Here is a 72089-nt window from a genome sequence, read left to right as displayed (position 1 = left end):
CTGCGACGTTGTCCTTTTTCCGGGCGGTTGTATGGCCGCCGAAAAACGGTCAACCCCGAGATTTTATAGGCTCTGAGACCGGGCCGGGCGCGGCCGTGCGGACACGGTCCTCTCGGTGCAAAAGCGGAATTCTGAGGAGGCTTGAACGAACGACGCGATAACAGGTCGGGCGCCAGGTATTAGAAAATACCACGCGAAACACGATGGTGACCTCGGGCTCGGTGAAGCCGAGTCCGAGAGTCAAGCCTCCACGAAATGCGGTGTGAAACAATGACGCGAACGGCCAGATGGTTCGAGCACAGGGGGTAACGGGGACAGCCCTCACGGCAGGACGGATCTCGCTGGTCAAGAATCAACGATACGAAATTGGCTCTAGTTCTTTAATGGTCACAGAAGTAAAAGATACAGGCGAGCGGCCACGAGGCCGCGAACCGGGAGCCCGCGCTCCTTGTACACTTTAGCGGAAGATGATCGTTCGCTGAGCGCGTTAGTCTATAGTGATTCTATCGCGGACGTACGATGCTACGGTACAATATTCGAGTTGTTCGTCGATACAAGATTCCGCGAGGCGCGGATGAACGGCGCAATTCCTATGACTGTCGCGAGAGTCTGAGACGAGACGAAATTGCCGACGTGCGATGGATAATCCGCGGCCGTACGCGGGATTCGAGGCGCGTAGACCGCCGTGGTTCACGCGTAATTCCGCCTACGCTTCTACCGTCGCCGACTATCCGATCCGAAGACTATTCGATACCGACACAACTCCGGAGGAAGACTTCCGATCTTCGAGATTAAGGGAACTTTCGTCGCGAATGCTCACAGCGTCCTTGAAGAGGACGCGAGCGAAGGCTCGAGGCGCCCTGCGCCTCGGCTCTTACGAAATCTCCGAGGACGAGACGAACACGTGTCGTCCTCGCGCGAATAACACGAGCCACCACGATTAACGAATCGAGAAATCACAAAGTCGACTTACCGTTGACGATATGCTTTAGTACGGCTCGATACTGGCCCTAGACGCTCTGCTCGAATTCGTCCTTCGCTCGGTATTCCGCGATGAAGCCGGAAAACCACCCGCGACGCGATACTACTTCGGTATTTCGGTATCGATCGGAATTAGCGAAAACGTCTACTCGTTACGGGGCTCTGTGCGACAGTGATCCCTCGATCCGCATCGACGGAACGCATCGATTCTGGTTCCCCCTACTCTTATCGTACTGCCGAATTTACCGATTGGTGCCATTCGCAACGCAACTAGATTGTCGCAGGATCGTAAGTACGAAATAGTCCTAGGGCCCCCGACTTTCCGCGACTAAATAATTCACCGCGACCATATCGTTCACGCTCGCCCTCGGCGAGCGGATTGCATAATCCCCGTCAGCAAGTTCATCACACCACCCACGCTGAGATCCTGGTTGAGCGGGATGAGACGGCGGCGGGACTGTTAAATATGTCGTTGTTCGCAACAGGATCTCTTCGTCCCACATCGGCGTCTCCGGGTTTGTTCGCCCGTGTGTGGTGACTTATTCGCTGGTTCCGGTACCGGATTCGATCGTTGGCCATCCTTTAATTCGTTAGTCGATCCTTCGGCACCTTTTCGGACTCGTACGCTTTCTCGTTTACGGTATTTTCCTGTAACGTCGTACTCCGTACGCACAACAGATGGCATTAGCAAGTTGTTACGAAATCGGAAGATTTTCCTCACGGAACGCTCTTATGTTCTGCGGATGGCTTTCGGGACCGTTAGAGGTCAGTCCGGTCCACACGCGATTTGGCTCTTTGGCCGTTTTCAAACGGCGAAGTGACGTCGCACGCTTGCAACGTCACAGTGCTTATAAAAAACGAAAAGACGAAAATCTTTATTGCTCACCGATCACGGGGGCGATCTGTCAATTTTGCAAAAAATTGACAGCTTCCTCAATGATCGGTTGGTTGGACTACTATATGGTCTATTTTCTCGCTCTCACTTATTGAAAACCCTCTCTGTTGGTCTCTTTCGCACTCGCACAAAACCGAGTTCTGCCCAAGAATCGAGTTTTCGCGAATTTTTTCTCGTCCCGCGTTCGATTCGGGGTACGTCTAACCTGACAAAAAAAAATTGGTGTGCGTTTTTGAGGCGCTCCTCTATCCCTTACACTGGCCGGAATTTGCCTGACTCTTGAATAAAATCCGCTAAAATTCTCGCGAACTATTTGAATTACCCTATTTAAATTACCCTAATTTAGACTTGTGTTCGGATGGCCCTGGGCGAATTCACCACTACAAGCGTGTAGAAGAACACTTTCACCGACGTCGTGACGTCACACTGACTGTTGTCGAACGTTCGCCCAGCGCGACCTTGAAGTCGAAACTCGAACGCACTACGGCCACGTGCACACTGGTATTTTACTCACTAATTCTATGTTTAAAGAGCACAAAAGTTACACATTCGCAATCTGAGACTCGGGGGGTCTTCCCGGAGGTGTCCCTCTTTCACCCCTGTACCAGACGCACGCGGAGAGCTCCGGCAGCGAACCACGAAACGTAAGGGGAGAGCACTTCTGAATCCTCCTGACTCTTCCACTTTGTTATAAAGTAGGGAGGAGGATTATTAACAACCTACAATCTCTCTCTGCACTCTCTTTGTTGCCAAAGAGAGAGAGAGAGGGATTTCTGGATCTACAAGATGTTATTTGTGATTCACTTAGCACTTTCACGAGTTTCTCCCTTTATATCACCCACGTTCCCGCCTGCGCCCCCCGCACACGCGGCCGACTGGCTTCCGATGCACACCCGCCGTGAAAGAATATCCTGCGTCTAATTCTAAATCTGATTTTTAGGGTAAGATACTACTAAGAAAAAACGAGTTGTATATATTAATTGAATATTCTCGATTGAACTACCTAGCTAAACTCGACTAAACGTGTGCAAAAGAGTTGGGGATCTACTCATTGCAACAATTCGAACCGTTCTGGATGGTATTCAGGGAACAGGCAATCTCGTTGCCTTTGTTCTCCCCTCCAGTTCGTTTTTCGAGCAGGGTCGTTATAACGCTATCTATTTCTGTCGACCTTTCTTGAAGCCTGCTTTCCAGTTTGAATTGTTTTTCTCTTTCTATTCATGTATTATTTCTATTTCTTATGCCTCCTTTAGCCTTCGGGGGAAGTCATTTCTCTCCGCAACCGTTAAGGTTGTTATGATCTGGAATGACCTACCTCGAAGTTTGAACACGATATTTAGCTTTTACGCCGATTTCGCGACAAAGATGTTTTCAGTTAAATTCCTATTCCATTAATAACTTTTATCTACCTATTTTTCGTTCTAGAACTTGCAGTATCTTTTTAAATAACTTTACCTAGTTGGATTATATTAAACCTGTTTTTTGATTTTTTTTTTTAAACTCTTGTCTCTGAAGTGTTCACCGTCGGTTTCCTATTTTATTATAATACTTTTATCTACCTAATTTTTGCTCGAATGCTTGTAATGTCATTTTGAATGCCTTTACCCGGTTGAATTTTATTAAAACTGATTTTTTTGCATTTCTACTTTCAGAATGTTCACTACCGAGTTCCTCTTTTATTATAATGCTTTTATCTGCCTAACTTTTGTTCGAGTACTTGTAATGTCATTTTGAATGCCTTTACCTGATTGGATTCTGTTTAAACTGACTTTTAAATTTCTATTTTCAAAATGTTTACTACCGAATTTCTCTTTTATTATAATACTTTTATCTGCCTACCTTTTGCTAGAGTACTTGTAATAACGTTTTGTATGACTTTACCTAGTTAGATTCTATAAGAGCTGATTTTAAAATTTTTGTTTTCCAAAGTGTTCAGTCTGATTCCTATTTTATTATAATATTTTTATCTGTCTAATTTTTTTCTAATATTTATAATATCGTTTTAAATGACTTTACCTGGATGGCTTTTGTTGAGCTTCGAATTTACACTTTATTTTCCAAGAGCTAACCTAACTTTAGAACAGTTAACCTTAGAGTTCCTGCATTGTTCTTTGGGTTTTACCTTGCTATTTTTTGGTCCTCTACTTGTAATTAGATTCTAAACAGCTTTGCCTAATCGTAATTAACTAAAATTGAAAAATTTTTTACTTTCAGAGTGTATCTGTCAGTTAGAGATTCCAATCGATTTTCTATTTTATTATAACACTTTTATCTGCCTAATTTTTTCTCGAGTACTTGTAATGTTATTTTGAATGCCTTTACCTGATTGGATTCTATTTAAACGGATTTTTAAATTTCTATTTTCAAAATGTTCACTACCGAATTCCTCTTTTATTATAGTACTTTTATCTGCCTAACTTTTGCTCGAATACTTGTAATATCGTTTTATATGACTTTACCTAGTTAAATTTTATAAGATCTGATTTTTAAATTTTTGATTTCCAAAGTGTTCACCGTCTGATTCCTATTTTATTCTAATATTTTTATATTATCTGCCTAATTTTTCTTGTAATACTTGTAATATCGTTTTAAATGACTTTACCGGGATGGATTTTGTTGAGCTTTGAATTTACATTTTATTTTCCAAGAGCTAACCTAACTTTAGAAAAGCTGACCTTACAGTTCCTGCTTCGTTCTTTGGTTTTTACCTTACTATTTTGGTCCTCTACTTGTATTTGGATTCTAAACAATTTTACCTAGTCTTGTTTTACTATAATTAGAAAATTTTTAACTTTCAGAGTGTATCTGTAATTAGTGGTCCCAGTCGTGCTTCCATTTTCTTACTGAGCTTTTACCTGCCTAATTTTTCTACTACTTGCAATATCGTTTTACGTATCTTTACTTAATAAGATTTCATTAAACCTATTTATTAAGACATATTAAAAACCTGAGTCTTTTTATTTGAGTTTCAGAAAGTCCGGGTAACCGCTTTCGAGTGGGTCTTGTATTTTTTGTTAGTTTTGAACCACTTACTGTCTGGCATGGGTATCTAACTTTCTTCTGATACTCGACTCTCCCGAAAGCGGTCCTCGTTTACATATTTTTTGAAACTCAGCCTCTATCGCCTATTCGGTTGATAAATACTAGTGACTGCGCCATTTCTAATCTAAAGCGTGAGAGAGTTATATTAACTTATAGCTACTTATTACAGATTTTTTGTTGTCGCGTTCAAATTGCTATATACAGCAAAGGAAATAAGTTATTTCTTATTTCCTTCTTTATCTTACGAACATATCCGTCCCTGCATTACTGAATTGGAGGTGTTGTCGTCTCTGGTGGTTTCTAGGATGTTAGGAGATCCTTTTAGGCTTACATCAGGTTGGGCGTGGATCCGCTCTTAAAGCCTTACGCTGCGCCCTTGCGTTGATTGCCTCTAATTCATATGAACCGTCGGGGATGATGATCTCCTCATCTTTTTCACCGAAGTAGAATCTATTGTTTCCAATGTTGGCGCTGATGTTCGGTATCGTATAATAAGTTTGCAAATCGAGCAATCCTAGCTCGTATTCACCATTGCTCAGATCTATGGGAGGAAAGTACTTTGATGATAGTACGCTGCTTCTTCCCGACAACGTAAACGTAAATGACTTTTTCGCATACATCGTGTAGAGAGACTCTTTCCAGGGTTTTTTATTCACGGAGAAATTTCACAGACAATTGACCACACACGCTTTCGTCGTAGTTTTGAAAACGTTCGTGGTTATATAAGATCGTCACGTTCGCGCCGAAATAGCGAATCAACGCGATCAGTGGTCGAAGATTTCCAAAACTATCAAAGTATTTGACACGCGAGCCGTGTTTTATATAGGCGACCCAGTGCGTTCCCGGTCCACGACTATTATCTAAATTGACTATACCTCGCTCGTTTACCCACGCACGCAGCGGCAAATTGTCACGCATAAAAACTCCACGAAAATACGGTAATCCTTTACACATGACCATCAATTCGATATCTGTCGTCGTGTTGTTCTTCTTCGTTGTTTTTTTCCCTTCAAACCTTTTCCATGCTTATACGGTGCGAGATGTATCCCGCGACCCTCCATGGCTCGATTGTGTCGCTCCGCTTCTTGTAATTGTTTCTTAGCAGCTTTTGCAGCGTTTATAGCTTTGACTACTCCTGCGGCACCACCCGTCAATGCGCCTATAGCCGACAAAGCGGGTAACAGCAACGGTAGAAAACCACCACGTTTGGCGATCGGGAGAATTCGTTTCGTTGATTTTTTTTCTTTTCACCTTTTTTCTTTATCAAACCAATGCCCAATTTCGTTTTAGCTTTCATGGCTGCCAACACTGCAGTCGCGGACACCTTCTCTCCCAACGTCGCGTCTCCGGACGTTATCCGATGCAGCGCTCGATCAGCCAAAACGTGATCGGCCTTGTGACGATTTTCAAGATCTTTGTATTGTGAATACGCTATATCGTGCTCTCGACAGGCTGTATCCAACGGATTGATTCCTCGATCCCCACGAGCTAATCGCGCAGTTAGTTTTGTACCAGGACCACAGAATTGATATCCAGGTATATGCAATTCAAATGGTAGCGCGTTTATAGCTCTGTATAAAAACCCCTTGCCCGTATGCGAACTGAGGCACCGTTGTGAACGATAATTCATAAGCTATTTTGTCTACTATCTCTTTTAAAAAGAACACGTTCGGGGGAGGGGAGTGACTGATACCGATGGTATTCGAGCTCTCGTATAAATACTACCTCCTCCTCCCTCATCGAATCAATCAAATCATGCATTTTGTAAGGCAATCTTTGGATATTCGTGTTCCAACGTGTTGCGCGTTCGACGATTGCGACGAGACGATGCGAAAACATGGATCATTGTTACTAGGCAATGTACAATGTGTCATAAGCGGTCCGTCAGAATGTGGTAAAACAAACGTTATGATCAGCCTGCTAGAGAGTGCGAACGGACTACGATTTGCAAACGTTTATGTGTACTCAAAATCGTTGAATCAACCATAGTCATCGCTTCAATAGTTGGATTGAAAAGTGAATAATCGGTTAATGAGAGAGCGCTATAAGAACGATGATGAGTAAAGAAAACGTGGTGGAAGAACTGCATGCTCCGGCGAGACGTTTTTACCCGCGTAGACGTGTGATCGTGCGAGGCTTCGATGATCTTTGGCAAGCCGATATCGTTGAAGTTCAAAAATACGCGCGAGACAATCGAGGGCATCGATATATTCTCACGATAATTGATGTATTTAGTAAATATGCATGGACAGTTCCTTTGAAGAGTAAAAATGCGAGCGACGTGTGCAAAGCTTTCGCGTCAGCGTTGAAGAAGGATGGTAGAGTCCCGAACAACTTGCAGACCGACATGGGGAAAGAATTCTACAATGCAACGTTTCAAGACTATCTGAGGAGTCGCAACATACACCATTATTCTACATTTAGCACTATGAAAGCTTCCGTCGTGGAACGTTTCAATCGCACGCTGAAGAATAGCATGTGGAAATTTTTCTCGTTGAGCGGAAAATATCGCTGGATCGATGCGCTTCCCACGTTGACTGAGGACTACAATCGAAAACATCGTACAATCCGCATGCGACCCGTCGACGTGAGCCGTAAAAATGCTGGAAACCTTCTGTCCACCGTGTACAGCAACGTGAAGATTGCTGGTCCTGCCAAATTCAAGGTCGATGATCGTGTGCGCGTCAGCAAGTTTAAAACCTTATTCGACAAAGGATACACGCCAAACTGGTCAACTGAAATATTCAAGATTATCGCGGTAAAACGAACGAATCCTGTCACATATCTCTTGGTCGACTCTACGAACAAACCTATCGCCGGAGGATTTTATGAACATGAGATACGTGCGGCAAAATATCCTGACATATACTTAGTTGAAAAAATATTACGTAGAAAAGGAAATAAAGTATATGTAAAATGGTTGGGAATGGATGCGTCACATAATTCGTGGATATCTAAAACGAATATACTTTAATTATATTTTTCTACTTGTATTTTTAGTTATGATAATTAATTTTTGTAAAACGACTATACTTTATATTGCGATAATTCTGCTTCATTTCTCTGTAGGAATTGTATGTAATGTTGTAATAAAAAAATACAAAAGAGATATTCTCGAATATTTTTATTTTTAAAATAATGTATTGTTACAAAAGACAATTTTCACACAACATTAATATTTTAACCTATCCGTTTTTTGCGCCTCGACTGCGATGATATTAGTGCATGAAGCCACCAGTTCACAATCAATCAATGAACTTTGATCGAAAAATTCGCTCGATACAATTGCTTTCACGATATTCTTCGCGTTGGTATCCCTCACCACAATAACAAAATTCATAAATTTATCGGTAATCATGGGAACATTGCCGATCAGCCATGAATACATGTTGTGTATCCAGAATTCGAGATTGTACAAGTTATGCATAGTTTTTTCCGTGATGTACAAAGCTGTGAACTGATTCGACAATTTCACTAGATTCATACCATTGAGATTAACTATTTGCAATGTTAAATCATCACTCATTTTTCTACAGTGTTTCTGCATAGAAAGTAAATTGGAAATACACTCCTTCGTGCGCAACAACTCTGCCCATGCATCCCAGGAAAATGTGATCTCGTTACCGCGGTTATCCCCCATAGTTAGTTCCACACAAATATCATCGCCAACGTGTACACCAATTTCGAGATATTTAAAATAATTGCCAGCTATGGAATATCTTCGACTCAAGATTCTGTGCAAACTACTCGATGATTGTGAAATGGGGTCGCTGTTGTCAAAACCCCTGCAACAGATGTCAAAAAATTAGATGTTTTTCTAAATTTCTTTTCACAAGTTTTTTTCATCTTTTTACTTACATATTATTTAGTCTCCTCTTTTTGCGTGACTCCTCGATGCTTGAATGATCACATTCAGCGAGCGGATGACTGTTGTAATACATCATGCTTTTTTCGTGTTGATTGTCTCGATCAGGCTTGCCATATTCCGCGCGTGCCAGGCCCCTTACCGCTGTGCCCCTCGCCACGGTACTACGCTGAACCAGCCCCACTCTTCCCACTACACTGACGCGTACCGCTAACTTAGCTTGCTCCACGCGGTACGCGTCAGTGTAGTGGGAAGAGTGGGGCTGGCTCAGCTTAGTACCGTGGCGAGGGGCGCAGCGGTAAGGGGCCTGGCACGCGCGGAATATGGCAAGCCTGGTCTCGATCTGAAGCGCGACGCTCGGAATACAATGTTCTTATAGGATGCGTTGGTCCCCCACCTTTTTACATTTTCGTAGAAAGGGGGGCGGTACCTAATGACTCAGCAACTCTGTCCTTGGCCTAGATGACCTAAGAAAGAAGGGGGTATGACTCAGCAGCTTTGCCCTTGGCCTAGATGAGGTAATGCTTGTGCAATACCATTAAGTGATGACTCAGCAGCTCTGTCCTTGGCCTAGATGATGTAAGAAAGAAGGGGGCGGTACCTAATTTATTAACAGCTTTGTCCTTGGGCTAGATGACGTAATGCTTGTGCAATACCAAAGGAGTATCATGTTTCATATATGCTTGTGCAATAGCGCTCTGCGGTACCGCTCTCCCGTGAATTGGAAAGTTCCTCAGAACCGCCTGAATTGAGAAGTGAATTAGAACCCGCCTATATACCCTACTTTGCAGACTTGAATCCGTCCGACCATGGACTCGCGTGCGCCAAAGAACTCCGGAGCGACGAATATTTAAAAATATTGGGTATTACGTGGTGCCCGGAGAGCGACCAATTCAAGTTTCGACTTTCCATTCCAAGTCACTCGAAATCCACAAAATGCGGGCTCTTGTCGCTCATAGGGAAATTGTTCGACCCGCTAGGGTGGGCAGCACCAGTAGTCATTACCGCCAAAATCCTTATTCAACCGCTTTGGAAGTTGAAATGCGACTGGGACGATCCCCTCCCAGTCGAATTTCAAACTCAGTGGGAACGATATCGCTCCCTCCTCCACCACTTAGAGTCAGCTCACATTCCGCGATGGACTGGACAAACAGCCGACACCGTCGACGTCCAGCTCTATGGTTTCTCCGACGCGTCCTCGTCGCCTATGCTGCGGTAGTATACCTTCGCGTCGTTTCCTTCGACGGCAACATTACCGTCTCCTTGTTGATGGCGAAGTCAAAGGTAGCGCCTGTCAAAACAGTGAGCATTCCTCGTCTCGAGTTAACAGCCGCCCACCTGCTTGCACGATTACTGGATTGCATTCAGCAAGCCCTCCACAAGCGTAGCCTTCCATGCGTTTGCTAGACAGACTCGACCATCACGCGAGCGTGGCTCAGTAAACCGCCGGCGGCGTGGAAAACATTCGTTGCCAATCGCGTATCAGAAATCCACTCACTGGTTCCAACTGGCCAATGGCTCCATGTCCCGTCAGAGGACAACCCTGCTGACTGCGCCTCACGTGGCGTTTCAGCGCCGGAGTTGGTTTCCCATCCTTTATGGTGGAACGGTCCGCATTTCATAGTGGAGAGTTTTCTATCCTAATCCACAATGTCTCGGTTGGAAGCTGGTTGAATTCGGATGAGGAGACTGCGAGATGGGTGCCACGTGTTGTGAAGAAAAGTTCACTTTTGAATGTTTCACAAACGACTAGTTTATTCTGTGGTTTCTCGCGAGGCCTGGTTTAGATACGAGACACTCGCGTACTGGTTCTATGAATCGCGGGTGCGATTTGGTAATCGGCGAGTGTGAGTGAAGGTCGAGCGAAGGTGAGGTTGAGGAGTTGGTGAGAGCGGAGGACTATAGGGTGTTTCCTCGGTTCTGGAAGGTTGGAGTGTCGCAGCCTGCCTTTTATTCGGATCAACTCGCTCGAGTCGAGGTAAGGGTTTAATTTGGACAGCCGGCTGGAGCTCGGTACTGGCGTTTTCGCGACGAGTTTGGGCAACTCGTTGGGAAAGCATGCCCTTTGAATGGTCTTGTACCAATAGTACTTGGCGATTTGAATCTGTTGCCCAAAACACAGCATTGGGTTGGATAATATCGGGTCCGGTTGCAAATCCTGCGTCCTCCACCTTCACATCCATCCATATCTCCCACGGAACTGTGCACGAAACGTTCGAGTCCGAACTTAGCAGATTCTGGGAAATCGAGGAGATCCCTCGCACCTCGTTTCCAAGTCCCGAAGACATCCAGTGCGAAAACCATTTCGCATCCACGCATTTTCGCACGCCGGAGGGCAGATACGTTGTCCGTCTTCCCTTCAAGGACAAGTCGTCCACATCGCTCGGAACCTCCCGACCCTCCGCGCTTTCGCACCTGTTGTTCTCTGAACGCCGTCTCAAACGGAACCCAACCCAGGCGGCGGAATATACACGCTTTCTCCAAGAATACGAATCCCTTGGTCATATGGAGAAAGTGACACAAACCGACGAGCAATCGTCTCCACCATATTACATTCCGCATCACGGAGTGTCCCGAACGGACAGCGCCACAACCTGGACTGAGCCGTGAATTCACAAATACATTGCTAGTGAGGAACCATAAATGATTAAGTGAGTAAATGTTTTTTAACCCAAACATCTGATCAATTACCTTACCAGTGTAAAAAACTAACTCATGTCGGAACTTCATGTTCCACTTAGATAAGTCCAAATTAAGTATTTCATGATTTGCCCCTTGGGATGATGCGAAGTCATTTAACCTTCTAATAAGTTGTAATTCGGAATCGGTCATGGTTTGTTCAGGGACAAATCTGAAGACGAATTTAGATATATTACTCTCGATGCAAGTTTGCCCTAACCTCTGCCGATAAGGTTGTTTAACAAACATTCTCCCTTTTATTCTAATCTCCTGTTCTTTTCTACATAGAACTGCCGAGCTATCCTGATAATCAAATACTCCGTTCTCTAATTCTTGAATTTTTTCTAATGGTTCGTATTCTTTTCCAACGAGAAATCTTTCAATAGTTCTAGTTGGTTCTGGAATCCCATCGAAATATGGTTTAGGTTTATTGTATAGAATCTTAAATGCCCAGGGATCAAAAGATGAAAACCAATTTTCCATCTTATGGGCACCTGCAGAGTCTTTTAGTAGCTCAGTTGTATCAGGTTTAAAATCAAAGACAAATAGTTTTGAGAATTGAAGCTTTCCCCACAGTAACCAAATCCCGGGCAAGTTTGTAGTACGATAAGTCAGGAACACGATCCCCGCCTACCAAATCAACATAACCATTACGTGCCCGGTTATATTGATATGTACCTAGAAAGAAGAAATAGTAAATTAATTAACAACAATACATCATATAAGAGATAATGATTTCGGCGCCAGGTTCGATCAATTATAAACATACAGCAAATGTGCAATTATTTAAACATGTATCTTGACGTTTCGATCCCTATGTGGATCATTTTCATAAAGAACATTTATTACGTCTGAAATTTATGTAAGATAAATTAAATTTTGTAAACGAATTTATAACACAGCCAAGTAAATCACAAAAAATTGATACACTGACATGCTGCGACAAAAAGAGTGGGAAAAACATTTTAGAATAAACTATGATTTACGTAAAGACATCCATCAACTATAGTGGCAAATATGTAACTGAAACCATGTGCTAACCCAAAGTAAGAGCGTGAAGTGTCATACATATAGACAAACAGTTTACTGATTGGTTGATCGATATCTGTTCGGGAATCCGCCACCTCCCGCGACCGCTTCAATTCGAATCGTAAATAACGATCAAAACAACGAACGTCCCCCCTCTCCTTTCGTTGAACCTCGTGTATGCGGGCACGAAGGTGACGAACGGTACCGATCGAACTAGTTCACTTTGAACCTCCGAGATCACCGCTATCCTCAAGCATCTTGTTGTCGAATCCGTCATTCGCGCCAAACGTATCGAGTTCGCGACCATTCTACCATAGTTCACGCGCTACTCAATCCGCCCGAGGCAGGGTTCGATATTAACCAATAAATAGTGTTAATGAACATCATTTGGCTTGAACCCTTCAGTTATCCGTCTATAAAGCGATCTCCAACCGACCTACACATAAGACCATTCGATCCTTCTCAACTAATCCCACATCCGCTTACCAGCATCCCAAACAATATCGATATATGGTGAAACAAAGTCACCTCTGGCTGCAAATTTGAGCAGCGTACAGAACATTTAAATCAAAGTTATTCATTGTAACAAAGTTTCCTTTTTATATAATACATTTTATTATATCAACACTCATTTCTGGTTGTACCTCATATAATGAGAGTAAAACGAAAAAACACAATTGTGAAGATGTGAAAGTAGAATCTAAATTGTATTGGAAAAATCATCATAACACATTACTGATTCAGTCATGCCGCGTAGTAATCATGAATCTTAGGTGTTTCGTACCTAAGATTTACGCTTTGTTGTTTAATCATATGAATGGTTTCCAATAATAATCTCCGTTGTAGGTTAGATTCCTCGTCACTAATCTTCAGATTATGAAAATCAAAACGATGAGAACGATGAGAATCTAATGAGTGTTTCGTTAAAGCAGTATGCTGTGTCAAAGGAAGGAAAATGTTACGTCTATGTTCTGTTATGCGTGTGTCCAAATGCCTGCCTGTTTGTCCAATGTAAGTCAAATTTCAACCCGTACATGGTATTTGATAAACAATATTACAATTTTTTGTTAAAGGAATTTTATCTTTGATGGAAGATAATTTTTTTTTTATGTAGCCGGCCGGATCCGTCACTCGGAGCGTGCGGACGGCGCGAACATAGGTGAAAAGCGCATTATAAACGTCTCGAGGGACGAGGCGACTGCGGATGCTAAGATCAGAGTTGACGGGATTCGGGAGCAAGAAGCAGGGCGGAGCCGTGAACTCCCGCTCAGGGGCACTTCGGGCCACAGCAGAGGGGAGTACGTGGGTTATGAGGAGCGAGTGCACCGAGTAGAAGCTCTCGAGTACGGTGACCAAGAGAGAAAAGTGGGGTCCGTGAATGAGATTGGTGGACAACCACTGGTTCGCGTTGAGGGGTTGGTAATAATGACCGCTAGCGTTGCCCTCAAGGGTGTAATGCAGGATGCTCCCAATGACAGTGTGGTTGTAAACGTGAGGATACAGCGACTCCATGCCATGATAAGTCTCAGGAGGAACGACGAGGCTCGCGTAAACTCTGTCTCATGAAAGAAGGGACTCGTTCCGCCCAGCTCGACTGATCGCAGCGCCTTGCTGCGATCCTCCGAGCTCCCACTGCACTCCCCACTGTCTCGACGCGAGTATTCATGTACGCGGTGTACCGGAGAATGAAACGGGTTAGCATGAAATTATTCGGAATGGGAAATCGGGACTATTTGCACGCGTAATAAATAATATATTTAATTTATTTGTATAATTTGTACATTTTTGTAGATATGTGTTATTATATTAACGCATATCTACAAAAAATGTACAAATTACGATTTACACACAAAGAATATGATTGAATTATGTAAAGACTTAATATATTTTATTTAATTTTATATATAATTTGTACATTTTTTGTAGATGTGTGTTAATATATTGTATCTCTATCTCTATCTCTATATATAATAAAATCGTGTCTGTCTGTATGTTTTGCCACGGCGTTTCTCGTTTCTTAGCGAAACGATAGCGACTCCGGGTATTTACAAGCGATACCGCCGGGCCACGTTCGGCCGCGCGAAACGTGGTCCACCCGGGACAAAAATTGTACGCAGGCTCGTCGTCTCTCGAGATCTCTTACGCAAAGTTCGGGCGCCAGGCACAGAAGATGCCACGCTAAATTCGCTAGCAAACACGATGAGAGACGACCATACGAGCCCGCGACAATCGATAGTACGCAAAGATGAAATACGAATGGTCGCAGGATTCTACGCGGGTGGAACACGAGGCATTCCCCGCGGCGAGAAGGTTTCTCACGCAATAACGACTCAGAGATTCGGCTAACACAACTTTATTCGTTCGACGATGGTTACAGAACGGCTGCCGACAACGACCGGCAGCGTTTAGAGGTTAGCCGGCGCGTGACAGGTGGTCGGCGACGGCGATCCGTCGCACGCGCGATTTGACCGTCTACGGTCTTTCTCTTCTCTTTCGCTATGAATCCGGCAGCAACGTGAATTTAACGTTGGCGTACGCGACCTTCGCGTTTTACGCCCAGATTCGGATGGAATACGCGTTATATTCAGCTTCTCGTCGGCGGAACACGTCGCGGAAATACGACGAGAGCACGTGGCGGCGTCGCACCGTGGGACGACTCGAGGTTCGAATAATAACGACAATGACGCGCGGATCCTCGAAAACATAATAGTGCCCGATGCTCGCAATTCCTCCTTCGCCGCGCGTAGCGAGGTCAAGTCTACACGCGGGTCCTCGCCATCCGACCTCTAGCACGGGCACCCGCGAAATATATTCCCCGCACGTCTATTACACACCGGATTCTCGCCCCTCGCGGATTACTTCGAATCCGTCTCGAATACCGGCAGCTACGAAATCAGATCGGTGTTTCTACGACGCGATCGCGGACACGACACACTACCGAGCCAACGCGAGAAAGATCACTTTATCGAAATGAGAACTGGCGAAAGCTTACCCAGGGCAACGATCGTTGTTCGCCTCGCTCGTCCCTCGTCTCCGGCAGCGTTTCTTCGTGAGATCACGAAAGACTCAGAATTACGCAATCGTACAAATTCTACTCGCGACTTTCGGTATCTCGAGCCAACGAAGAAGTGATCCTTCGCTGCGTGTCTCGGGAACGCGGAAGAGAAGCGTCCCCCCCTTGCCGCTCTGATCCCCTCGCACGCAGTTCGACCTATCGCGGATAGATTTTCGGACAGGGCCTAGCCCTGCGTGACGGTCCCTGGCGCTCGGCGATTCGGTGGTTCTCCGGCAGCGTCGCGTAGGTATTGGCTACTTCCCGCAGAGGTGATCGACAGGAGCCAATCCGGCAGCGATCCGTTTTCTCTCCGGATGAGGCGACGGCAAGACAGCTGAGATTCCTTGCTTGGCATCGTCCGTCCTTGTCGGCGCCTCCAGGTTGATTTTCCTGTGCCCCGTCGATTCCTCTTTCCTCGCGGTGTTGCAATTGTCGCCGGCGCCGGTCTCTGTGTTTTCCTCGGCGGGAGAGGTGCTTCGGGTCCCCCCTGGGGCCCGACTACGGTCTTGCAGATACGCGTCGCGCAATTGGCGCGACGCTCAAAAATATTAGAACTCGCCCATGGGTCTCGTTCGCACCCAGGGCGAGCGCTCGCCACGGCGCCTCTCGCGTATTAGGCTGCCAGAGGGTGACCCGGTCTTCCGATAAACGGCATCGGGTGACGTTGGCAAAACTGCCACGTCACAGTTTGTAACGGCAACACTTGAGAACGGCTCAACGTAGAAAGCTGGGGTTTGGACCGTTAAACGCGGCGTTTCTTCGGGAAGGTTTAGGAACAAACCGCATTCAAAAAAGTCTATTGGTTCAAAAGTTGTGACGTCATTAGTGAAAAAAGTCAACTTTTTCGCTCTCTTTTCGGCACATTTCTGCTAATAACTTTTGATCGAATGGACTTTTTCGAATGCGGTTTGCTCTAAAACCTTCCAGAGAGAGAGAGAGAGAGAGAGAGAGAGACCACGCGGCGCCAGCTACCGCGGCCACCGCCAGATGGCCGAGTTTCTCGCAAGCAAAGTGTTGCATTGGGTGGTATTAATAAGAGTAGCTTGGAAGATTAAAAAGAAATTTTCTTCTGCACATTTCGTGAAGAAAAGTCTGCCTTTTTGGAATACCGCTTTGCTTATTGACTGTATTCAACTGCATTCATTTTTATTTCTTACCCCTTTTTGCCCCTTGTACTTTTTTTACCTTTATTACCCTTTTTAACCCTTTTCTACCCTTTTTTCCCTTTCTACTCATTCTACCCCTTCTTTACCCCTTCTTTACCTCTTTTTTATCTCTTTTTTATTTCTTTATTACATCTTTTTTCCTTTTTTATCCTTTTTTATCTTTAATCGTTTGCACTATGCCATCTCGCAAGCGACCGAATCTTGGAAGGAGATCGCACAATGCCGCTAAAGTCAGGTGTGTTCGAGAAAACGAGACCGATCTCGAACGTCAACAACGCCGGAGAGATACGAGAGAAATACAATCTACTCTCAGGTTCCGAGAATCAGAAACTCAACGAAACGAACGCATGCCATCTCGCAAGCGACCGAATCTTGGAAGGAGATCGCACAATGCCGCTAAAGTCAGGTGTGTTCGAGAAAACGAGAACGATCTCGATCGTCAACAACGCCGGAGAGATACGAGAGAAATACAATCTACTCTCAGGTTCCGAGAATCAGAAACTCAACGTAACGAACGCTTAGCTTCTAATAGAGCTCGACTTTCAAGATCGCGAGCTACTGAATCGGAGGCTGAGTGTGAGCTACGTTTCACCTCTGATAGAGCGCGGCATTCGGCTTCACGGAGTAGAGAAAGTTCTATACAAAGGGAAGATCGTCTGGAGTTAGACTGCCTCAACATACGACTCGAAGAAGTGATGAGGCAGTGTTGGTGCAAGAAAGAAGACCAAATGAAGGACACCAACCTGGTCTATTGGGCGCTGGACAACAACCGGAGGGACTTGCTCTGCTGCCGTGGATAAGAAAAGACATGGGTGGATTTCAATATAATCCATTAATTAATTATCACGTGGAGTCTGATATTGGACGAATGGAACGCGTGTGTGTCTTTTGCAATGCTTTGAAGTGGAAGGGAGAGACTGTTGGAATGTGTTGTAGTTCTGGCAAGGTCAGATTGCCCCTAATTCAGTCGCCTCCAGAGCCACTTAATTCTTTATTGACCGGTGATAGGCCTGAATCGCGTCATTTCTTCAAAAAAGTACATTCATATAACTCTGCATTTCAAATGACCTCATTTGGAGCAAATGTTATATCCGAGGGTAACTTCATGCCTACTTTTAAAGTCCAAGGGCAAGTTTATCATTTAATCGGCTCCCTCTTGCCTTCCGAAAATGAAATTCAACCGAAATTTCTGCAATTGTACTTCATTGCAGATTATCTCTCTCAGGCTGAGCAACGAGCAGGTAATTTTACCAATATGAACATTGCCTTGCTCAGGGAACTTCAAGAAATGCTACACAACAGCAATTCTTATGTTCAGAGTTTTAAGTCCGCCGTTGATACCCTCCCTGCCGGAGCAATTCCGGATTTGCAATTAGTTATTCAAGCTGATAGACGTCCTCGGGGGGAACACAGGGGTCGGTATAACGAACCCACTACTAACGAGGTAGCGGTGTTGCTGGTCAACCAGGAGTGTAGCTGTCGTGATATTATCATCAGTGGCAGGGGTGGTGAGCTGAGGAGAATATCAGAGACCCACCGATCCTATGACGCTCTCCAATACCCTCTTATGTTTCCCAGAGGGGAGGACGGCTACAACTTCTTGATTTTCCAAGTTGACCCCACCACTGGCGAGGAAAACGACCGCAAGAAAACATCGGCCCTCCAATTTTATGCGTATAGGATGATGATCCGTCAAAATGAGTTTAATCCCCTAATCTATTATAGGCAACTCACTAATCAGTTTTGGGTAGATATGTATGCCAAGATAGAGACCGAGCGACTGACGTATCTTAGAACTAATCAGACAAGACTGAGGATGGAAAGTTATATTCACCTCCGAGATGCCTTGGGCACGGATGAGGACCCGCAAAATATGGGCTAGTTGGTAATCTTGCCTTCTACCTTCACAGGAGGCCCTAGGTACATGCACCAACGTACCCAGGACGCCTTCTGCTACGTGCGCAAATACGGGAGACCTGATCTATTTATTACTTTTACTACCAATCCACGGTGGGGTGAAATAGTAAGGGAACTTCTGCCAGGTCAAGGCCCCCAAGATCGACATGATGTAGTATCTCGGGTCTTTAACCTGAAACTCAAAGTCCTGATTAATTTACTAACAAAAAATCAGTTATTTGGAGCTGCTTCCTGCTACATGTACTCGGTTGAGTGGCAGAAGAGAGGCCTCCCCCATGCCCACATTCTTCTCTGGCTGAGAGAAAAGATCAGGCCAGCTCAGATCGATGACGTGATCCGAGCTGAGTTTCCCGACCCTGCACAGGACCCAGAACTCTACAGTGTTGTTAAAAACCACATGGTTCATGGGCCCTGTGGTTTTCTCAACTTGCTGTCACCGTGTATGAGAGAAGGTCGGTGTAGCAAGAAGTACCCCAGAGCATTCGTGAGGGAAACCATCACTGGAGATGATGGCTATCCTACCTACAAGCGAAGGTCTCCCGCTCAGGGCGGGTTTACTGCGACACTTAGGTACGGTGGCCGTGATATTATCGTAGACAATTCCTGGGTAGTTCCCTATTCCCCTGTCCTTTCGAGAACTTTAAAAGCCCATATTAATGTAGAGTTTTGTAGCAGCGTCCAGTCCATAAAATACATTTGCAAATATGTGAACAAAGGTAGTGACCAGGCTACCTTTGGTGTTAGGAACAATAGGGACGAGATCACGACTTATCAGAGCGGAAGATACATTAGCACCTCCGAGGCTGTGTGGCGTATTCTCTCATTTCACATCCACGAGAGATTTCCTCCAGTGATCCGCTTGGATATTCACTTGGAGAATGGCCAGAGGGTTTACTTCCAGCCTTAAAACCTTCAGGAAAGGCTGGAAAACCCTAAAAACACCACATTGCTGGCCTTCTTTAAGTTGTGTACAAAGGACGCCTTTGCCAGTACACTCCTGTACGAGGAAGTTCCTTCGTACTACACTTTCAACCGACAAAGAGGAGAGTTCTGTCGTAGAAAGCAGGGCACACCCGTGGAAGGACATCCAGGAGTAAAGAAAGAGCATGTTATTGGGCGAGTTTTCACCATCCACCCCAATAACACAGAGTGTTTCCACCTTAGGATGCTATTGTACAATATCCGAGGCCCCACTTCATTCGCCAGCCTAAAGACAATTAATGGCGTGGTCCAGCCAACCTATCAGGCTGCCTGTCGAAGTCTAGGCCTGTTAGAGGATGATGAGCAATGGCATCAAACTCTGACAGAGGCAGCAGTCTCTGATAGCCCCAGAAAGCTGAGAGAACTGTTTGCCATCATTTTAATTTTCTGTAGTCCCTCAGACCCTCTTGAACTCTGGCACCAATTTAAAAGAAGTCTTTGTGAGGATGTGTTTAGGGACTGGCGAAGGAGGTCTATAGACACGTCTTCCCATGATGTTGAGGAACAGTGCTATGATAGGGGCTTAGCACTGTTAGAAGAGGCTGTCCAATCCAATGGAGGCCAGCCTCTCTCTCATTACTCCATGCCATCTCCTCAAAATTTAAGTATCGAACCAAACCTTCAATACTATAGAGAGGCCAACCACGACCCTGTAGAACTGGCAAGTGACCTGACCCGTGAAAACCAACTCACTGTCGACCAGAAAACAATATTCAATTTTGTTTGTGATAGTGTAGATAATTCTCGCGGCAAAATAATTTCCCTGGATGCTCCAGGAGGTACCGGGAAATCATTTTTGATTCGTGTCCTCCTGGCTAAAGTTAGGAGTTCAGGAAAGATAGCGTTAGCTGTAGCATCCTCTGGGATTGCAGCTACTCTACTTCCTGGAGGTCGGACAGCCCACTCGACTTTTAAAATCCCTATAGACTTAGATAGGAGCGAGACCCCAATCTGTAATATCTCCAGAAACAGTGACCTGGCTAAGGTGATTCAAGACTGCCATCTAATTGTCTGGGACGAGTGTACCATGGCCAATAAGAAGGCAATCGAGGCTGTGGACCGCACTATTAGGGACATTAGATCTACGAATACTGTCATGGGAAGTATCACCACTTTGTTTTCTGGAGATTTCCGACAAATCTTGCCAGTCGTTTACCGAGGTACCCGCGCCGACGAAGTTAATGTATGTTTGAAACAGTCCACCCTTTGGCCTGCCATCGAAAAAGTAACTCTCACCACCAACATGAGAGTTCAACTTGGCGGCAGCGAGGAGAGTGCCAGCTTCTCTTCTCTCCTACTCAGAATAGGAGATGGCACTATCGGCAGCGATGACAATGTGACACTGTCACCCCAGCTCTGTAATGTTGTGTCAACAATTGAAGACCTGATCTCCCGAGTGTACCCTGATGCTGCTAACATATCTAATCAGTCTGAGCAGTGGCTCTGTAACAGAGCCATCCTAACACTAACGAATGATCAGGCCACCTCGATCAACTCGGCAGTGCTCGATATGTTTGAAGCTGAAGAAATGCACTACAGGTCTTTGAACAGTACAGTAACTGCAGATGAGTCTGTTCAATACCCTACAGAGTTCCTAGAGTCAATAGCTGTTCCCGGGCTTCCCGCTCATATTCTTAAAGTTAAAATTGGTGTCCCTGTAATGTTGATGAGGAACTTGAACCCCCCCAAGCTTTGTAACGGCACGAGATTGTTAATTAAGGCCCTTCACCGCCATGTCATTCATGCTATGATCCTGACAGGTAGTGGCAAGGGTGAAATGGTCTTTATTCCTAGGATCCCAATCATCCCAACCAACTTCCCCTTTCAATTTAAAAGAATTCAGTTTCCGATTAGCGTTTGCTTCGCAATGACCATTAATAAAGCTCAGGGACAGACGTTGCAGATTGCCGGGTAGATCTTAGGTCGGATTGTTTCTCTCACAGACAATTTTACGTCGCCTGTTCTCGAGTTAGCAGCCCTTCTCACCTATTCATTTGCACTTCCAATAGGACCGTCAAGAATGTCGTGTATCAAGAAGCATTGCAGTAGGTTAAGGCTTTAATTAAATTTTATGACATGTATATCAACCTTTCAAACTATTACTTTCATAAGATCGTGTCTGTCTGTATGTTTGTAAAAGGATCAATTGAGAACGACTAAACATAGAAAGCTAAAACCGTGTTTGTCTGTCTGTTTGTGACGGCATCAATCGAGAATGGTTAAACGTAGAAAGCTGGGGTTTGAACCAGACGTTTATGAGAAATCAGCATACGAAAAAGTCCATTCCTTCAAAAGTTTTGACGACTTTTTCCACTGGACAACTACAACGCTAACTGCTTACTTCAAGTTATGTGAATGTGGCACGTTTGCGAAAACACTGATGTATAAATAATAAAATAATAATAATAAAACATATAAATGTCACATCCGTGACAGGTAAAAACATAAATTTAAAAAATTCTGAGCCACAGCAACGCGTGGCGGGGAAAGCTAGTGTACAATATATTAATACTTATCTACAAAAAATGTACAAATTACGATTTACACACAAAGAATATGATTTAAAACTATTCACAAACTATAACTTATTACTATTTACAAACTATTTACAAACTTGTAGCAGACCTGTACAGCGGGCCCAGTACAGCTCTGTTACTAACGCGAAGACTCGCGTATTGCCGAAGCACGCCGAACGATTCCGACCGAAACCGAACCCGTAATGCGCGATTTCACGCCTCGTAACCAGGCGCGACACATCGTTACGCACCTTCCCGCGTTTTCACGCCTCGAGACAGGCGCTGCGGACACACCACAACCCGCGTACCCCGCGGTAATCATCGAATTAGCCTATAAAAGGCAACGCGGAAGACGACACGGTCTCTTTCCGAGTCCAGCAGGCGAGCCGCTTGATCGACCGGGGCCCTGGTAAGCGCCTTACCCTGACGAGCCGTTCAGACCCTGACCCCGACCGTTCCCGTTCCCCGCGCAACGCGCCGTTGCATCCGTAAGCCCGTTTAACTTCGCGCCGAAGTTCCTGTCGCCGTCTCCACGAGCCGTCGAGACACCATTTGCAACGCGCCGTTGTATCCTCGCCCGTTCAACGCGCCGTCGAACGAATCCTTCGATAGCTTCGCGCCGAAGTTCCCGTCGCCGTTCCCACGAGCCGTCGGAACACCCGGTGCAACGCGCCGTTGCTTCCTCGCCCACTCAACGCGCCGTCGAGCGACTGTCTTCCTTCCCGCCGACCTGACCGACCCCGAATACTCATTGCCGCGAGCCGCCGGTTCCCGTATCCTAGTAAGTCGACGAGCCGTCGCGGAGAGTCCGCACTTACCGCAACGAGCCGTCGCCCGTCGTCGACCACCAGATCCAGGAACCGCGAATCCGTGCGCGTGCACCCGCGAACATTACGTTATCGGCAATCTTCGCGAACCGCGGCCCTGTGAGACACAAAAGTTACGTCGCGCGTTCTGTTTTATTTCATACCTCGTCCGAACTACCGTCTCCCGTCCGCTTCCCTCGCCGCGAACCCTGGCTCGGCGAGCCATCCGGCAACGGGGGAGAGCTCCCGTTGTAACAAGTCCGAGATTTCGGACTTGTTACATGGCGCCCGAACAGGGACTTTAAAAGTGTCGCGAACAAACCACGCGACAGTGCCGACCGAAAAACCACGTGGTGCGACGCGAGTTTCGAGGTTAACCGAACACGTGGTGTTGGAGGTTAACTCACCGCGAAAACACGCGAGCCGCGAGTTCCAGTGTCGCCAACCGAAGATCGACAGTGAAGACAGTGCCGCGCGCGCCACCTAGTAACGCGGGGTGAAACTAGCGACCGCGCGAAGTGCCGCGAAACGACGGGGACGGACACCTAGTGCCGAAAGACGGAAGGTGAATCGTGCGTCGCAATCGTGAAGTGACAGGAGACCGCGCCGCCATCTAGCGGCGATCTACAGAACTTCTACACGAGGACCACAGCCGAATGAGACGAATCCGGCTGACGAAGGACCAACTGATTGCCGAGCTGCAACGTAGTAACCTATCTACAAACGGAACCGCAGAGGAACTGTGCCAGCGACTAACCGACTACGTACAGCAACAGACCGACGAGCCCTCCGAAATGACGGAACCGAGGGACGGAGTGAGCACCCGGAACATGGCGGCCGCCAGCGAGAAAGTGACAGCTGTCACTGTAAAGGCCGCCGCCGAGACGGCTACTACAGCCAAGATCGCCGAAAGGACCTTCGTCGAGAAGGCTGATCCATACCGAAGCATCGACCGACTCCGCAAATCCGACAACATCACCGATGGGAAGGATCCACTATCCTTCCTGGAACGAATGGCCGAGCTCCAGGAGACGTACGATCTCACCGACGCCGACTTGTTACGTGGAGTCCCCGAGTTACTACGCGGACCGGCCCAGATCTGGTACCGAAACAGTAGGGCCGAGAACAGATCGTGGGAAGAGTTCTACGACGAATTCACACAGGTATTCGCGTCCAATCGCTCACGGTTCCAACTGGAGAACGAGGCTCGCACGCGTCGACAGCGCGCCAACGAACCTTTCCACGAGTTCATGAGCTCCATCATCATGCTCATGCGACGCGCACACATGGACGATCGCCACCGCACGGATCTACTATTTGAGAACATGCGGCCGGAATATAGGAGGCTCATCTACCGACCAGATGTGAAGAGTGCTCGAGACCTCCTGGCACGCGTTCAGCAAATAGAGCAGGAGGACGCCGAGGAGGGCCCCACCGAACGGAAGACTGGGTCACGCGCCGCGCCGGTCAGCTCTGCGGAGGCCACAGAACAGAGCATTGCCGCCTCCGAACCGATCGAGGCACGACTCACGCGACTCAGCACTCCGCCAGAAGTCGACCGCTCCGGACAACCCGAGGGACCATATCACTCGACAACACACTGCTGGCGATGCAAGCAACGCGGGCACCAGCGTTTTGAGTGTCGAAACATATATCGAAAGTTTTGCTCTCGGTGCGGCCGCGACGACGTGTTGACCCGCGATTGCCATCCACCGGGAAACGGGCCGCGGGGCCCGACGTCGCCGAGCCGGCGCTAATAAATTCGGGCCCGTCAATCCGTTACATGCCGCGGCCACTTCTGCCAATCGTCATGCTGGGGAGAGAAATTGATGCCATGCTGGACACAGGAGCCCAGCTTTCGTGCATCAATGCGGAAGTGATGGCGTGGGCCCAAGAGAAAGGGGTCCGAACCACCGAAGGTTATCAACGGATCTGCCTCGCCGACGGATCGGAGATGCATCCATCCGGCACCGTCCGTTTAACGTTCCGCGTGGGAGACGTCGAGCACGCCGAAGACTTCATCGTATTACCGAAGATGGGCCCACCCGTGCTGCTCGGGATCCAGGCCATCGCCGCGCTACGTTTGACCGTCCGACCACCGCCAGAGGTAGCCAACTGGGCCACGAACTGTCTGGCCGAACCCTGCCTCCAAATGGGACTCCGAAAAATGAAGGAGGACGAACGCGAGCCATTCCAAAAATTTTTGGAGCAGGAGCTGGCGCAATTCTCCTCCACGGCCGGACGCACCACGCTAGTGCACCACCGGATAAAGTTGCTCAACAAGACACCGCTTAAGCAACGATACCGGCCCCGCAATCCAGTGATGCAAGCCGTAATCGACGAAGAAGTCGACAAAATGCTGCGAGACGGAGTTATCGAGCGATCCAGCAGCCCGTGGAGCTCGCCGGTGGTCGTCGTCAAAAAGAAAGACGGCAAACCGCGCTTCTGCGTCGACTTCCGCCGCCTGAACGACCGCTCCGAGAAAGACGCGTACCCGCTGCCGCATATCCAGGCCACCCTCGACAAATTGCGAGGGGCCAAGTTCTTAACAACATTGGATTTAAAGAACGGATATTGGCAGGTCCCGTTAGAAGCAGCCAGCCGACTACTCACCGCCTTCACCGTGCCCGGAAGAGTGCTATTCCAATTCACGGTGATGCCGTTCGGCCTCCACTCGGCACCCGCCACGTTTCAGCGACTCCTAGACCAAATCATCGGTCTGGAGATGGAGCCGAACGCATTTGCGTATCTCAACGACATCATCATCGTCAGCCGGAGCCTCAACGAACACCGTCGCCATCTACGCGAGGTCTTTCGCCGTCTCCGCGCCGCCGGCTTGCGTCTCAATCCGGAGAAATGCCGATTCTGCGTCGACAGCCTCCGCTATCTCGGCCACATCGTGGATCAGCAAGGAATCCGGACCGATCCTGAGAAGACGAGCGCAATAGCACAGCTGGCGGCTCCGAAGACGATTCGAGATGTTCGACGATTTCACGGCATGGCTGCATGGTATCGACGATTCGTGCCGAATTTCGCCGAGATCATGGAACCCCTGACGAGGCTCACCTGGAAGAATGCCAAGTGGAGGTGGACCGAGGAAGAAGAAACTGCGTTCCGGACAATGAAGGAAAAGCTTGTGGCCGCGCCGGTTCTCGCTTGTCCGGATTTCACGCAGCCATTCACGCTCCAGACGGATGCCAGTGACAGCGGCCTGGGAATCGTGCTCACGCAAGGTCCAGAGAACGATGAGCACGTCATTGCCTACGCCAGTCACACGCTGAGCACCACCGAGCGGAAGTACAGCGCCACAGAAAAGGAGTGCCTCGCCGTCGTATGGGGAATACGGAAAATGAAGCCGTACCTCGAGGGCTACCACTTCACCGTAGTCACCGATCATCAGGCACTCCGATGGCTCCGTCAAATCGAGAACCCAACCGGACGTCTGGCAAGATGGGCACTCGAACTGCAGCAGTACGATTTTGACGTCCGATACCGGTCCGGAAAGTTGAACCATGTGGCGGACGCGCTGTCCCGTAACGCACCCACGGTGGGCGTTAACCTGCTCCGACCGAAACAGCGCCCCGACACATGGTATCAGAAGAAATTCGAGGCCGTCCAGAGCAATCCGTTGTCCGTCACCGACTTCCGAATCCAGGACGGAAAGCTGCAACGCCACGTACTGCACCAGCTTGATTATAACGAGCCCGAGCCGGGAAACGCCTGGAAGATCTGCGTGCCCACCGACGAACGAGAAGGAATACTCCGAAAATATCACGACGACCCCATCGCCGGACACCTGGGGGTCGCGAAGACCATCGTTCGACTGGCACAACGATTCTACTGGCCCGGAATGTTTCGGGAAACCGCCCGGTACGTTCGCAGCTGTGCCGGCTGCCAGCGGTACAAGTCGCCACCGCAGCAACCCGCGGGGCACCTCCATGCCAATCCAGGCACCAGACCATGGCATACGGTGTCCATCGACCTCGTCGGACCACTGCCAAGGTCACGCCAGGGGAACATCTGGCTGCTGGTCGCCCTCGACCACCAGCCCCGCCGTCGCCGCCGCAATCCAGAGGGAAGTCATTCTCCGTCACGGGGCTCCTGAGGTGGTCATCACCGACAACGGCCGCCAGTTCATCGGGGGACCGTTCACCGCCCTGCTTGAGGCCGCCGGAACCGTCCACCGGAAGACGCCGCCGTACTCGCCCCACTGCAACCCGGTCGAACGAGCCAACAAGGTCGTAAAAACGATGCTTCGTCAATATACCGGCGCCCGGCACAACCAGTGGGACGAGAAGATCGAAGAAGCTCGCTTTGCCATCAACACCGCCTGGCATGAGTCGACCGGGAACGGTCCGGCGTACCTCAACCAGGGAAGAGAACTCCGAACACCGGGACAATCGTCGACCGAAGATCCGAACGAGGCGCCTAAACAACGTTGGAAGAACCTCCGGGACGCGCAGGAGCTCGCGAAATTGCACTTAGCACGTGCATTCGGGCGGCAAGCAAAGTACTACGACCTCCGACACCGCGACTGGTGCCCAGCCGTCGGAGACCGCGTCTGGAAACGCGAACATACGCTGTCGGACAAAGCTGCCGGAGACAACGCGAAGCTCGCGCCCAAGTACAGCGGCCTGTACACCGTCGGGAAAATCGTGTCTCCAGTCATTGTCGATTTACGGAGCGATTACCGAAAGTGGACACGCCACATCCATGTCCAGGATTTAAAGCCTGCGGTGGAACCGGACTCCGAAACGCGAGCCGCGACCCATGCTGAGAAGGATACGGAACCGAGCGGCACGTCTCCACCACCCCCCGACCCCGCCAACGTACCAGCCCCTCGTCACCGAGGCCGACCCCGTAAACTAATCCCGAGCATTTCTCTTTGTAACCAAAAGCTCACAATAGAAACAAAGCGGCAACGCAGCATGGAGCCCTGGGTACAGGAACTGGCAGACCTGCTGGAGGAACCGAACACCGACGAGAGGCCCCGAACGCCAACGATACGGCTACCTGACCTGGAGGCCTCACCGGTCGGACCGACCGGGGACGCCGTAGCAACCACGGTACCGGAACCACCGAAATGTGGACAGCTCACCGCCAAGCCAGCCGTTGACCAGCCACGACACCTCGAGTTGGCGACCCGACAAACCACGGCACCGCCTCCGATGACAGCAGGACCGTCGCCTTACCGCCGTAGCGGCCCACGAGTGCGGTCCGTACGCCCGGTGACCTGGCTCCCGGCCTGCTGAAACGCAAGGCCGAGTTGGAAGAGGCCGCGAAGAAACGCAGCCCGGCCACCACCAGCCCCTCGACCGCCGTCCCCGGACCATCAGGCGCTACAGCGCGCACAGCTGTGGGTCCATTCGATCCGGCTCCAAGCTCGGGGAAGCAGACCGACCCACCGACCTGGTGGGACAGCGTGGTCACACCGCCAACAAAGACAGGGCGCCGGAGGACGAAGGGGCCCCGCCAGGAACGACCGACGGCGCCCCAGGGGACCAAGCGGTTGCCACTCGTGGACCTGACCGGACCAGATACCACGGTACCTGCACCACCGTCAACGGTGAAACCAGCAACAAGGACGGTGACACCACTACCGCCAGCCACCGTATTGGGGGTGGGTCGTGCTGACGCACCACCGGGGCCGTCAGTGGCCGCCAAAGCCACCCCCCCCCCCCCGAACCCGTCGACACCGCGGAAACCAGGAACGCCGCGACAGCAACAGCCCATACAGGCCTGGACGGAGCAACCAGGCAACGGAGACCGACCAGTACCTTCCGGGGAGCGCCACCCCGGCGCACCACCGTCCCTAAGGTACGATGGAAAACCCGTACCTGGTGCCACCGCGTGGTACCAGCTGCCGACGGGCCGCCGCGTAGAAGTGCCCGTATACTACGTAAAAACAGGGCAGTACCGAGCATCCACCTCAGAGGAAAGGTGGATCCTTTTCTTTAAGAAGGACGGCCACCTACGCCGTTGCAAACGAAGGGCCCAGCATGCCCTTGGACTAAGCCAAAGATCGCGCGCCACGATCACCCTCGCGCCGAGGCCCCCCTAAAAGTCATCCGCGTTGTTCTAGTTCTAGTTCCGCGTAGTCTAGCGTAGAGATATATATATATACGTAACCTGTTTACCTCCGTTATTGTGATACACACATAGGTTGTACTAGTCCCAGTATTATTAAGGCTATTTTTATACACATATATACAAGTGTAACCGCACAATTAGTTCGTAAGAACATTATAGTATCAAGCGAGTACGAAGATACGCCGAGCACGAGAGGGCCATCCGTTCCGACCAGAACTGGCATTTCTTCTTGTTTTCTCTTCTTCTCGTGCTCAACCGTCCGATTTTGTTTTCGCCGCGCGCAAGTTGCAATAACTTTTTGTTGTTTCTTCTCTCTTTTCCCTTCTTTCTTATATTTTCATCCGTTGCAACGAATCTAGCATTCCGTTTACGTTTTGGTACGCAACATTCCGTATTGTTTCACTCCGCGCGCAAGCTGCAATAATTTTTTTTTCTCCTCTATTTCCCTTTTCTTTTCTTCTCGCCTCTGTAATCGAGTCATAAGACTGACAGCCACGCCCGAGCCGGGTTGGTACAATTTTTGTTAAAGACTGACAGATGTAAGTGTAAGACTTTGTGATACATGTTAGTGATACCGAAGTTTATGAGTCGGGTGAGAACCTCCGCTTAGGAGCGAAATAAACGTGCCGATTATCCCGGATTTCCAGTGTGTCTCGTCTAACCGGCCCCGTACCCTAGGCTAAGACTGCGCTAGTTTATAAGGAGATACTATGTAATTTTGCTTCTTTTCAATAAAAAGTCTCACTACCGCTCGTTCGTCGCCCCGAAGAGGGAGGGGGGTGTAGCAGACCTGTACAGCGGGCTCAGTACAGCTCTGCTACTAACGCGAAGACTCGCGTATTGCCGAAGCACGCCGAACGATTCCGACCGAAACCGAACCCGTAATGCGCGATTTCACGCCTCGTAACCAGGCGCGACACATCGTTACGCACCTTCCCGCGTTTTCACGCCTCGAGACAGGCGCTGCGGACACACCACAACCCGCGTACCCCGCGGTAATCACCGAATTAGCCTATAAAAGGCAACGCGGAAGACGACACGGTCTCTTTCCGAGTCCAGCAGGCGAGCCGCTTGATCGACCGGGGCCCTGGTAAGCGCCTTACCCTGACGAGCCGTCCAGACCCTGACCCCGACCGTTCCCGTTCCCCGCGCAACGCGCCGTTGCATCCGTAAGCCCGTTTAACTTCGCGCCGAAGTTCCTGTCGCCGTCTCCACGAGCCGTCGAGACACCATTTGCAACGCGCCGTCGAACGAATCCTTCGATAGCTTCGCGCCGAAGTTCCCGTCGCCGTTCCCACGAGCCGTCGGAACACCCGGTGCAACGCGTCGTTGCCTCCTCGCCCACTCAACGCGCCGTCGAGCGACTGTCTTCCTTCCCGCCGACCTGACCGACCCCGAATACCCATTGCCGCGAGCCGCCGGTTCCCGTATCCTAGTAAGTCGACGAGCCGTCGCGGAGAGTCCGCACCTACCGCAACGAGCCGTCGCCCGTCGTCGACCACCAGATCCAGGAACCGCGAATCCGTGCGCGTGCACCCGCGAACATTACGTTATCGGCAATCTTCGCGAACCGCGGCCCTGTGAGACACAAAAGTTACGTCGCGCGTTCTGTTTTATTTCATACCTCGTCCGAACTACCGTCTCCCGTCCGCTTCCCTCGCCGCGAACCCTGGCTCGGCGAGCCATCCGGCAACGGGGGAGAGCTCCGGTTGTAACGAGATTTCGGACTTGTTACAAACTTAAAACTATTTACAAACTATTACAAACTTAAAACTATTTACAAACTATTTACAAACTTAAAACTATTTACATACAACTATTTACAAATAAGCTACACGTCGATGTCCGAGTCATCAGACGTGGCCACCCTGTCGCCATGATCATCCAGAACGGAAACAACCGTCCTGTCTACTTCATAGAGTCTGGTTTCCTCCCCTATTGCATGCCGAATAAAATTCTTCCAATTTTCGGCGGACACAGTTTCCACGGCTTGACCTACAAGTTGACGGACATCTGCCAACTTGTAGGTCGTGTTTCTCTTCCTGATGAAGTCTTTCATTTTTGCCCACGCGAACTTTCCACCTCAACGTGCTTTTCTAAACTATCTTTTCCTTTTTTGCCATTTGCCTTCCGTTTTTCCACTTCTTTTGCTCTCGGTTTTGCCGTCTCTGCTTCTTTTCCTTTGAAAGCCTTCTCCGATTCAGACTTCGAATCTTTCTTTTCACTTTTAGACGGTCTGGCCCTTCTTTCGAATACCACTCCACCAAAGTTTATTTGTCCTTCAGTTTCATAAAAGGTCAACACGTCACAGAATCTAACAGCCTTGTCTCCGGTAAGAGATTTGGCGACGTTCATTTTAATGGAGGATTCCGGTTTTCTCAGAGCAAACCCAGAAATTTTTTCGTTGAAGAAATCTTTCACATTTACCTTCAGTCGCGTTTCTGGCAGTACAGCGAACTTTCCGTTTCCGACGAATCGGTAACCACGTGAAATATCGCTCCCCACCTAACAGCCAATCGAATCTATATTGAATAGGTGCTTTTCGTCATTACCTGACATGCTGAAAAAGTTCGCCTTGATGTCTTTGCTTCCTGCCTCACGCCAGCAGTATACCGTCGATAGGAACATTCTCTCGGGCTGCGCCATTTTATCAATGATTGTAACACTCACAGTGGTAAGGGGGAGTGCGTGGAACAATATGCCCTTTTTCTTTAGCGTAGTTTTCTACGACATAATTTTTGCCCGGTGGTTTATACTTTTGGGCAATTTCTATTAATGTAGATTTGACATTATTGTACACTTTACAAAAAGTGTATGTTAAATAGATTAGCAAAACGAACACGTTGTGTCGGTTGCCTGGTCAGAGTTTAAACTGAGCATCGGTGGCATCGCAAAAACAAAACTATAATGAAGAGGGCACATCCGATTAATCAAATCGGTGGGCGCCTTCTCATTGGCAATTGTCATGGCATAGAGTATGAAAAGCTCATATTCCAACAGCCTCTCCGCTTGAATACTCTACGCGCGAAATCATACCAAGACTCTGTCGTAGGAAAGCAAAACGCTGCTTCGCAAAAGGCTTAGTGAATATATCCGCTCTTTGTTCATTCGAGCACACATACTTTACGATCAAATCCCCCTGAACGACCTTTTCCCGGATGAAATGGTACTTTATGTCGATATGTTTTGTTCTCTTATGGAACTCAGGATTTTTGACTAATCTAATCGCGCTCTGATTATCCAAAAACAAAACAATAGGATCGTCTCCCATCCACCCCAAATCTTTTAACAACTTTCGCAGCCAAACGGCCTTTTTAGCTGCCGTGGCCGCCGCGACATACTCTGCCTCAGTCGTACTGAGAGTTACAAGCCTCTGACGCTGAGAGGCCCAAGTTACAACGCCGTTCGCCAGGCAAAACGCAAAACCAGAAGTCGAGCGTCTCGTCTCAGGATCGCCCGCAAAATCTGAGTCAGAAAATCCAACCAAGTTCATTTCATTCTTATTCCTCTCGTACAAAATGCCGTAGTCTAACGTCCCTGACAAATACTTTATAATTCTTTTGACCGCTTGCCAATGACTATCATTGTGTTTATTTAAAAACTTACTGACGTTGTTAAGAGCATACGCTAAATCCGGACGCGAGACTATGGCCAGAAACATGAGTGAACCCGCTGCTTCACGGAAAGGTACATTCTCTAACACGGTCTCGTCGCTATCTACCGGGGTTAATATCGCGTTTGGATCAGCTGGTATCGAAACTGGCTTCACATTTTCACAACCGAATCTCTTTACAATTTGGTTCGCGTAGGATTTTTGGTGTATAAACATACTTTTTCGATTACGATTTCTCATGATTTGCATACCTACAAACGTACATGAATCGCCGACCTTTATCTCAAAGGACTCTCGTATCGCATTCAGAACAATCTTCGAACCCTCTCCTGAACTCGATGCTATCAGACCGTCGTCAACAAATAATGCGATTATTACCTCGTGACCACTCAATACACCGCGAAAAATACATTTATCAGCCTCGCATTGCTCCAAATTCAGAGTCTTTATCACACTTTTGAATTTCTCATTTCAACACCTGGCCGCTTGTTTTAGACCGTACAATGATTTTCGAAGACGACACACGAAAGCATTCTTCTCGAAATCCTCGTTAACTCCTTCCGGCAATTCCATTAATACTTTCTCTTCCAAATCGCCATAAAAAAAGCCGTCTTCACGTCGAACTGCAAAAGTTCCAGGTCGAGTTGAGTCACCAGAGCTAGGAAGATTCGCAGAGAATCGTAGCGAATAACCGGCGAGAATGTTTCTGTGTAATCCAGTCCCTCGATCTGATTGAAACCCCTTGCACAGAGCCTCGCCTTGTATCGCACTGGTTTTTCATCTTCATCTCGAAGAATCCGAAAAACCCATTTCGAGTCGATCGATCTCATGCCTGGTTTCTTTGGAATTATATCCCACGTCTGATTCGTCTCGTGCGAGTTCAGCTCGTCGTTGATGGCCCTCCGCCAGTTCGCTGCATCGGGTTCGTTCACAGCTTCCCGGAACGTTAAAGGTGCGTACTCGACTATGTTGACCTGGAGCCTATCAGGCTTCCGGATGTCCTCACGGTTTCTCAATTCTCGGGTTTGTGAGGTATCCTTTACTGCCTTGTCACACTGGTGTTCTTGTTCATTTTCAAGCGCGTCCATGAACAAATCTTGTTATTCTTCTGTGTCGTTGTCCTTTCCTTTGGCGCCATTACCTGGTAGGACGAATTCGTCATAATCTTCGTCAGGAAGCAGTTCAAAGTCCTTACTTTCATTAAAGACCACATCTCGTGATACAATAACGGTCTTTGATTCCTCATCGTAAAGACGAAAATTTTCAGAGTCGCCTGGTATCCCACAAATATCATCCTCTTCGACTTTGCGTCCAACTTGCGCCTGAACTGCTTCGGGACGTGCATGAATGCAGTTGATCCGAAGATCCTCAAATGATGAACACTCGGTTTCACACCATTCCAAATTTCATACGGAGTTTTATCTAATCGCGGTTTCGAAAGCGTTCGATTACGCAAATAAACTGCCGTATTGACGGCCTCGGCCCAGAGAAACCTCGGTAAACATTTCGCCTGCAACATAGTTCTCGCCGCCTCCACGATGGTCCTATTCGCACGCTCCGATTTACCGTTCTGCTCCGGCGTGTACGGCGCGGAATACGAACTTTGAATTCCCTTTTCGATAAGGTATTTTTTCAAATTTTCATTCACGTACTCTTTGCCGTTATCGCTTCGAAGATATTTAATAGACTGACTGAATTTATTAAAGATCATTCGTTCGTATTCCTTGAATTTTTCCGTAACATCGGACTTGTGACGCAAGAAATAAACATTTCGGTAACCCGACGCCTCATCTACGAAAATCACATAGTACTTCGCACCCCTTACCGACTCGACAGACATTGGACCCCCGACATCCGAATGAATAAATTCTCCCGGTGACACTGTCCAACAAATTTCAACTTTTTAAAAGTATTTCGATTCCCACTATGCGATTCTTATAGAGTTTTCCGCGCTGATTCCGAATCTGGTTTTAATTTTTTTCCTATACGTCCAGTTTTTGAGAAAATGGAGTTTAAAAAAAAGACATATTTTTCAACTTTAAACAAATTTTGCGATGTTATTATAAAAGATATTGAATTGTTCTTTACAGCAAAAGATTCTGTAGACTTTCCCAAATACAATGATATCCAATACTAATACATTATGATTGTTTAAACATGTTTAAACAATGATTAAAGACGGAGATGCACCACTTTTGCACCAATTTTTGCGGATATTTTCGAATTTATCTCAAAAAATAAGGGTCCAGGGAAAAATTGAACTATACCACGCGAAAGAGCAGACTTTTATCTTGAGAAACCCCCCTGTGAAGTTTGCATGGTCGACGTTTTCTTCGAACCAGAAAGCAAAATATTTTCGCCCGACATGAGTTGTCACCAGTGGCGCTCACCACCAGAACGGTCGTTCGCCGCTCCGTATTCCGTCGCTGCGCCGTATCCCGTCCCGAGCGCCACTGGCGGAAACTCATGTCGCGCGAAGATATTTTGCTTTCTGGTTCGAAAAAAACGTCGACCATGCACACTTCGCAGGGGGTTTTCTCAAGATAAAAGTCTGCTCTTTCGCGTGGTATAGTTCAATTTTTCCCTGGACCCTTATTTTTTGAGATAAATTCGAAAATATCCGCAAAAATTGGTGCAGAAGTGGTGTCTCTCCGTCTTTAATCATTGTTTAAACATGTTTAAACAATCATAATGTATTAGTATTGGATATCACTGTATTTGGGAAAGTCTACAGAATCTTTTGCTGTAAAGAACAATTCAATATCTTTTATAATAACATCGCAACATTTGTTTAAAGTTGAAAAATATGTCTTTTTTTTAAACTCCATTTTCTCAAAAACTGGACGTATAGGAAAAAAAATTAAAACCAGATTCGGAATCAGCGCGGAAAACTCTACAAGAATCGCATAGTGGGAATCGAAATACTTTTTGGCTGTTGGACAGTGTAACCAATCCCGCCTATCTATCGATTTTTTAAAAGGTAACCGATGAGCCTTTCCTAACTGGCACGCGTCGCAAAAGAAATCATCGATTCTCGAAACACTCACACCAGATACGAGTTCTTTATTCAACATATCGCGCAGTGTCGCTTTGTTTACATGACCATTCTCTCATGCCACATTTGGAAGCTCGTTGTCGACACATTTGCTTCAACGCTCTCTCTCTCGTCATTATTCTTTAACGTAACAAACAACATCTTGTAAATGCCGTTGGCTTGCTTTATGCCTTGAGCTCTCACAGACTCATTGCTCGAAAAAATAACACTCTTTTTTGCAAACGTCACCTCAAAACCCTTTGAGGCACATTCTCCTACCGAAAATAGATTTTTCTTTAGCTTCGGCACATACAAGACGTTGTCGATTCTCGACGCGAACCATTCATTATCAACAAACTTCATAACGTTTACATAACCCGAACCAAACACTTCACAGGCACCGTCATCACCTAGTAACACTTGTTCACCGGCAGATGTCACAAACTCATGAAGCCAGTCGCGTCGGTAGGTCATATGTCTTGATGCGCCGCTGTCTGCAATCCAGACGTCACCGATGTCCATTCGCTGGATACTTCTGATCGATGCCACGCTCTTCTCTTGTTGACCGCCTTCATGTGTTGAAACAAAAGCGCAATTCTGCGACGAATCTTTCGTATCTTCTTTGTTTTTCTTTCTCGCGGGACACTCCCAGGCAAAATGCCCTTTTTTATGACACTTATAACACTCGATATTCTTTTTGTCCCTCTTGGGTTTCTTGCCGGTGTTGCTACTCTTCTTTTTTTCGCTCAATCGCATCGCGGAAAAAGCTGTTTCAGATTCGTCATCGGCGGAGAATCGCGTTTCCTCCTTAATGAGCCGCTCTTGTAGATTATCGATTGTTTGCCTCTCCGTATCCACGCTGTCCCATGCGGTTTTCAAGGCATTAAACTTAGCGGGAAGGCTTGCCAAGATTTTTGCCATAATCGCTATGTCAGATACCTTCTCTCCTACGTCCGCTAGTTGACCCGCCATATTTTGAACTTTGGCCACGTGCTGCACTACGGAATCACTGGAATCCATTCGATATTCGTGAAATCTTTGCGTCAGAATAAGTTTATTCGTTTCCGATTTCTGTTCGTGTATCGCGATCAATTTTAGCCACATTTCCTGCGCGTGGCTACAGGTCAAGATGCATTGCACGTGAGGCATTTCCATCGCGGATGAAATCAAGAACATGGCCTTTGCGTTGTCCTTTCTCCAAATCTTCAGCTGTGCATCTTCTTCCGGCTTTACTCTCGTGCCGTCCACAATATCGTCGATGCCGCTTGCCACGAAAATAGCGTTCATTTGAAATTTCCATAGCTGGAAATTTTTGCCGTCAAACTTGACCACGTTTCGAGTTGAGATTTGATCCGACATGTTTGATTCGCACAAACAATACAGGCCTGAGGCAACCTTGATTACGCTCTTGAGAAAAAAACTGACCGAACTTCTATTTCACACGTGACTGCACTTCGCGCGCGATCACGATCGATATCACTTTTCGATGTTGTAAAGATTCAATTTACACAGGCTGCGAACCTGGGCCCATAACCTATTGAAAATAACGTGTCTTTATTTTAATAATAAAAGATATAGTTTATTTTCCGCTTTACAAAAAGTGTATGTTAAATAGATTAGCAAAACGAACACGTTGTGTCGGTTGCCTGGTCAGAGTTTAAACTGAGCATCGGTGGCATCGCAAAAACAAAACTATAATGAAGAGGGCACAACCGATTAATCAAATCGGTGGGCGCCTTCTCATTGGCTATTGTCATGGTATAGAGTATGAAAAGCTCATTGTTCCGGCCGATCTAGACTCGGCTGATGCGCTCCAACCGACGTCGGGTAGCTGAGCGAATGACGTCACGTCAGCCGTGCGACCCCCCACTTCGCGATACGCCGAACGCGTGATTTTCGGCACGCACCGGCGGATCAAGAGGCATTCGTTCGGTTAACGGTCACCGTCTCAGCTGGTTATCACCGCTTCGTACGACCGTTAACACCTCGTCTCACACCGCGTTCGCTACACCTCCTGGTTCGCACATCGTTTAACAGTCATTCTTCACCCAGTTTTGTACAGTTTATACAGTGAATACAGTTACTACAATCATTCTCGTTATTCTAATACAGTGTTCCGTTCTGTCACCCACTAACGATCCCAGACTCTCGATCCGATCTCAAACACTCATATTCCAACAGACATATTGGTCGTGTTGCATTGTTTCCCCCTTACCATGCAGCCACTCGACGATACGTGCTTTATTGCACGACATGGTCGGAAATTTATCTTGTTGATTGCTGTGGTATGGAGCGTTATCCATTACGATGACTGAACCTTCGCGCAGCTGTTCGCAAAACTGTGGCTAGCTCTTCGAACGTTAACCGCGTTTCCCCTACGACCTTTAGTAAATGCCGTTTTGCCGATTTGACTGCGCTCTCCCATAGACCTCCGAAATGAGGTGCGCGAGGAGGAATGAAATACCAATCAATACCATGAGTGGTAGCAAAATCTATGATACTCTGTTTGGTGGGTCCATCGCGGAAGAAATCTATTATCCTATTTGAATAAGAATTGGTTATTATGATGCTAATCCTTAAGTCATTGTTTAACCAGTTCGTGATCTTAAAAGTTCTATAAAATCTGATAGTAAGGCATTAGCAGTTGCATCATGAACAGTTGGAGAATCATTTGATTGTAAATTCATTACATCTAATTGCAATCTATTCATTCCTCTCTGCTGATTTTCTGTCAGGCCAGCCTGAATCACTTTGCTTCTCACTAGAGTTTTATCCTCTGTTTGGGCTTCTTCTATAAGTCTTTGTGTCACCCCAGTGAATCTAGCACTCTGCACTTGCTTAAATGATTCCTCTCCGAATTTCTTCTTCCAGACTATAGCACAGGAAGCTAGATTCGGAAAATTACGGGCAGTCAAAGAATTGTCTCCCGGGTATAATATTTTGTAGAAAGGCCACATGTTTCCAGCCTTCTTTTTTAATTTATCAACAACCTCCATATAGCTACCTACTTCTTCCCAAATGATTTTCGATTTATGGGCCAGTGTTGTAACCGTATATTTGATTATTTATCTATTATTGAATCGAGCTAGCCAGATGGGCTGAAGATATATGCAAATCGAAGTAGTGAATTGAGAATGTGGAGAATCGAGCCTCCATGCAATGGATAGCGGATTAGTTTGGATGGAAGGTTAAACATTCGTAAGCGAAATCTGGTAAAAGGAGGGTATATTGAACCATGTTTCAGTACAACGACTAATTATGACTTCGTAATAATGTTCAAGTGAAATACGGTAGCCACGCCTTACGCTATCAGTCTTACAGAGTTGCGACCTGCACGAAATTATTTCTACTGGATGATGATCTAACCCCGTCGGCGGATAATAGCCGAGAATCCACGTCTGGTCGCTACGCAACAATTGTTTATTCAATTATAATGAGCATAACCCTCGAACTAAGTTGATAAGAATGGAGTGTCGGTCAACAGTGTAACACGTAAAGTACATTAGAGAATGAAGCTCACACAGCGTGTGAGTTAATTATATAATGAAAGTCCCGGATGATGCGTTTCACTACCCGTGCGATCTGCTGATGACTCAGATGATACGCACGAATGGGAAATGATCCTATTAAACGACCGAATCGTGATTGCTAAGCACGAGCATTTATCCAGTCCGGCCGCGTACGGATAGACATGGTCAACGAGTACCAGCGATCACGCTTCTTTATAACTAAGATGTTTAAAACACCGAAGATCTTTGGACTCGTTTACTACTCGTACGATCTGCTGATTGATCAGATGATACGCACTTATAGAAACGATCACGATACCTCGGAAATTCCGGAACACTTACAAGTTACCCTTCAGCACAGTTGTGACCTCGGAGCAACTCTCAGTGTCAGTAGAGTCCCCTTGGCAGTGACGATCCAAATATTGTACCGAAAACCTAATAATTCGAGAACCTGCCTCTCAAAGACGATCGACACAATAATGAAACCCAGTAGTGCAGAGGTCTGATCTACATGGAATTTCAGATGCTTGATCTGGTGATATGACACGTTCCCGAATCTAACCGCGAACCACACACTGTTGAAGCCACTAAATATCTCGGAGTGTCCGCACGACGACTTTCGTGAAGTTAATAGTTGGGACTCGCAGTCCAATACGATGAGAAAAGAAACTTCAATAAATTCTTAAATTCCCGCTTGCTTGTAGCAAGTTACACATTTCGGAGCTACGTTATTTTACATCAATAACACTGTCCAACACCAAATTTGATTTCAATATACTGTTGGGTCCTTCTTATAGAGTTTTTTGCGCTGATTCCGAATCTGGTTTTAATTTTTTTCCTATACGTCCAGTTTTTGAGAAAATGGAGTTTTAAAAAAAGACATATTTTTCAACTTTAAACAAATATTGCGATGTTATTATAAAAGATATTGAATTGTTGTTTGCAGCAAAAGATTCTGTAGACTTTCCCGAATACAGTGATATCCAATATTAATACATTATGATTGTTTAAACATGTTTAAACAATGATTAAAGACGGAGATGCACCACTTTTGCACCAATTTTTGCGGATATTTTCGAATTTATCTCAAAAAATAAGGGTCCAGCGAAAAATTGAACTATACCACGCGAAAGAGCAGACTTTTATCTTGAGAAACCCCCCTGTGAAGTTTGCATGGTCGACGTTTTTACCGAACCAGAAAGCAAAATATCTTCGCCCGACATGCGTTGACGCCAGTGGTGCTCTTCCACTAGCGCGGTCGTTCGTCGGGATACGGCGAGGCGCGCTGCGGTGAACGGCGCGTGGCTATAAGCTCGCAATTATGTCAGCTTACTTAAATGTAATATTTTATTAAATGTGTTATACTATTGTTATTTATTATTTATTAGTATATTTATTCTGTATAAATTATTTTATGTATTTTTTAATGTTAGTCTCTCGTTTATAGTATATTTAATACAAAAAATACCTTTTGTAACAAAAAAATAATTTATTCACACACTACACTATTACACTATTTACAATGCTAATATATATGTGTACACTATTCAGATATAATACACTATATCGATTTAATATGGAGCAAACTATTTTAATTATGTATTTAAGTCAATAAAAATAGTCCCGTTTATATTGTGTTTGGACTTATTTTACTCGGAAGAATCTCGAGTGTTCATTGGCACTATAATTACAATACATAGATAAGACGACAATTACTGAAAATAAAATTTTTCAGTCACCGCATTGCAGACTTTCCTTACATTGTATGTATTCCGTTGTCCGTAGACCGTCATTTATTTCAAAATATCGTGTTGGTTCTTAAGAAAACTGATGCCAGAGTTCAGTTTCGGCTTTGTGTTTGTTGAAATCAGTCGTGTCAAGCATTTCAAATCTGCATTGCTACGTATAAAACTTCATAAAAAACATTTATAGTTATTTATAGTATTTTAGTTGTTGTGTATATAATATATGTATTTTAGTAGTGTATTATATCTGAATAGTGTACACATATATATTAGCATTGTAAATAGTGTAATAGTGTAGTGTGTGAATAAATTATTTTTTTGTTACAAAAGGTATTTTTTGTATTAAATATACTATAAACGAGAGACTAACATTAAAAAATACATAAAATAATTTATACAGAATAAATATACTAATAAATAATAAATAACAATAGTATAACACATTTAATAAAATATTACATTTAAGTAAGCTGACATAATTGCGCGCTTATAGCCACGCGCCGTTTCACCGCAGCGCGCCGCGCCGTATCCCGACGAACGACCGCGCTAGTGGAAGAGCACCACTGGCGTCAACGCATGTCGGGCGAAGATATTTTGCTTTCTGGTTCGGTAAAAACGTCGACCATGCAAACTTCACAAGGGGGTTTCTCAAGATAAAAGTCTGCTCTTTCGCGTGGTATAGTTCAATTTTTCGCTGGACCCTTATTTTTTGAGATAAATTCGAAAATATCCGCAAAAATTGGTGCAAAAGTGGTGCATCTCCGTCTTTAATCATTGTTTAAACATGTTTAAACAATCATAATGTATTAATATTGGATATCACTGTATTCGGGAAAGTCTACAGAATCGTTTGCTGTAAACAACAATTCAATATCTTTTATAATAACATCACAATATTTGTTTAAAGTTGAAAAATATGTTTTTTTTTCAAAGCCATGATTTTCAAAAACTGGACGTATAGGGAAAAAATTCAAACCAGATTCGGAATCAGCGCAAAAAACTTTATAAGAAGGACCCAACAGTATATTGAAATCACAAAAAAAGTTGAAATTTGTTGGACAGTGTAATCTAACGCAAATGACTACTACGCTGTTACGCCCAAATTACGCGTACGGTGATACGTTGGACTGTGCCACGAAGCGGTTTGCAATCGCGACTCCTCGGTTTGAGGCGCGTACGTAACGAGGTTGGCTAGACGGTTTGTCTAGTACAACAGGACGGTTTGGCCTCCCGAATACGCACCGGCTATCGTCGAACGGACACCTCGCGAACGCGTGCTCACTAGATCGCTTCCAGACGTAGAGTGAGTTCTCCATGGCCCTCATCGATCTCCTTCGATGATTATCGAGAGGGGATCGATGCGCACGCAACTATGATTAGTGGGGCGATCCTGCGATCCTTTTCTACGACGAGGATCGCATATGACGTCATAGATCGCCGTGGTAAATACAATTTCTATCTTCTACGTTCGCGAAGTGTCGATATGTGACCGACACGGTTACAGTGTCATGGGATCATCGTTTACGAATTGAATCATAGCATTCACACCTGTCATGGCTGATTGACCTAGCAAAACTACGGCAGCAGAGAGTTCTGTATAGTGGTTTTGGAACTGGTAGCAAAACTTAAAGAGTGTCACTCTTAACTTCGGCATAAGATTCAATGTCTGTGCAACTCGTGATAAGAATTGTCCATCTACTAGGAATTCGCCTTCTGGCCGACCAAGAGTAGCATAAACTGCTTTCTTTCTGCTGACTAGATAAACATTTCTCTGTGTTACTCCTATTGATTCATCAGTATGAAAAGTCTTCATCATTGTGATCAATATAAGATGGCAAGTTGCCCTGACATCATAATCTGTCACCGAATGGTTTCCTATACTAGTAGTTTCAGGCATCTGGTCTAATTTTTCTTTTATAATCTCTACTGTATTATCAGGGTTGTTAAGGTATTCAATCAAGAAAGCAGCAAAATCAGATCGATATACTAAAAAGAAGCAGATCCAATTATGTATATTCTCTAGTTCTCCTGTAAAACAGAAGTTGCCCTCACATATAAACCCATTCGAAGTTTTTAAATTCAATGTTGATAGTTTCAAACCACCAGTTCCTCTCAATGATTCAACAATGAAAGTTGATTTTACAGATTCATTTAATTGGAATGAGTGAGGGTAAGAAGAGTGTAATTTTATCACCGATTCTGGAGATATGGTATCCCCTTTAATAGCTATTTCTAGGTCATTATGGTAGCCTATCTCTTCTATTGTCTCATCTCTATTGTAATCTGCAGATGTAGCTCTATCAAAAGCTACTAGTTCTTCGAAAGTAAATATCTTGACACTAGGACGAGCCTCCTCCTCATTGTTGTTTCCAGCGGCGGGTTGATTTTGTTGATTGGCCATTTTTCTCCAATAGTTCTGATAGAGATGCTGGTTGCAATCAAATATAAAGGGATTTTTCTCGTATATCCTCGAACCGTTCCTTCAATGTTGCCCAAGCAACAGTGTAATTTTGTTCCGATACTGCGAGCGACGCGATAGCACGAGCAGCATCTCCTCGAAGGGCAGATTTCAAATGATGAAATCTTGCGATATTACTTAGCGCCTCATTATTATTAACTAATGATTCAACACTGTCTCTAAAATAAACCCATTCTCCGAGATCACCACTGAAAATCGGTACCGGAATTGGTCGTAGCTTAATCGGATTCGATTCTGATGTTGTCGGTGTAACTGTCGCGGGGGGCGATGCAGAAGGCATGGCAGGAGACTGCGTCGGATTTCGCGAACGGGCAATATACGCACGAACAGTCCGAATAACAGTAAAATAATTCTCCTCAAAGGTTTCGCGCTGTATGCGTTGCGCGTCTTCTTCCGGCGTACCCGCTACTATTCTATCAATTTGATCCTGGATCGCTTCAAATTTATCCAGCAACGATATATTTCGGCTGAGCCGCTCCTCGAGAACCTCGAGTAACGTTGTCGCACCCTTTTGGTCGCAGTAATTTTTGAACTTAGTCAATTGTGATTTAACGTGAGAACGGTCGGTAATCAATTTTTGCAACGCGGTTTCGTTCGGAGTAGCCATTATCGCTCCACAATCAAAACCTATGAATCTCGACTCACCAGTAGAAGAACGGATGTACGAAATGGATACTGATGTCAGTCGATGCTAATCCTCAGCCGTTGATCTGATGGATGCTGTCGATGTCGCCGTAAGATCTGGACGTTGTGATGTCCAGTGATGGTGTTTTCGTAAACTGAACTATTTGCAGTCACAGTTTACCTCGTAGTTATTAATCCTGATGTGGATCGTAGTCGTTGACGCACTGTCACACTGTCATACGAACGCACTGTCACACTTGAATTGTCAATTAATCCCGAACAGAGCACCGAGGTTTGCCAAAGAATCCGGCTCGAAGGACCAAAATATGATCTCGCCGAATGGTGATGCGAGACTTGTTCGGGATGGGTAACTTGTGAAATGATTTGATCAGCAGGATTAACTTGTAGAAACACGAGTGAAAAACAAACTTTATTGAAGTATGTGAACTTAGTGGACTGTATACTAGGTGAGACTTAGCGCGATTTGAATATTACAAGAGTATTCTTGTCTGGAAATTCCGTATGATCTGAACTGTAAATTCAGTGCCGTCAGAGAAGTGTATGACTTCGGTATCTTTAGCTAATCGCTACTCTGGCTAATCTTGCTAGTCTGGCGCGCGCTTGCCGAACACCGGTATTTAAGCTCAGTCGTCCAAATGGGTGTGACTGTGATTGACCAATGAGGAACAGATATTTTCTGGAAGGCAGTGACAAATTTGGAAGGCAATCGCCGCCCACGCTGGTCGAAGAAAACGGTGAAAATTGATGGTGGAAGGGAGAGAAGTAACCTTCGGCAAGCCGCGTTGACGGAAAACAAAAGGACAGGCCGCGCAGCGCAGGTAAGGCCCGTCCGGTAACGCGTGACAAAGAGTTTATAGAAAACGGACGAGGAGACGGCAATTTCGGAGGTAGAAACCCTGGAAGTGCACGTGATAAAAACAGCCGTTAGTAATAAAAACACTTCCCGAGTCCTAATCCCCGAGGCGAGGACTTTTACGTCCCCGGTTGTAATTTACAAAGTCCCGTTCTCGGAACATTTGTTCGCCAAATGTGCGAGACGGACACTTCTGCTACAAACTCATAAAGTGACCTTCGATAGTCGCGCAGACAATGGCCTCCATTATTGCACACATGTGAGTAAAAACATTTATTACATCTTCTGTAGGAGTGGAAAGACCATCCCTTTGTAAATGATAAAAATATACATTATTTACAGTTGTTCCTTTATCCTCCACAATTAATAATTTGCATATATCACAATTTAATTTTTTTGCAACAGAATGGGACCCATAACCGGATATTATAAATCTTAATGGAATCATCAACGGTACAAGTGGATAAATAATCAGTGTCAAAAATTTCTGAAAAACCGCTGACATCAACAGGAGCATCACGAAGATCGTTATCATCGTCGTCGTCGTTGCAAATTTGTAATTTATTTTTTATATCAGCAAAAGAAAACGAACTTGCCGATTTTGAAAATATACGTTTTAATCTAATCTTTTTTCGGCATGAATTGCTTCATCATATGATACGGGGTAATTACAACCAGACAAAAGTCTATAATTTCCGAATCGCTTTTCTAATTTCTCAGTTGTCAATTTACCACACACACACAGCTAGAAGATAAGATATATCAAAATTTTTAAAACAGTACTCTGTAAGTAGCAAAAGAACCGTAGTACTTTGTTGTAAAGCTTTAAAAGTATCTAACGTTAAATGACCATTTGTCTCTAAATTTTTCCAAGAATTTAACCATGTTAGAAATTTTTTTTAAAATTGACATCTAAAATCATTAAAATCTAAAATCGGTTTACAAAATTCGTTTCGTTTCCTATTGCCTTTTACATTACTAGTATTGTTCACAATGTCCCACCAGTTGCGAAAAATTTCTAAAAAATGTGCTGTATCTAGATAATTAAAGTCTTTCATAGCTGCTATTGTAGAATGATGAAATAAGTTATCTACGAGAAAAACCTTTTGGCGATCAAAATTGTTAGGATATTGTAACCGTATTAATGTTACTTCCTGAATTATTACTGATTGAATTTAATAGAATTTATTTTCATCAATAATTAATGATAATAATTGACTAAGATACGATATAGTTAGTTCGTGCCTCCAGGCACTGGAAGCGGAGAGGTTCGGATTATCTGATAAATAAGTTGAGAACCAGTTAGGAGGTAAAAGTAGGGTATATTGTACCAAGCTTTGTATACAGGTTTTTCTATATAGAGATCATCCGTCAGGATCATTGACTCTCGGCGTCAACACGCTGGTATGTTTCACATTCGTTCGCCGACAATTAATATACTCGGTGTTGTAAATCAATACCATGAGGTAACCCTACTTCTCCGAAATACAAAAGTTCTCAGAGGAACCGTTCTATATAATTTATAATGAAAATGTATAAACCGTGACGAATACGGTTTCGCTCGCGAATCAAAAGAAACTTGCACGCAGGCAAGATAATATATTCTTTACCGAAAACTCCCACTACAAATACGGTCGCCAAACGCGATACTTCAAATTATAGCCACGCTCCCAGTACACCCACGAGACGCTACGTCTGGAATCGTTTCAACAATCGTTATTGATCTGGATTTAGATGTTAAAGGTACACGGACTGCTAGATTCGATCGTTATAACACGAGCGTGCCCTGCCGACTTCTCGGAGAGGTATCGCCCCTGATCACACGCACAATACTTGTCACCTTTGCCTCACCAAAAGAATACACCCTTCCTGCACCAAGCGGTGAGCCCGTTTGTACTCCGGTTCAGTGTCTAGTCACTCGTATTGTGCTGATCAATTCTACAGTTTATAATCCGGACAACAAATGACCGTCGAAACACATAGATACTCTGCCGATTGCTCGGAGAAGTATGCTGTATGCCAACACGTACAAAGCGCCTCTTTACTATGCAACACCAAAAGAGTGAATCCTTCTGCGCTATTAAGCGAGCCTGATTCCACTCCGGTTCTGGAATAGTAAATCAACACAGTGCATAATCACTTTTGTCATTTGAACGTATAAACCCCGACAGATGACGACCGTCGTATCACATACGTACTCTGCCAATTTCTCGGAGAAGTACATATATGCCGACACGTACAAAACTCCTTTTACTAGGCTTCACCGAAAGAGTGAATTCGTCTGCGCTATTAAGCGAGCCTGATCCCACTCCGGTTCTAGAATCGCAAATAAGAGTCATACTAAATCCTTCTGTCGTTCAATTATAATTTTAATGATAATCACACGACTCTATCAATCGACAGTTCCTATTAGATTGCCGTCTTCTCGTACGTTACCTTTACACTTGACTCTACGCCGACACGATCGTTACACACGATAATAGTTATTAATCTCGGCTGTGCCACAGTACGGTTTGTACTTGTGACTCCTCGGTTTGAGGCGCGTACAAGACGAAGGCAATCTAGGCGGTTTGACTAGAAATGCGAAGTCGGTTTGACTTCTCGAACGAGTACCGGTTTTCGCCGGATCTATTAGAGTCGCGTGTTACTAGACCCGCTTCCAGACGTAGAGTGATGAATTTGCTTCGCGCATCGACCTCCTTCGATCTGTATCGAGTGGGAATCGGTGCGCGCGCATCCTAATTAATCGGGAATGATCTGCGGTCCTTTATTTTGACAAGGATCGCAGATCTTGTCGCGGCTCGTTGTGGTGGGATTCGCGATAGTCCCTCTCGCTCCCACTCGATATGTAACTGGTACGGTTACAATATAATGATTTATAATTTAATTTATAAGCTTTCTTAACTATTAAATTTTTTTCATAATCGTAAACTAAACGTACATCGTCAAATTTAGCCAATTTTAGTTCTTTAGATTCGAAATCAGGGAAAGTGAAAGTTTTATTTAAATTCTTTAAATTCAACCAATTATTTCTAATATTTTTCATTATATGAACAAAATCAAAACATAAAAAGATAGTTTTATCTGATTGTGCAGGATTAGGAAAACTGATACCATTATCCGATAATTTATTAAACATATTTCTATTTATTCTATGATTGTCTGTTACTATACATATGACCTCGAAACCACAATTTTGAATAGATAATATAATTTCACGAACAATCGGTAACATTTCATCTCCGGTAATATTAAAAACGGGTAATAATTTAATAATTTCAGAAAAATTTCCAAAAGCTGAACTTATCATGAAAGCTAAAATGGTTTTTGCTAATTCATTAGAATTCGAAGCACAACCAGCAAGTTTATTTGATCTATATTGTAATTTTGAAGCTATGTAAATTCCATCAATTAATAAAATCACTACTTTTTCTCTTGCTGTTGTAACAGACCTGCACCGGGCAGGCCTGTCACTAGTAGAACCGAGTATCAAGGCGCGCCGAATAGAACCGAACCGAGCCGAACTAAACCGAACCGAACCGTCGCGCATCACCGATACGCACCCCGCGCCGCGCGATCACCGCGCCACGAAACGAACACCGACGGGAACGAGTTGACGGTTTTTCCCACGAGCGTGGGAAACACCGTGAGAACATTCGCGAAGTTCGGCACCGCACCGTCGCCCGAACCACCAACTGAACAGCTATAAAAGCTGCTACGCAACCGCGGGAGGGCCTTCTTAGCTGAGACGGGACCCAGATCGGATCGTTCCTGTTAGTATCCCTGCAAGTATCCCTTTCGGTGAAGAACTACGTTCCACCAAGCAGAATACGGCGTACCACCATTTTGTTAACCAGTATTCCTGTTCCATGGGAGCATTCCACCGGTGACGAACTACGTTCCACCGAAGTAGACTAAGGTGTACCGCCACTCTGAAAGGCCAAGGTGTACCACTAGCCTCCTCGTCAAGGCGTACCGTCCACGAGAACGAACGACGAGCATGATGAACCATCACTCGTCGCCGTAGAACCGCCTGAGAGGACTTAGACGCACGGTGAACCACCACGTTGAAATCCGACCGACACGACTCAGGCAGGGAACCCTCCTTCCTTCCAGAAAACGTCCCGTTCCTGTATCACACCCAGAGCACGACGTACCGTCACTCTCTTTTCGCCAAGGTGTACCACCAGCGATCTTGTTAAGGCGTACCGTCGACAAGAACGAACGACGAGCACGATGAACCATCACTCGTCGCCGTAGAACCGCCCGAGAGGATTATGGCGTATGGCGAACCGCCACGTCGACACACGTTCGTGCCGCGTTCGAGAAAGTACGCGTACCCGTACCTGAAAACCGCGATCTCCGCGTCCGAGAAAGTTACGCGTCACCGTACCTGAAAGTCGCGATCACCGAGTGAACATTCGCGAAGACCGAAACCCGAAAGCCGCGTTCGCGCACTCGCCGGCAGCGAGCATGCCAGTGAAATCGCCTGTGTCGTTATTTCGAAACCCGCGTACCACGTCCAGTTCCCCATCGATATTTTTCCTCTCGTTGAACATCGAACTCTGGATCGGCGAGCTATAAGAACGAAGAGGGAGCCTCCGACAAGAAACGGACGATGCCGGAGGAAACCAGGTTGTTACATGGCGCCCGAACAGGGACCTGGCGTGCCTAAGAACATAGTGAAAACGACGAACACGTGGCGAAAGGGACAGAGTGAGGTTAACCGACCGTTGCTCGGTAAAAGTGAAAAGTGCGACATCTCGTTACACCGGATCGCGAGCGAACCGGGGACCGGCCGCCAGAGTGTAGGTTTTGTTGCCTCCAAAGAATAAGGCACACCGCGCCTACTCGCGGAGGTTCAGAAGGATTTTGTAATCGTTGGTTCAAAAGGCCCGGAACGCTGAATAACTCACAGAGCTCGACGTCTACGTTCGTCGTGCCTCGGCGGTCCAAACGGAAGAGAGCGATCATGGCGGACGGCTAGGCGCGCTCACCGCGTTGCCTAACCCCTACTCGACCAATACAGGGGATGGGGAATCCACGATCCCCACAAGAGAGTACCGCGCGCGACATCTCTCGGGAAAGTGAGACACTACGCGATGTCGACGCGCCGATTCAAAGAGTACGGTGGGCATGCGGAAATTTTCGTTACGGCCGACTAAACGACGGATCACCGCCGAACTCCTGAGACGAGATTACCGATCCCAGACAGACCGAGTGGACTTCAGAGAAGCTGGGACGAAATCATCCGAGAGCAGACCGGACAATTGTTCGACATGGCGAACGAGAAAGAAAATCCCACACCGGGCATCGCGAAAACCGACAAACCCCGCGACCTGGACACGGCCGATGAAAGTTTTGGTGCAATTCAGATGCGTAAATCCGGATGCACTACCGACGGAAAGGATCCGTACGCGTTTCTGGAACGCGTGCGCGAACTTCGGAAGACGTTCCGCTTGTCGGACCAGGATCTACTTCTGGGCATACCCGAACTCTTACGAGGGGACGCACAAGACTGGTACCGGAACAACGAGGACCAGATCACGTCGTGGGCTACGTTCACGGAAAATTTTCTGGCCTTTTTCACGCCGCTCCAGACCCGGTTACAACAGGAGCGCGAGGCGCGGTCGCGAACATTCTGAACGTTCTAAACGCGCTGCTCACGAAACTGCGACGAGCCCAGATTCCGGCCGACGAACATCTGGAAACCGCGTACGAGAATATGCTGCCTGATTACGCAATGCTAATCAACAGCGACAATCTCACCGACCTGGATGACTTACTGCGACAAGTGCAGCGAATCGAGATGGCGATGGAACGGAAGACCAAGATGGAGCGAACAGGCGCAAACCCCGTGGCCACCACTGCGCTCGGGTCAACCGGAATAACACCAGAGGCCCACTGCACCCAGAATACGACTCTGTCGACCGCGAATGAACCAGACTCCGACAACCTCGGAGAACCCCAGTGAGTACAGCCCGATCACGCATTGTTGGCGCTGTAAACAACGGGGACATGTGCGTTTTGAGTGCCGGAACAAGTACCGAAAATTCTGCTCACGCTGCGGACGCGACGGTGTGCTCACCCGCGAATGTCACCCGCCGGGAAACGGAATGCGGGGCCCCCAACCGATGGGCGAATACCGGCCCCCGCAATAAAGTATACACCACGCCCGTTACTACCGATACTGATTTGCGGTCGGGAAATCGACGCTCTGCTCGACACCGGATCCCAGATTTCCTGCATCAACGCCGAAGTGTGAGATTGGGCGGTACAACAAGGCCGTCGACACGTGACACCGGCCAACGACATCAGTTTGGCAGACGGTTCCGAAATGCAGCCCACCAGTCAGTAAAAAAACCAGAAATGTTACGGGATCCCTTTTGAAGGATCAGAAGTGTATTTGGATAAAGGTTCTGTTTAACCTAGGATGAATGCGTGAATTTCTAAAGGAGTGAACGATGAATTGAAAGAGAGGTAAAATGACGTCTGTAACGGAAATGTTTGAATGTAAAGAAAGGAGTGAATGTAATTGAATGGATATCCGGATTTACAATAAATTAAACTGTATTTTGCACTTGAATTTACATATTGTCGGTGAAATGAATGTATTATGAAGCAGAATGAAATAAAGACTTTTACAGAAAATGTGACTTTTGAGCGCGTGTTAATCAGCTGACTGTCGCTGTGAGAGAGGGAAATGGCCGTTGTCTCTCTCCTTTTATGTCTCGGTCTTCCTGGAAGTTCGTCGCGCTTGAACGATTCCGGTTTGATGTTCGAGAGCCTTCCAGAAAGATCGAGAGAGACAGGCGTGATTTTGGCTTGGTCGAGCCTCGACGACACACGCCTGTCACTCGCGTCTCAGGCGGGAGCGCGCGTACCTTGGGACGAGTGTTCATTCAATATGGCGGTCGAACGCCAATCTCAAACATGCCGCCCGCCTCGACTTGTCGATTTTCAGCTAATGCGAGTGAAGTGAACAATGCAAGTGAAAAAAAATGGTGACCCGAAGGGTGTACAATGATAAAGTGATACAAAGATACAGAAGAATGAAGTGAATTTTCCACGATTACGAGCGACGGTGATATGTAGGTAACGCCGCGTCGTCTGTTTACTGCGCCGGCGCAGAGATGAATCAGTTGTAAGCTGCGTAGTGTGTGTGCGCGTGAGCTGCATCGACCCATTCATTGATCGGATGCATCGATCGGCAGTGCAACGAGTTTCTGCACCGGTCTTAACAGCTCGGTGGTCGCGGTGGCTGGTTTCGCGACGCGTACTTTCCCGTCGGTTTCCCGGTGTGAATCTCCGTTACGCGCGCGAGAGGCCAGTGAGAGGGAGGACCGGTTTCGTTGACGATAATGCAGAGACGGCCGACCGCGAGATTTTCCATTGATCGACGCCATCTTGGACGCGTGGTAAGGCTGTGAAGGTATTCCCGCTGCCATCTCTTCCAGAATTGATCACGCATTTTTGTTAACAGCTGCCATCGCGTGATCTTGTTCACCTTCTCGTCGTGCATTGACGGTTCAGGTAATGCATTCAGCGCTGAGCCGATTAGGAAGTGCCCAGGAGTCAGCGCTGTCACATCGGCTGGATCATCAGACAGTGCAGCTAGAGACCTGGAATTTAAACAAGCCTCAACCTGAGTACTTCGTGGACTTCACTGCAGCCTCCCACAATCCGCCAAAATGGGGTGCTGCAGGCGGATTGAAGTGTCATTGGGTTCTTAAGCTGGTCATCTGGTCCCTGAGGCTGCGATTCTCCAGGCTGCTGGCGCTGAAGAGGCGTCTCAGCTCCCAGTCTGCTCCCTGAAAATTTGTTCCGCAGTCGCTATAAAGGTGAGTGCAAATACCTCGTCGCGAAATGAATCTGCGGAACGCAGCCAGGAATGCCTCGGTTGTGTAGTTGGACACAACTTCCAGGTGCACAGCCTTGGTGACCATGCAGATGAATACAGCAAAGAATCCTTTGTAGGCCTTGTGCCCACGCCCTGAGGTGGTTCGCAGCCAGATGGGACCAGCGTAATCCACGCCCGTGGAGAGGAAGGGTCGGGCTGGAGTGACCCGATGCGCCGGCAGCTCTCCCATTAACTGCTGTACAGGCTCCGCCCGCCAACGCAAGCAAGTCACGCACTTGTGAAGAATGCCCTTGATAATGGAACGGCCCTTGGGAATCCAACAGCGCTGGCGTACGGCCCCTAGAGTTGCCTGGACCCCTCCATGCAGCGTATTTCTGTGGATATGTAAAACATAAAGGTATGTAAGTCGTGATCTAGGAGGCAAGATCACTGGATGAGCCTCATCAGGATTGAGCTGAGCTTTTCCTAGTCGGCCTCCGACCCTCAACAAATTGTTACTGTCTAGTGTAGGAGCCAACGGTGCGAGGCTGCTCTTGGATGGTATGCATCGTCTGCTTGCAATCAGCTCGATTTCTTGTTTGTAGGCTGTCAACTGCACTTGTCGGAACCATCATCTCTCGGCGTCGTTGATCTCTGAGGCTGAGAGGACTGACAGCTGCGTCTCCTGACTTGCATCGGTGTCCGTGGGCAATGTTGGCGTTGAATTGTGGCGGTTTTTGAGCCATCGCCGACACCATGCTGTGACTCGTAACAGTCGAGTATACGAGGAGAACCGATTGAGAACTTCGTTCATCTCATCGAGTTTCTCTGTTCCAGTGGTCACAGCAACGATGGGTCCTCTCTGTTCCGGGAGGTGCTCGTAGTCGATTGATCCTGCAGGAGCGAAGTCCACGTCTCGTCGTAGGAACTCCGGCCCCTTCCACCACAGCTTTCAGCAGAGTAACTGAGAGGGAGAGAGGCCCCGTGAAGCACAGTCAGCAGGGTTATCGACTCCTGCTATGTGGTGCCACTGTGCTTCTGGAACTCTTCTCTGGATGTCGGCGACCCTATTTGCCACATACGTTTTCCATCTGGTGGAGTGTGCCTGGATCCAGCCCAACGCCACCGTGGAGTCGGACCATAGGTGAACTGTGGTGTCACCGAGGTCGAGTGTAGTGACGGTGCGTTGAACCAGTCGTGCGAGGAGGTGCGCTGCACACAGTTCGAGGTGTGGCAGTGAGACTTGCTGCAGTGAAGCTACCTTGCTCTTTGCGGTGACCAGTGTCGTTGTCCATTGTTCTCCTGCATTCCGAGTCCTCAGATACACGACCGCCCCATACGCTCGTTCGGATGCATCGGCGAAGCCATGGAACTCCTTCTGGATTGGACTGGAGCTGTGGAACAGAGGCCGAGGCACCCTTACCTTTTCGAGCAGTTGCAACTCTGAGCAATAGCTTGACCAATCGTTGGTCAGCTGCGGTGGAAGGGGATCGTCCCAGCCGAGCCCCAGTACCCATGTGCTCTGGATGGTGATTTTGGCTCTCACTACTACTGGGGTAAGCCATCCCAATGGGTCGAATAGTTGTGCGGCCTTGGAAACCACACCCCTCTTCGTTGTTGGTAGTGTTTCAGTGTTGGTGATGAAGAAGTGAAACGTGTCTTCGTGCGGTGACCACTGGAGACCAAGGGCTGAATGAGTTGCATCAGTCCACGTTTTCCTCTCCGCTTGTTCATCCTGATGTGATGAGGACTGAATTGCTGAATTCTGACACGATTGTGGGATGACGTGCAGATCAGCAACATTGGAGGCCCATTTTTGTAGCGGAAAGCCGCCCGCCAAGCACAGCTGTTTCAATTGGACCACTGTTTCCTTCAGAACTGGAATAGAGTCCGCTCCTGTCAGAACGTCGTCCACATACGAGTCCTGCTTGATTGCTGCTGCACCACGGGGATATCGGATGCCTTCGTCAGCTGCCAGTTGATGCATCGTCCGGACAGCTAGATATGGTGCACAAGACAACCCGTAAGTGACCGTGTTTAGGTTGAATTCACTTACGTGGTGTGTCTCATCGTTCCTCCACAGAATCCGTTGGTGATCGCGGTCTTCGGGGTGCACCAGTATCTGCCGGTACATCTTGGTGACGTCTGCTGTCACCACATACAAGTGTCTGCGCCATCTCAGCAGTGTGTCCGCGAGGAGTGGTAATAGATTTGGTCCCACGTGCAAGCAATCGTTGAGTGACAGCTGCGAGGGCTCCGCCCAAGAACCGTTGAATACCACCCGCAGTTTGGTTGTTGAGCTGCTCAACTTCAGGACTCCGTGGTGAGGCAGATAATGTGCTTGTTTCTCATTTGCAGGTTCGCTCGCCAAGGTCATGTGGCCCAGCAGCTCGTACTCCGAGACGAAATCACGGTAGAGAGTTTTGAAATTTTCGTCTCGCTTGAAACGCTGCTCCATCCGTCTGAGTGCGTGCCAGGATGCGGTTCGTGTCCCTGGAGTGACTGGACCCAATTGGCGGAATGGCAGCCGTACTCGGTATCGCCCTTCCGGAGTGCGAGAGTGGGTGGCAACGTAGTGTTTCTCGCACTCCAGCTCCTCCGCGGTGGGCGTTGAGTGAGTCTCCTGGATCTCCTCCTGCTCCCAGAACCTGCGAACAAGCGAACTGAGGGAATCGCTTACGATCACTTGGTGCACCTGTGCTTGTGAGGGTGTCACCGATGCTCCAGCCATTCCAGTTATGATCCAGCCAAAGACGGTGAGTTGGCCGATCGGTTCGTTCGGTGCCCCTTTTCTGACGCCTGGATTCATTATGGCAGGGTACACATCAGCACCCAACAGTACCTCGATAGGCGAGGCTCGAGAAGGAACAGGGTCAGCCAATTCTAGCCCTTCTAAATGGACCCAGTTCCGCCGTGGACCAGTGTAGCCGTGTGTGTAGTCCGTCAATCTGGGGAGTACGATTGCCGTGACCTTGATAGTGTCAGCTGTCTTGTTGGTTGAAATGGTCAACGTCACTTGTCCCCGTGCCTTGGCGAGCTGCTGTCCACCAACCCCAAAAATGTCAACGGTGGAAGATGCCCGAGGAAGCTGCAGTCGCTGAGCCAGTCCTTCGCTCAGCATGGATATCTCTGAGCCCTGATCGATAAGGGCTCGCACCCTGTGCTTTCTTCCATAGTGATCTGCAACGTTTATAATGGCTGTAGCGAGTAGGATCTTACCCCTTTCATTTCGGCAGTCTAGGTTGTGGTGGACAGTCGTTTGTTTGGCACCATCTCGAAATGCATCGTGGAGTGAAGAATGATGTCGTTCATTGCATGACATGCAGTTTCTCGTGGACGGACAGGCTGCAATTTGGTGATTCCCGAGGCAGTTGATACACAGTCGAGCTCTCTCGACGTACCCTCGTCGATCTGCTGGTGGAAGAGCCTTGTAATCTGGGCACTGCATCAGGTAATGCTCTCTTTTGCACTTCACACATGCTGGATTCTGAAGCCGTTGAGCATGGTTATTTCTAGCTGTTCGATTTGTTCCTTTGCAGCTCGATTGGCCTTGGTTCGAGCGGGCTTCTTTCTTCTTGGTTTGACCACCATGGTTTTCCAGGACTGACTTTGAGGCCGACCCGATGCTTGATGCATCCAACTGTTGACGCCTCTTCGTCATGAAGTCCTTTAAGGTGGCGAAGGACGCTGGTTCACTACTGCTGGTAACTCTCTCCTCCCATTTGTCACGTGTGATGGGTTCGAAGAGGTTGACCACCGAATAGACAAACCAATCCTCTGTTCGGTCAATTGGTCTGCCCAGTCCTTCTAAGGTATACACCACTGAGATGATGCCCTTGTGAATGTTGGTGAGTTCCTGTGCGGAACTCTCTCTCATCTTGGGGAGAGATGCTAAGCGGTCAAGACATGCTCGGACGAGGATCCGCTTATTCTCGTATTGCTCTTTGAGAATAGTCCATGCGCGCTCATAGTTCTCATTGGTCGTAGGTAGATCCCGGACTAGATCAGCGGCTTCATCATGGAGACTGGACTTCAAGTAATGTAGTCGATCAACCTGGCTCAATTGTTTGTTCCGTGACATGATTGACATGAACAAATCCTTGAATGCCGGCCACTCAGCGTACTCTCCGTGGAATTCCGGCAACTGCATCCTGGGGAGTGGTGCCGACCCAGATCCTGACTCCTGCTCCGATTTAGCTGATGCTGTTAGACTTTTTACCATCGAGGTGGTCTGGGTGAATTGGTTGGCTAGATCGTTCAAACAACCTCGCTGCTCCAAGTAAGCTTCTTCCACTAAGTCAGCATAGTCTTTCTTCAGGTAGTCACTGGATTTTATTGCATCTTTGTGTTTGAAAACCAGGACGTCGTGATTTGCTTGCAACGAGGACCAGCATTCTTGGAGGCGTTGCAGCCGGGACTGAACGTCACCACGTGTCATTTTGGCTTGTGCGGTGGACTTCTTAAAGTTCTCGATTAAGCGGCTGATTTTACGTCCTAATTCACTCTGCTTGGTAAGCAGTTCTTCGGCGGAGAATTCCATGGTTCGAGACTGGGTCGATGTTTGGAACTTCACTGAACAGCACTGCTTCCCACTTATTTTAAATGCCCCGAAATGCAGCCAAATACTTTTATTGGCCGGGAATGTTCAGAGAAGTCGCACGGTACGTGCGAAACTGCAACAGCTGCCAGCGATACAAGACCCCGCCGAAACCGCCGCACAGTGGTCCCAAAGCCCGAAAACGTGGACAAAACCTCAAATCGTATTAAAAAATTATTGGATCTGCTTGAAAATTGGTATTAACCCGTTTTTGGGGTTGCTGATTACGAATCTGAACTTAAAATTAAAAAAAAACAAAATGGCGGATCCAATATGGCGGACATATACATTAAAAAATTATTGGATCTGCTTGAAAATTGGTATGAACCCGTTTTTGGAGTTGCTGATTACGAATCTGAACTTAAAAATAAAAAAAACAAAATGGCGGATCCAATATGGCGGACATATACATTAAAAAATTATTGGATCTACTTGAAAATTGGTAAGAACCCGTTTTTGGGGTTGCTGATTACGAATCTGAACTTAAAATTACAAAAAACAAAATGGCGGATCCAATATGGCGGCACAAAATTATTTGTTCTTCTCAAAAATTGTTTATCAAGATTTTAAACATAGTCATTATAAATCAAATTAATTAAAAAAAAAAGATATCTTAGTTTTTAATACATAGTATATAATATAATATCAATACAGGGTGTCCTAAAATTCGTGAAAATCCCGAAAGGGGGTGGTTCTTGAGACCATTCTAAGAGACATTTTCCTTTGCACCAAAGTCAACTGCGGCTTTGTTTAGGAGTTATTAACGAAAAACACGGACCAATCAGAGCGCGCCCTGCGCCGCCGCGCCGTCACGATGCGATGTCACGGCGTACCGCGACACTCGCTTGCCGGCGCGGCTTGGCGCGCCGGGCCTGGGCGCGCTCTGATTGGTCCGTGTTTTTCGTTAATAACTCCTAAACAAAGCCGCGGATAACATTTTTGCAAAGGAAAATGTCTCTTAGAATGGTCTCAGGAACCACCCCCTTTCGGGATTTTCACGAATTTTGGGACACCCTGTATAATATAATAATATAATAGAATATAAATTATAATATAATATAAATTACGATATAATATAACAGGATAACATTTTGAACATCTACTCAGAATCGGCATCTGGTTCCGTCTCTTCTATTCTGTTATTTACTTCCGGTGTCTGTAGCAATGCAATTGCTTCTGGAAATTCCCAAAGAAGCATTCACGTTACTTTACGTATAAAAACAGCGTTTGTCTTCGAAAAATATAAAAAAATTTCAGATATATTGTATGATTGTTTATAAAAAAACTGGCAATCTGTGTCCTCCATACGTTCTAAGCATAATCCTCCAAAAACTGTTTAAATTTTATAGAAAAACTTGGTGGATATCTCTCACAGTTTGAGAAGAAATGCAACGAAAGCTCACAAAATACCTACTCTGCATTACAAAAAACAGTGATACGAAAAACGGGGCAGAGGGGGGCAGCTAATTTTTTTAAGAATTGCAACATAATAGTATAAACTAGAAGCTCGAACAAGTTTTAGCGAACGAGGGTGGACGAGACTCAACTTTTACCCCAATCTTTAAAATTTATGCCTTCACTTTTACCCTTTCTTCTTCATACATAGTTATCAGTTAATAATAAATATTTTGCACTAAAAACTATGCAACTTACCTCCACAAACAGCATCCATAATGCACACTTAAAATCGATACGTTCCAATACAATTTACGCACTGTACAGTTAGAACTCGCACTGAGACTTGGAAGAGTACGAAGGCACTGTCTAATGAAACCGAAGTTCGGACTGCGACTGTTGGTCAGGTATAAAAATGCGACCTTTTTGCCGTTTACCTCCAAGTAGACATACTCTTAGAGTAGCCAACCCCACAATTAAAACTTACCTAGCTGAAAGTTCATTTTTTAGGTTTTGTCCACGTTTTCGGGCTTTGGGACCACTGTGCGCCGCCAGGACACCTCCACGCGAACCCGGGAACGCAACCGTGGCACACGGTATCAGTCGACCTGGTCGGACCGCTCCCAAGGTCTCGTCAAGGCCATATCTGGCTACTAGTCGCACTCGACAGGTTCACGAAGTGGGTGGAACTCACGGCACTCCGAAAGGCCACCAGTACCGCAGTCGCCGCCGCCATACAGAAGGATGTTATATTGCGCCACGGGGCACCGAGAGTCATCATCTCGGACAACGGTCGACAGTTCATAGGCGAACCGTTTACAGCACTCCTGCGTGCAGCAGGCACAGAACATCGAAGAACGCCGCCGTACGCCCCACACTGCAACCCAGTGGAAAGGGCAAATAAAGTAGTAAAAACAATGCTGGCGCAGTACACCGGAAACCATCACAACCGGTGGGACGAGAAACTAGACGAGGCCCGGTTCGCCATCAACACTGCCCGCCACGAGGCCACCGGCTACAGTCCAGCATACCTGAACCAGGGCCGGGAACTACGGATACCAGGGCAACCAGCACCAGGTGAAACAACGATCAGGGTATCGCCACTCTAATAGGAGAACTGTTAGCACGAATTTAGTACTGTAACACGAAATAAAGATGTCACTACTTGCAAGAGTAATTCTCAAACAGTCCGCCAGATGGAATTGATGCCAGTATTTTGGTGCACGTTGTAAACAGTTGTAAACAAAAATATACGGTTTCAATGTATTAGGTTGGAGAATCTTATTATTCCGGTCGAATAAAATTCTGGAGCCTGGAGGTGACAAACTCGTTGAATGCCGTTTCAGCATCTCTCTGGGATTTGAAGCATTTCTCACGCAAGAAGTTGTCGAGATGCTTAAAAAAGTGGTAATCGGTGGGCGAGAGATCTGGTGAGTATGGTGGATGAGATAGTTTCGTAGCCTAATTCGTTCAACTTTGGAAGGGTCGGCCGGGCGTTGTCGTGGAGAAGGATAGAACCATTTCTGCTGACCAGTGCTGGACACAAACCTTGAAGTTTCTTGTGCATTTCGTCAATTTGGTGGCGGTACTTTTCAGCTGTAATGGTTTCACCAGGATTCAGGAAGCTGTGGTGAATCAAACCGGCCACAGACCACCAAACTATCACCATGACCTTCTTTTGGTGCAACTGTGGCTTTGGTAAGTGTTTTGAATCTTCGTCGTAGTCTAGCCACTGAGCCGATCGTTGATTGCGCAAAGAAAGGGCAGATGACCCTCGCGTTCTGCGATATGCGATATGCGATGTGTGTTGTATGATCTCGATGTATGTTCTGCGATATGCGATGTATGTTGTATGATCTCGATGTATGTTCTGCGATATGCGATGTATGTTATACAATGTTGATGTGTGTTACGAGATGTACGATGTGTGTTACGAGATATACGATGTGTGTGATGTGTGTTATACGATCTCGATGTGTGTTACGATATATACGATGTGTGTTACGCATCCACACACATCTTATATCTCGTAACACACATCACAGACATCGTATATCTCGTAACACATCGTACATCTCGTAACACACATCTTATATCTCGTGTTATACAATCTCGATGTATGTTCTGCGAGTTGCGATGTGTGTTGTACGCCTCGATGTGTGTAACGAGATGTACGATGTGTGTTACGAGATATACGTTGTGTGTTGCGAGATGTACGATGTGTGTTACGAGATATACGATGTGTGTTACGAGATATATGATGTGGGTGATGTGTGTTACACGATCTCGATGTGTCTTACGATATATACGATGTGTGTTACGCATCCACGCACATCTTATATCTCGCAACACACAACGTATATATCGTAACACACATCACACACATCGTACATCTCGTAACACACATCTTATATCTCGTGTTATACGATCTCGATGTATGTTCTGCGAGTTGCGATGTGTGTTGTACGATCTCGATGTGTGTTACGAGATATACGATATGTGTGGATGTGTGTTATACATTGTTTTGCTTTTTATTGAGCCAGTTCATTGTTAATTGCTGTGATATGCATTTGATGTATTCTCATTGTGAAAAAGTTTGTAAATAATGTTTAATTTGCAATATTTGTAATGAAACAGTGTTATCGCGCTTGATAATATGGTTTGAATTTATTAATAAGTAGAAAATTGTACATATACTTTTTGTAAGTGTTACAATATTCAATATACTGAATTTAAAATGTATTAAAATGTTTTAATTTGTTCTATTTTCAAATAAAAATTATAAATTAGCAAGGAATGGGTAGTATGGATTTAAAATTCCCGCGTTTACCCGTTAGTTATGTAACACGGAATTCAGATGGCGTTTGATTTCCGTGCTAACAGAAAAATACATTGAGTGGCGATACCCTGACAACGATCCCGCCGCAATAACGCTGGAAGAACCTTCGGGATCAGGGTTGCCAGATGCTGGACGTGCCAGGCCCCTTACGTTTCCGTCCCTCGCCACCAAGCTGCGTTAAGCCTGCCTTCGCTTCCCCCACTCTTACCACTGCCGCTGCCGCGTGCCGCGTGGAGCATGCTACCGAGTGGCGCAGAAAACACCGTACACTTATACAAGCTGATTTGCTTCGGAAAGGTAGGCTATACTGCTATAATGAAATAAATTTATTCGTGTATTGTTAAATAAACACAAATTACGGTTTGAAAAATGTATATTTGCGACATCTGCTAATTACAATCACTGCTATTGCTTTCGCTAGTATTCTATTCTACCTAAAGGTAGGCTATACTGCAATAACGAAATAAATTTATTCTTGTATATTGTTAAATAAACACAAATTATGCTTTAAAAAATGTATATTTGCGACCTGCTAATTACAATCACCGCTTTCGCTTCCTATAATTAAATTTTCAAATTCTTGCGGTATATTTTCTTTCTTGTACATATCGCTATTAAAATTCTGTATAAAATCGTCGCTTATAACATAAACGCTACATTTTATATGAGTATTCCTAAATTCTAATTTAACTCTACCGAGTGCAGCAACCATTTGAGGCTGCAGTCGATTGCGATCTGCCGTTTTCATTTCACTTATTAGGGAGAAAAATCGTTCAATTTCAGCGTTTGATTGTGATAACGATAAACATGCCAGTGCCAAACTTGAAATATTATTAAATAGTTTTTTACCGTTACTATCACACATGTCATTAATTTCGTACCAAAATTGAACGATTTTTCTCCCTAATAAGTGAAATGAAAACGGCATATCGCAATCGACTGCAGCCTCAAATGGTTGCTGCACTCGGTAGAGTTAAATTAGAATTTAGGAATACTCATATGAAATGTAGCCTTTATGTTATAAGCGACGATTTTATACAGAATTTTAATAGCGATATGTACAAGAAAGAAAATATACCGCAAGAATTTGGAAATTTAATTATAGGAAGCGAAAGCGGTGATTGTAATTAGCAGGTCGCAAATATACATTTTTTAAAGCATAATTTGTGTTTATTTAACAATATACAAGAATAAATTTATTTCGTTATTGCAGTATAGCCTACCTTTAGGTAGAATAGAATACTAGCGAAAGCAATAGCAGTGATTGTAATTAGCAGATGTCGCAAATATACATTTTTCAAACCTTAATTTGTGTTTATTTAACAATACACGAATAAATTTATTTCATTATAGCAGTATAGCCTACCTTTCCGAAGCAAATCAGCTTGTATAAGTGTACGGTGTTTTCTGCGCCACTCGGTAGCATGCTCCACGCGGCACGCGGCAGCGGCAGTGGTAAGAGTGGGGGAAGCGAAGGCAAGCTTAACGCAGCTTGGTGGCGAGGGACGGAAACGTAAGGGGCAGCATCTGGCAACCTTGTTCGGGATGCGCAAGAGCTAGCAAGGCTGCACCTGGCTCAAGCATTCGGCCGACAGGAACATTATTATAAACTGCGCCGACGCGACTGGAGACCGGCAGTCGGAGACACGGTGTGGAAGAAGGAGCACACCCTGTCCGATAAAGGGGTGGGCATCGCAGCCAAACTAGCGCCGAAATACAGCGGCCCCTATACGGTCGGGCGAATCGTATCACCAGTAACCGTCGATCTACGCAACACAAGTCGGCGCTGGATTCGGCACATACATGTGCAAGATCTGAAACCCGAGACAGGACCTGAGGGGGAGCCAGAAAGCCAGAAAGGGGAAACCGATGATAAACCACGGTCACCTGCCCCCACGGAGCAGAACAGGGTGCCGGCAGATATCACAACGGCCACCCCAACCGCACGACGACGCGGTCGACCGAGGAAAGTAATAGGGAGTATTAATTTTTGTCATAGGCCACAGTACGCAGCAGCCCTGCCAGGTGAAGAAGATCAGCAGACGACCATGGACGACGATTTTTACACAGAGCTGAACGCGCTCTATGCCGTTACGGTGGTCGACGACAGCCGCCCACCCACTTCTGCCACCCCGGAGCACCTGGCCCCGGAACCGATAACAGTCGACGCGGCCACGCCACTGCCAGATGCAGCCCCGAGGAGGCTGGACGCAGTCCAGACACCGCCGAACACAACCCGGATGCCGCCAGGCACAGATCTGACGATACTGGACGCAGCCCAGACGCCGCTTGCTGCAGCCCCGACGTAGCCCAGACACCGCCAGACGCAGCCCCGATGTCGCTCAGCGCGGCAGCAATGACACCGCTACCAGTCAGACAAATCGCCGAAACCGAAGAGCCGTCTATGGAGGAGGTGACAGCCCGGAAGGTCACGACGGAGGAAAGACCGGGGAACAACGGTCATCCCGTGACACCATGGCACCACGCACCGAGGTCGCTCCCGCCCATCCGATACCAGGGCCGCCACAGAAATGACGAAATGCGGTTTCGAACTATCGAACGAACGCCGCGCGGAAGTCACAGTGGCTCTCATCGCCACAAAACAGTTTCGGGCGCAACTTGGAGAGGAGCGATAATACGACAATACCGGACGACTACGCAGATGCCAGAGACGGGCCCCAGCGCCGACCGGAAAGAAGACCAGAGAGGAGGCAACGCGTACCGCGGCCTCGAACCCCGTACCGGGACACGTCGACACAGAGAAGGTAACGCGCACCGCGGCCTCAAACCCGCACCGGGATGCGATAGGATTAGAACATTAGACTAGATTTTTTTTTCACTGACTCGTAAAATATAGGTTAGTTAGGGTAGGATAGATTTCCAGCAATGATATACACTGTTTTTCCGTCTCTTTAACATCGTATAGACCGGAAGATACGTTAATTTTTTTTTGGGTACAACACCCGCGCCGGCACGTGAAGCGGGGACACTTCCCCTGCAATTGGTTCCTGTCGTACACACGACATATCTTAAATTTGAAGATATATTAATGAGATAATGTTGGTTTTTTTATCGTTATCGGGTGTTACGTTCATACCCGATGAAAGTTGTTGCAAATATCGTTTATGAGGTAATATAAAAAAACTTCTCCTTAAATTGTATGCAGCCGAAGATTGGCTATATGTATAATGAAAAGGCCATAATAATTGTGCATGAACTATATCTATTTTTTTTAAATTTTTTATTTGTCTTATCTGGTCTATTATTATTTCAAGATTTTTCGTATAAGCAAATTCAGCTGATTCTGCAATAATATATGCCTTATTGAGTTCTTCTAGAGGCCTCTCAAGATGTTTCTCAATAAGACATATATCAGTGCTAGAAGGTGTACAGGAGATAATATCATGTCTAGTTAATAAATTCTGAATTTGTGACCATCGAGATAGTTTTTGGTCAATAGGTAATACCGACTTTATACAGGGTGTCTCAAAATTAGGTCCGGAGCCGAAAATGGGAGGTTCCTGGGATCATTTCAAGCGACATTTTCCTTTGAAACAATGTCGTCCGCGGCTTCGTTAACGAGTTATTAACGAAAAACACGGACCAATCAGAGCGCGAGCTAGACGCGTGCAGCCCGGCGCGCCGGCAGCCGAGTGTCGGTGGCACGCCGCGATGTCGTAACGAACAAAAGTTTCTCGATGATGTGAATCCTCGCCAATTTCGATAAGCTTTGGATATGTTATCAATACCATGATTCTGAACAACATTTCCCTTTACAGTTTCTGTCGATCGGCTTTAGTTTACGATATTATTGTAAAAATTTGTAATTGTAAATCGATCGATGTACTATTTCCTATCCAATTTCGATAATCTTTGGATATGTTGTCAATACCATGATTCTGAACAACATTTCCCTTTACAGTTTCTGACGATCGGCTTTACTTTACGATATTATTGCAAAAATTTGTAATCGTAAATCGATCGATGTACTATTTCCTGTCCGATTTCGATAAGCTTTGGATATGTAGTCAAGACCATGATTCTGAACAACATTTCCCTTGACGGTTTTCGTCGGTCGGCTTTAGTTCACGATATTATTGTAAAAATTTGTAATTGTAAATCGATCGATGTACATACTATCTCCTCGCCGATTTCGATGAGCTTTATTTCAAAGGAAAAAGATATTTAAAACATCGAATTTATAACATATTTCAAAGTCATCGAAATCGGTGAGGACCCACATCATCGGCAACTTTACTCGAACGATAGAAGAAGCACAAACTTATTGAATTAAAAACTCACTTATTCAGCCGTAAATCTATTTGACTACCACATATAACCATCACACTTTTACATAATTGTTGAACTCGTAGCACACTTTTATAACTCGTGTCGATATCGAACGAAATTACTTACTCCGACGCGGAAAGAGTTCGATGCTCTTCGCGATGCCGCGCGAAACTGTGCTCTCCCAGCGTACAATGTATTCGATGAAGGCGTTGTTTAAAACAAATGAAATCGTTCCCAAGGAGATATTGATTTTTCGAGAATCATATGGCATTGATTTTTCGAGAATCATATGATTCTCGAAAACACCGATTCGAAGATTATGTAAAAGTGTGGTGGTTGTATGTGGTAGTCAAATGAATTTACGGCTGAATAAGTGAGTTTTTAATTCAATAAGTTTGTGCTTCTTCTATCGTTCGGGTAAAGTTGCCGATGATGTGGGTCCTCACCGATTTCGATGACTTTGAAATATGTTATAAATTCGATGTTTTAAATATCTTTTTCCTTTGAAATGAAGCTCATCGAAATCGGCGAGGAGATAGTATGTACATCGATCGATTTACAATTACAAATTTTTACAATAATATCGTAAACTAAAGCCGATCGACAGAAACTGTAAAGGGAAATGTTGTTCAGAATCGTGGTATTGACAACATATCCAAAGATTATCGAAATCGGATAGGAAATAGTACATCGATCGATTTACAATTACAAATTTTTACAATAATATCGTAAACTAAAGCCGATCGACAGAAACTGTAAAGGGAAATGTTGTTCAGAATCATGGTCTTGACAACATATCCAAATATTATCGAAATCGGATAGGAAATAGTACATCGATCGATTTACAATTACAAATTTTTACAATAATGTCGTAAACTAAAGCCGATCGACAGAAACTGTAAAGGGAAATGTTGTTCAGAACCATGGTATTGACAACATATCCAAAGCTTGTCGAAATTGGCGAGGATTCACATCATCGAGAAACTTTTGTTCGTTACGACATCGCGGCGTGCCACCGACACTCGGCTGCCGGCGCGCCGGGCTGCACGCGTCTAGCTCGCGCTCTGATTGGTCCGTGTTTTTCGTTAATAACTCGTTAACGAAGCCGCGGACGACATTGTTTCAAAGGAAAATGTCGCTTGAAATGATCCCAGGAACCTCCCATTTTCGGCTCCGGACCTAATTTTGAGACACCCTGTATATAAATCATGAAATAATAATTCATTACCATCTCGAAAAACTTGTAATTTCATGTCATCGTTAATCACAATCTGTGTTTTAAGTATCAAGAAATCAGATGTATCACTACATACAAGCATGCAAAAATAAATTTTTGAATTTGTTATTTTGATACTCCAATGGTTCGAAATTACAAGCTTTTCTTTATAATTGTTTATCAAATTTAAGAAACCACTAATTAGATCAGAATCAATAAACTCTCTAACTAAATTTTCATGGTTTTCGATTATTCTTTCCCTGCGCTCTATAGGATCTTTTCTTTGTGGTGGCACACGTTTTGGTAGCGAATTGGAAAAAATGGAAGGTATTGCATTTTCCATAAGTCTTGGACATCTGAACAAAACATTCTCCGGTACACCGTTAGGGGAGATGATGGAATATTCTGATACCTTTGGATATCAGTTTCTACAAAATGCAGACTACAAACTGCAGAATATTTTGTCGGTATTTTTACGGGGAATAGCAGCCATCCATTTTTTCCGCAATTGCTCATCTTTGGGGAATTTAAATATAGAAATATAATTATTTTCCTTAAGAGTAGTATCATAATTTCCCATATAGCGCTGTTCGCTTGACCACGAGTTCTAGCTTCGATTCGTGGTCGATTCGCTTGCCATCGGTGGAGCTTTGTCATGAGCTTCTCATGCTTTAAATTGTAGACTTCTTCCGTCATATTATCATCTGGTTTCTCCGCATTAGGGCCATAGTCCTTGTCGCATCGTTGTGGTGCTTCAGTTCGGTAGAAGGATGATGCTTTTGCTTTTTCTTTCCGCTCTTTCGACTCTTCCAGTTCACGTTTCCGTTTAGTTTCCAACTTTATTATGGAGGCTGTCGGTTCTTCACCCATTGCAGCGCATAATCGACTAAGCGGTTCCTGTGTATTATAATGGAGGACAGCAGCATGGACTCTTCCTTCATACGAGCCTGTTCGTCCAAAGTTTATTCGTTTTCCTCCGTCGTATTTTTGCCATGATGCCGTTCAAACATTCTACTGAGTTATTATCTTTCCCGCACAGTAAACTTTTGGAATGATCTATAATCCGCTGCATTGCCTCTTCCATTGGTGCTAATAAGCCACTTGCTTTCAATTTCGGGACATAGTTAGTCTGGTTCTTGTCAGAATGGGTTTTGCAAAAGTATGCCAAGTCCTTGCACTTTTTGTGTTCCCCGAACACGTGACTTATCACGTTCCTCAAGTCATCTTTGAAAAGTTTGTCTCGCTCCGAAAAGCTCAGGTCTTTTTGTTGTGATCTGTGTTTTGCGGCACTCTTGATTCCGGTGCGCAACTTGTAGACACGCTTAGCTATAATTTCTCTCAGCTCCTTGTGGGGGCCTCTTGCGCTTATCTTCCTGATTTTGTTGCACAAATTTCGCAACAGGTGGTTGTCGCATTCAATTTTCTTCACTACCGCCCCATACTCACTATACGGATCAACATCCATCCCGTATCCTTTTGTATACGTTGCTATCGCCATCGGCAACTAATGTCCCGTATATTAGGCCGTGCGTTTGTACACTTGATTGAAATCCTTCCACGATAGCAGCGCTTTCCATTCCTGTCGAACTTTGTTGGCGACTCCAATTCTTGTAACAACGGTGTCCGCGCGGCGGTACGCTCTTCCGCGCCGCTGTTTCGCAAATTACGCGAAACTTGTTCTTCACTTCGACGGACAGGACCTTCTTGGTGTGGCCTCCAACAATGGCTGCTTGTCCAGATAGGGAATTGAAGTTTCCGCCATGGTATGATCTCTTCATCCAGCTGCCATCCGCGACTGCTGTAGTAATCGCTATTTCTTTATATCTCGGATGAACGTCGCCTGCTGCAATGGCATGGTCTCTTTCTTTTTTCCCAGCATCTATCATCGATTGTCGCGCACCCTTCTTGTAGCCATTGATGATATTCGTTTGACATTTTAGGAACAACTCCTTACTCATGCATTTCACGTTCAGGCCTGGCATGAAGTTCTCCAGTTGATTGAAGCCGCCTCCTGTCTGCATTGTTACGGCAACTGCGCTGTGGTTGATATCCAGGGTGCCGTCATCTTGTGCGATACATCGTACACGTTTGATGCAATTGCACATCTGGCATTGTATCCGATAAGTATTCTTCAAACCTTTCCGTTTACATCCTATTCTCTTAAGAAAGTCGATACCACAATCATGTCCCGCATTTTCGCCAAAGCTTTCGATCAGCTGCAGCAACATGAGGTCAACATCGGAGAAGACTATTTCCTTGTCAATTGGTTTCTTCTCCGATTGTGGTTGTTTCTACTACTGTGCTGTCATCTTCATTGTTGATCTCCTCGATGATTTCGGTCATCTGAACATCTTCTTCTGCGAAATCTGCTAAAGGGCATAGCCGGATAAGATAGTCAAAAATGCCCTTGAGCCGAATTTTATCGACGATGTGCCATTCGATAGAGCACCAAGAAAAAACATACTGTGCAAAATTTCAACCCTGTATCTCGATCGGCAGGGTAGTTATGGGGTAAAAACGAAAAATCAGTTTTTGGCCTATTTTCCCTAGTTAATGACGTTTAAAAATTCTGAAAAAAATCTGACACATGTCAAAAACCCAAATACATACTTTGCAATTGGTTTCAGATTTTTAAAATGGAAATCCTGCTTGTAAAAAATCAAAAACCTCAAAAAATCGAAAAAATGCAGATTTCACATAGAAGTTTTAGAGTGACAACATTTTTATTTTTACAGTAGCAGTATATTGTTATAAGTATGTATGTATGTATGTATGACCTTTATTTGATCCCCTTAGGGTTACAAAAAATTTTCACAATTATCATCTTTTTCCACCTCTCACACAAATCTTACTTATTATTACTTATACCTAACTTACCAACTAAACTTAACTTACTTTAAGAAAGAGAGAGAGACCCGTGCACACCATGTTTACAATATTAACATTATTTACAATCTCGACTATACGTCATCATCATCATCATAACTTTTCCCTCGAACTCAATTCACTTTTCCCTCGATCCCATTTACCCCCTCCCAACTTTATCACCTGTTCTCCATTCTTCTATCATCCTCATCCATCCCTCCCCTCCCCCCTCATCTTCCAATACTTCCCCCACACTCTCCTGCCATCCTTTATCCTCATCCACTCTCATGCATACCTCCCATACATGCTCCCATGTTTCCCTCTCCCATTCACACATCCTACATTTTCTCTCTTCCTCATTCAACCAATATCTCCCTCCTTTCATCTCATTTCCCAACCTAAATCTCGCTACTCTCTGCCATCTGTTTTCCCCCCATCCCTTCTTCAAATACCCCGGCAACTCTTCTCTTTTCACCCTTCCATACCACTCATTATACCTAGATTTTTCTATTTTCTCCCATCTTTCCTCTCTTTGTATTTTCTTCTCTCTCTTTATTATTTCTTCGCTTACTAACTCTTTTTTCTTCTCTATCAGATCGACCCATTCTTCTCTTTCCCACCCCCTTTCCTCAAAGAATTCCTCCCTTTCTTTTTCCCACCCATCCCTTATCCCCCCTTCCTATCTTTTCTTCTAATCTCCTCCCAACATATTCGCGCTAGCTCCCCTCCTTTTCCTTCACTTAGTTTCTTTTCGTATCCCCACGCTCTTACTCCTGCCCTTTCCCTTAATAATTCCCTTTGAAGTTCCTCCCTAACCATATATCCTGGTGTATATCTCCCTACCCCTAGGACCCATTTCAAATACCTCTCTTGCAATCTTTCTATTCCCTCCCTTTCTTTCCATCCCCACACCTCTACCCCATAGCTCACTACCGGCCAAACTAGCTTATCAAATAGCCACACCCTTCTGCCCCAATCCTTCCCAAATCTTCTTTTCCCTATCCCCCATACTTGTCCCATTATCGCCGCCCCCTTCCTTATTCTTTCTTCTATATGAGCCTTTTGCCCTCCATCCCTCGCTAACGTATACCCTAAGTATTTATACTCCCTAACCTCCCCTATCGTCTTATCTTTCCACCACCATGTAACCTTCTTCCATCTGCCCCCTCCTCTTCTGCATCTCATTATTTTTGTTTTTTCCACGTTTAAATGCAATTTTTTCTTATCTAAATATCTTCTCAATACCCCTATCATTCCCTTCATGTCATCCTCATCCTCTGCTAGCATAGACAAATCGTCCGCATATCCTAGCGTATATATTTTTCTCCCCCCCACTTTAACCCCTCCCCATCCTCCCTTCTCTAGCTCCTCATCTATGTCCGCCAGCAGTAACGTGAATAACATCGGACTTAACGGACACCCTTGCCTAACCCCTCTTTCTGTCCAAAATTCTTTCCCTTCTTCCTCCCTCACTCTTACTTTACTTTTCGTTTCCTTTAAAATTTCCTCGCATCTCACTACTAGTCCCTCCCTTATTCCCCTTTTCCTCATTGCCTCTACCAAAATCTCCCTGTCTACCGAGTCGAATGCTGCTTTTAGATCTATGAACAATATAACTAATCTCCTTTCCTTCTTTTTCACTTGTTTATTAATTAAGTAGTTCAAAACATATATATTGTCCATACAACCAAGCCCTTTCCTGAAACCTGTCTGACTCGCCGGTAACAAACCCCTCCCCTCTAATTCTTCCCTCATCCTTTCTGCCAAGACTGCCGCATATACCTTATACGCCGTTTGCGTCAGCGTTACCCCTCTGTAATTCCCCACTACACTGTTGTTGTCCCCTTTTTTCGCAATCGGAATTACCACCCCCTCGGACCATTCCTCAGGCCAACCCTCCCCCCTCCATACCTTATTACATACCCTCCATAACCATTCCTGTACCTCGATCCCTCCATGTTTTCAAACTTCGTTCGGTATCCCGTCCCCCCCTGCTGCCTTCCCTTCTTTCAACCCTTTCACTACCCTAAGTATTTCCCCTTTTTCTATTTCTTTCTCCCCGTCTTCCTCTCTTCTCTCTGTCCCGACCCTCCTCACCCTCTGCTCTACCCCTCCTAACAATCCCCTGAAATGCTCCTCCCACTCTT

The 72089-nt window shown here is 46.0% G+C and overlaps 5 protein-coding genes and 1 long non-coding RNA gene across 6 annotated transcripts; 3 read left to right on the top strand and 3 right to left on the bottom strand.

The window, feature by feature from the left end:
• The first annotated feature begins 13373 nt into the window (after positions 1-13373).
• LOC143217516 (uncharacterized) lies at positions 13374-14391 on the top strand. Its single transcript, XM_076441902.1, has 2 exons — positions 13374-13502; positions 13606-14391. The coding sequence occupies exons 1-2, from the start codon at positions 13403-13405 to the stop codon at positions 14055-14057; spliced, it is 552 nt and encodes a 183-aa protein (XP_076298017.1). The 5' UTR covers positions 13374-13402; the 3' UTR covers positions 14058-14391.
• A 4245-nt stretch (positions 14392-18636) lies between these two features.
• LOC143217539 (uncharacterized) lies at positions 18637-23592 on the top strand. The gene is made up of 7 exons (XM_076441925.1): positions 18637-19518; positions 19594-21521; positions 21840-21961; positions 22231-22282; positions 22357-22440; positions 22739-22907; positions 23530-23592. Exons 1-7 carry the CDS (start codon positions 18637-18639, stop codon positions 23590-23592), a joined length of 3300 nt encoding a protein of 1099 aa, XP_076298040.1.
• Positions 23593-52618: 29026 nt separating this feature from the next.
• LOC143217538 (uncharacterized) lies at positions 52619-53498 on the bottom strand. The gene is made up of 2 exons (XM_076441924.1): positions 53415-53498; positions 52619-53353 (listed from the first exon to the last, which is right to left on the bottom strand). Exons 1-2 carry the CDS (start codon positions 53496-53498, stop codon positions 52619-52621), a joined length of 819 nt encoding a protein of 272 aa, XP_076298039.1.
• A 259-nt stretch (positions 53499-53757) lies between these two features.
• LOC143217537 (uncharacterized) lies at positions 53758-56821 on the bottom strand. Its single transcript, XM_076441923.1, has 2 exons — positions 54002-56821; positions 53758-53952 (listed from the first exon to the last, which is right to left on the bottom strand). Exons 1-2 carry the CDS (start codon positions 56819-56821, stop codon positions 53758-53760), a joined length of 3015 nt encoding a protein of 1004 aa, XP_076298038.1.
• On the top strand, positions 56735-58004 carry LOC143217585 (uncharacterized). The gene is made up of 2 exons (XR_013010860.1): positions 56735-57019; positions 57101-58004. It is a non-coding gene; the product is annotated as an uncharacterized LOC143217585 (long non-coding RNA).
• A 6506-nt stretch (positions 58005-64510) lies between these two features.
• Positions 64511-67947, bottom strand: LOC143217536 (uncharacterized). Its single transcript, XM_076441922.1, is given in 6 exon segments — positions 64511-64579; positions 64892-65046; positions 67066-67480; positions 67483-67546; positions 67548-67670; positions 67715-67947. Coding segments are annotated over 6 exon segments (1059 nt in total).
• Between the last annotated feature and the right edge of the window lie 4142 nt (positions 67948-72089).

Source organism: Lasioglossum baleicum, chromosome 17, assembly GCF_051020765.1.
Source record: "Lasioglossum baleicum chromosome 17, iyLasBale1, whole genome shotgun sequence".
NCBI lineage: Eukaryota > Metazoa > Arthropoda > Insecta > Hymenoptera > Halictidae > Lasioglossum > Lasioglossum baleicum.
The sequence above is the reverse complement of the archived record's forward strand: the minus strand, read 5'-3'. Positions and strand labels throughout refer to the sequence as shown.

What these genes read in the sequence shown, in the direction of transcription:
- LOC143217537 (XM_076441923.1), bottom strand. Translation starts at nt 56,821, where the DNA reads ATGTCACGGAACAAACAATTGAGCCAGGTTGATCGACTACATTACTTG. An exon ending in TGGTCACCGCAAAGAGCAAG is followed by an intron (nt 53,953 to 54,001) that starts GTAGCTTCACTG and finishes AACTGTGTGCAG; the next exon opens with CGCACCTCCTCGCACGACTG.
- LOC143217516 (XM_076441902.1), top strand. Translation starts at nt 13,403, where the DNA reads ATGAGTGTTTCGTTAAAGCAGTATGCTGTGTCAAAGGAAGGAAAATGT. An exon ending in TGCCTGCCTGTTTGTCCAAT is followed by an intron (nt 13,503 to 13,605) that starts GTAAGTCAAATT and finishes TTTTTTATGTAG; the next exon opens with CCGGCCGGATCCGTCACTCG.
- LOC143217539 (XM_076441925.1), top strand. Translation starts at nt 18,637, where the DNA reads ATGCACCAACGTACCCAGGACGCCTTCTGCTACGTGCGCAAATACGGG. An exon ending in TTACTAACGCGAAGACTCGC is followed by an intron (nt 22,283 to 22,356) that starts GTATTGCCGAAG and finishes CCTCGTAACCAG; the next exon opens with GCGCGACACATCGTTACGCA. An exon ending in CACAACCCGCGTACCCCGCG is followed by an intron (nt 22,441 to 22,738) that starts GTAATCATCGAA and finishes ATCCTTCGATAG; the next exon opens with CTTCGCGCCGAAGTTCCCGT.
- LOC143217538 (XM_076441924.1), bottom strand. Translation starts at nt 53,498, where the DNA reads ATGGTGTCGGCGATGGCTCAAAAACCGCCACAATTCAACGCCAACATT. An exon ending in GCAAGTCAGGAGACGCAGCT is followed by an intron (nt 53,354 to 53,414) that starts GTCAGTCCTCTC and finishes CGACAAGTGCAG; the next exon opens with TTGACAGCCTACAAACAAGA.